Genomic DNA, 71,866 nt, shown 5'->3' with positions numbered 1-71,866 from the left:
GGTCTCACTCTCCACGGGCTGGGCTTACCTCAGCTCGTGCAAATAACACTTTGATTCTTCCTCATGCTTAAGTCGCCTTTTCTAAAATCTTTTTTTTTGTTCGTTAGGCGACCAGATGGCACTAAAGAGGAATGCCCCACAGAAGACCGTTGGCAGCTCGGCCTCCCAGCATGACAAAGGAAAAGCGGTGATGCCCGACTCCCCGATCCCCCGCTTTGGGCCGGCAATGGAGAAGGAGCTCTAGGTGGCTCCTGTTGCATTTTTTGAGGCGGAGAGGATCGTCTCTAAGATTACCGACCAGACAAAGATCAATAAGATATTCCTCTTCCACAACATTGCGTTGGGGAGGACGTCAATGATTGCCCGGCCTCCCGCGGAAGGCGAGCAGAGTTGTGCGCCGCTCGACAAATCGTTCGCGGCCTGGAGCGGCGAGCATTTTAAGGCGAGGGCCTTCCTCTCGTTGGATCAGTATTTTGCTCACTTCCTGAATTACGTGAGGTTGGCCCCATTTCAGCTCCCCCCCAACTCTTATCGGTTGTTGGCGGGGTTGAGATATTTATTTCAGAAGCACGAGTGGGAGGTCCCCACTCCTGCAGACATTTTATACTTTTTCTGCCTCAAGGCCAGCCCGGATCAGCGAGGGCGAGGCGACGGGTTTTACTACTTAACCCGATTTCCCAATACGGCTGCGGTCATCGAGCTGCCCAGCCACCCCAACGACTTCAAGGATCAGTTCTTCATGTCGACGGGGTTCAGAAACTGCGAGCTCCACTACTTCAATCGTCCTCGTAAGTGTTTCTTTTTATCCTTATCTCTTAAGTTAAGTGTCGTTTTAGCTCCTCCCGTATCCCTTTCTGACTTGGGCCAATCATGCAGCCATCTTCGTGAGGACAGAGAAATATGTGACCCTTGGGGCTCAATACGAGAAACTGGTGGGCTTGCCCCCCAGTGAGAAAGATTACCGCGTGCTCGTAACGGACGAGACGATGGTGGCCTGTAAGCTGATTTTCCCAAATCAGACTTTGAACCTGAAGAGGCCTCAGGGGCTTCTCCCAGCTCGCGACACCAGACCCATCATCGTGGAGGAGGTCGCGGGGGATGAAGATGAGGAGGACGAGGACAACGAAGTTCCACTCGTGAGGAACAAAAAGCGGGCTTTGGAGGTTGCCCAAAGGACGAGCGAGGAGAGGATCCAATCCGGAGCAGCCGCGGGTCCTTTTGGCCAAGGTAACCCTTACATGTTTAGGAATCTAGATAGGGCCACAGCAGACCCCCGGCTGGCTAGGTTCAATCCTAGGCAGCTCGTCCATCATCACCGAAGTGATCCGGACCTGAATATAACCCTACTCCATTGTGTCGACCGGCTTGTGCTGGATTACCAAGATAGCCAGCCTAGGGGTACCGTAGTAGTAGATAATACCCTAGCTTTTAGGTCGATTCTATTCGAGGAGTATGGGACCAACCTTCAGACATGGCCATCACTCCGGAGGGGTGCCGTAGCTCCGGGGCTTAGGCAATATGTAGAGGAATCTAGCCCTGAGTCAGCCTCGGACCCAGAACCTACGCCAGCTCGGGAAGTAATCAACTTAGATTCATCTTCTAGCTCGGGGGGTAGGATTCCCTTAGTATACATATACTTGACTTTCTCTTTACCCCTTTGTTTTTGTCTCTGTATGGTTGCGAACTCGTACTAACCATGTTTTTGTTTTGACAGAAGAGATGTCTCAGCCCGAGGAGAGCCTGCGAGGTGCGGTCTTCGGGGGGAACGCCGCAGCTGGGGCCGCTGGGCCAAGAATGAAGAGGCTCTGGATGTCCAAGAACGTCGCCGGGACCCCCACCAAGTTTCCTGTAAAGGAGAAGGAGCAAGCCTCAGCTGCACAGGTCGCGGGAGGGGTTCTTCCTGCTGCAGGGGGAAGCAACATGCCTCCACCAGCTCTGCGAGCTCCAGCCGCCGCCCGAGACTCAGAAACGGAGGTCGGGACTTCGGCCATCGTACCCTCCGATGTACGCATCCCAGTCAATCCCCAGGACCTAGGGAAGATCCCCGAGGCCTTCCGGGGAACGGTGTATGAGTCGGCGAACTACGCCGCCAGCCACATATACAAGTTCACCGAGAAGGAGCTCCGAACCATCGAGACAATGAGCCCGGTGGGCGTGCTGGAGTCTTCATTGGGCATGGCCATGACGGTAAGCTAACTTACTTTTTTGTGGTTTTTATCATTACACTTTGCCCGGCTTTTCTCTTCTCCTTTTTCTTTCTAAGGCAATTGTCTTTTCACCTTCCCAGAGCGCCGTTGCCCTTCACCGGAGCATCGCCAGGACCAAAACTCAGCTCGAGGACATGAGGAGCGAGCACCAAACTACCCTGCAGGCGGCTAAGGATGCCTTGGCGGCCTCTTAGGTCGAGTTGGAAAAAACCCGCTCGAAGGTCCAAGAGCTCGAGACCTCCCTCGCCACCTCGCGGACAGACCTAGATGCCGCGAAGACTGAGGTTCAGGCCACCCAGGCTGCCCTAGAGGCCGAGCGGACAACTTCGGAAAAGTACATGGAAGATCTGTTCTACCATTGCTGGGCCTACAATCCAGATGCAGACTTCTCCTTCATGTCAGCAAGCCTCTGGGAGCGCTTGCTGGTGAAGTTCCAAGCTCGCCTTGATAAAGAGGCGCCCTCTGAGACCGGGGAAGGCTCTGGCGCAGCTGAGCAAGGCGAGACGGTGACCTCCAAGGGGCCACCTGGCGGAGCTTAGGGTGTTTCTTCTCTTGTGCCCTTCACTATTTTTTTTTTATATTTTTTTATGTAACCCTTGCATGAGGTGCTTCCACCTCGAGACAATTTGATTCCATGCTTTCAATTGATCCTCCTTTTTTGCCTTTACGCGTTTTGGTTACAATTTCTTGACAAACTTAGTTCGCGCTAATCTTTATCCATATCTCAAGCTCTTTAGGAAGAACAACGATCAATAGATTTAAATCAACTTCTAAGTTTTATGACCCGGTTAGGACCAGGAACTTAATTTGAAAACTTAGCTCACGTTAACTTCTATCCATATCTCGAGCTCTTTAGGAAGAACAACGATCAATAAATTTAAATCAACTTCTAAGTTTTATGACCCGGTTAGGACCAGGAACTTAATTTGAAAACTTAGTTCGCGTTAACTTTTATCCATATCTCGAGCTCTTTAGGAAGAACAACGATCAATAGATTTAAATCAACTTCTAAGTTTTATGACCCGGTTAGGACCAGGAACTTAATTTGAAAACTTAGTTCGCATTAACTTTTATCCATATCTCGAGCTCTTTAGGAAGAAAAACGATCAATATATTTAAATCAACTTCTAAGTTTTATGACCCGGTTAGGATCAGGAACTTAATTTGAAAACTTAGTTCGCGTTAACTTTTATCCATATCTCGAGCTCTTTAGGAGGAACAACGATCAATAGATTTAAATCAACTTCTAAGTTTTATGACTCGGTTAGGACCAGGAACTTAATTTGAAAAATTAGTTTGCGTTAACTTTTATCCATATCTCGAGCTCTTTAGGAAGAACAACGATCAATAGATTTAAATCAACTTCTAAGTTTTATGACTCGGTTATATCCAGGATAGGACTTAGTTAGCGTTAACTCTTATCAACATCTCGCGTTTTTTAAGAAAAACAACGGTCAATCAATATGAATCAACTTCTAAGTCATTAAGGAGACCTGGTTATATCCAGGTACCATATGCCCCCCCCACCAAGTAACTGGGAAAAGATCTTTCGTGGTTACTTTAGATTACACTTGCAAACATGCATAAAAATCTGATTCTCATTAATACATAAAAAATCGCCTTCCAGGCCTTACAAGTGAATCACTGATAATATTTCTTTAAATGGATGGCGTTCCAAGTCCGCGGGATTGCCCCTCCATCAAGCCGAGCTAACTTATAAGTTCCCTCCTTAATGACCTCGGTGACTTGATATGGTCCTTCCCAGTTTGGTCCCAAGACTCCATCTTTGGGGTCCTTACTGGCTAAGAAGACTCTTCTTAGGACCAGGTCGCCAACGCTGAAGGCACACTTTTTGACTTTGGAGTTGAAATAGCGAGTGATCTTTTGCTGATAATGGGCGAGCTGGAGTAGCGAATCCTCTCGCCTTTCATCAACTAGGTCAAGGGAATTGCATAGGAGCTCGTGGTTGCGGTCCTGGTCGTAAGACTGGACCCTATGCGAACGCACCTTAATTTCCACGGGGAGGACTGCCTCACTCCCAAAGGTCAAGGAAAAAGGAGTATGACCCGTAGGAGTCCGATGCGAGGTCCGGTAAGCCCATAGGACCTGGGGGAGCTGTTCTGGCCAGACCCCCTTCGCTTCATCTAATCTCTTCTTGAGGCTCGCCTTTAGAGTCTTGTTGACAGCTTCGACCTGGCCATTAGCCTGAGGATAGGCCACGGAGGAGAAACTTTTCACAATTCCGTACCTTTCACAAAATTCGGTGAACAGGTCGCTGTCGAACTGAGTGCCGTTATCGGAAACAATCTTCTTGGGCAGGCCGAATCAACAGATAATGCTTTTAACCACGAAGTCAAGCACTTTTTTGGACATTATCGTTGCCAAGGGTTCTGCCTCAGCCCACTTCGTAAAGTAGTCGATGGCTACCACGGCGTAACGGACCCCGCCTTTTCCAGTGGGGAGGGCGCCAATCAAGTCTATCCCCCAAACGGCAAATGGCCATGGGGACGAGATCATCTTTAGCTCGACTGGAGGAGCTCGGGCAACTACGGCGAACCGTTGGCACTTGTCGCATTTCTTCACGTATGAAATCGAGTCCTTGGACAGAGTTGGCCAGTAGTACCCTTGCCTTAGGACTTTTAAGGCCAAGCTTTGCCCCCCGGTGTGGTCTCCGCAAAATCCCTCGTGCACCTCCTGTAAGGTGGCCTTTGCTTCGTCTGGAAGAACACATCGGAGGAGAGGTAGGGAGTGCCCACGTCGATATAGCATCCCATCAACTATAGTATACCTGGGAGCTTGATAGAGTACTCACCGCGCATCATTACACCCTTCAGGCAGCTTTCCCTCGACGAGATATTCAAGGATGGGGGTCATCCAGGTCGGCCTGGCATCGATCATCTCGACCTCCGTCCTGACATACACTATGCTTGGTTTCTCCAAGAACTCTATGGGCACTAGCCCCAAGGTTTATGTTTCCCTCGAGGGGGCGAGCTTGGCAAGAGCGTCTGCGTTAGCGTTCTGCTCCCGAGGTATCTGTTCGATCGAGCCTTGCTCAAATGCGGACAGCTCGGCTTTTACCTTTTCCAGATAGGCGGCCATCTTGGGTCCCCATGCTTGATATTCTCCCAGAACCTAGTTTACCACGAGCTGGGAGTCACTAAAGCACTGGACGGAGCTCACCTTCACCTCCTGGGCTACCCTCAGACCGGCCAGCAAAGCTTCGTATTCGGCCTCGTTGTTGGAGGCTTTGAATCCGAATCTCAGCGCCGAGTGGAATCTATGTCCCTCGGGGGATATCAAAATGATTCCAGCTCCAGAGACGTTCTCGTTGGACGAACCATCTACAAAGATCCTCCACGAAGCCTGGGGCGAGCTGATTTGGGGTGAGTCTTCTGCGGGATCCTCCTGGAATCCCGTGCACTCTGCCATAAAATCGGCCAGGGCCTGACTTTTTATAGCAGTTCGTGGAGTGTAAAAAATCTCGAACTGACTGAGTTCGATTGCCCATTTCAACAAACGTCCCGATGCTTCAGGTTTTTGCAAGACCTGCCTTAAAGGTTGATCGGTCATGACGTGTATCGAGTGGGACTGGAAGTACGGCCTGAGCTTTCGCAAAGCCGTGATAAGGCAGAATGCCAATTTCTCCATCAGCGGGTATCAGGATTCAGCCCCGAGAAGTCTCTTGCTGATGTAGTAGACTGGCTTCTGAACTCGGTCCTCTTCTCGTACCAATACGGCACTAGCTGTGTCCTCAGTAACAGCCAGGTAGAGAAAAAGAGGCTCTCCTGCTTTGGGTTTGGATAGCACGGGCGGCTCGGCCAGATGTGCCTTCAGGTCGAGGAATGCGCTTTCGCACTCTACTGTCCATTCAAACTTCTTGTTTCCTCAGAGCAGGTTGTAGAATGGCAAACACTTATCGGTGGACTTAGAAATAAACCGGTTGAGGGCTGCCACTCTTCCTGTCAGGCCTTGGACATCTTTTCGCGACCTGGGCGAAGGAAGCTCGAGAAGTGATCTGATCTTGTCGGGGCTTGCCTCGATTCCTCGTGTATTGACTATGAACCCCAGGAATTTCCCCAACGCGACTCCAAAAGTGCATTTCTGTGGATTGAGCTTCATGCCATATTCCCGTAGTATCTTAAAACATTCTTCCAAGTCGGAAACATGGTTATTGGCAGTCTTCGACTTGACTAGCATGTCATCAACATACACTTCCATGTTTTTTCCGATCTGTTCTGCGAACATTCTATTTACTAACCTTTGGTAGGTAGCTCCGGCGTTCTTCAGCCCGAACGGCATGACCTTGTAACAATAAACGTTAGTCGGAGTCATGAAGCTGGTGTGTTCCTGGTCCGCTGGATTCATCGCGATCTGATTGTAGCCTGAGTACGCGTCCATAAAGGACATGAGCTCATGCCCTGCCGTGGCATCCACCAACTGATCAATCCTGGGCAATGGAAAGCAATCCTTGGGGCAGGCTTTATTCAGGTCGGAGAAGTCGATGCAGGTCCGCCATTTCCCGTTAGGCTTTGGAACTAGCACGGGGTTGGCGACCCATATTGGAAACTTGGCTTCACGGATAAAGCCGCATTTCTTGAGCCGGGTCACCTCTTCCTTAAATGCTTCAGCTCGAGTTGTTCCTAGGCGTCTTTGCTCTTGGGACTTGGCGGGAATGTTTTTATCCAGATGAAGTGTATGCATGATGACACTCGGGCTGATTCCCACCATGTCCTCATGGGACCATGCAAATACGTCCAGGTTATCCCGTAGAAACTTAGTCAGCTCCGCCTTCCTCTTGCTACAGAGGTTTTTCCCAAGCTTGACCATCCGTGATGGATTCTGCGGATCAATGTTCACTTCCTCGAGCTCCTCAATCGCCTGGAGCTCAGATCTGTCTTCGCCTACTCGGGGGTCAATGTCCTCACTTAAGACGACATTTTCCCCTTCGGCACTTTGAGGTTTTTCAATCTCAGGATCAGCTAAGGGTTCCTGAGATTCCTCTTCACCATCTTGAATGGCCATTGCCAGCTGCCCGGGTTTAGACTTTCCCTTCATGGAAATGTTGTAGCATTCCCTGGCAGCGAGCTGATCGCCATGGATAGTGCAGATTCCCGTGGAAGTAGGGAATTTCATCGCGAGATGGCGAATGGAAGTGACGGCCTCGAAGGCCATGAGTGTCGATCGTCCCAAAATGGCGTTGTAGGCTGCGGAATAGTCAATGACCACGAACTCGAGGAGTTTGGAGACTGTCTGAGGTCCTTCTCCTAGGGTGATCACCAGCTCGATCGTCCCTATCGATGCTGATCCTTCTCCCGAAAAACCATACAACATCATGGAGGTCGCCCTCAGCTCAGCGACAGTCAAACCCATCTTCTCCAACGTGGAGCGGAATAGGAGGTTCACCGAGCTCCCGTTGTCAATCAGCACCCTCCTCACCCTCCGATTAGCCAGCTGAACTGTCACGACCAGAGGGTCATTGTGAGGGAACTGGAAATGGCTCGCATCTTCCTCCGTAAAAATGATTGGTTGCCTCTCCAATCGCTGCTGCTTTGACTGACGTTGTTCCGGGACGAACTCTACTCCGTTATGAGTCTTTAGTTCGTTCACATATCTCTTCTGGGCGCCTCTGCTCGTGCCGGCCATATGCGGACCTCCAGAGATGGTAGATATCTCTCCTCCAACCACAGGAGGAGGGACGTCCTGATCTACCCGAGGCCCGGGTTGACTGGCCGGGACTTCTGGAGCAGGTCGGCCTGCTGGAACCCTGTTCCGTGTGTATTGAGCCAAGGGGCCGCCTCGAATGAGAGTCTCGATCTCATCTTTTAGATGTCTACAGTCGTCGGTATTGTGGCCAACATCGTTATGAAAACGGCAAAACTTGGAGGTGTCTCTCTTCCCCTTGTGGTGTTTTTATGGCTCCGGCCTCTTCCAAGGGACTCGAGGAGAGTTAGCTAGGAAGATATTCTCCCTAGACTGGGTGAGCTCTGTATAAGTCACAAAGACGGGCTTGACTTTGTCTACGGACTTATTTTTCTTTTGGTCGTGCTGACTGTTTTCGCCATTTCCCTTTCTTTTGCCTCCACAGGGCAGGTTGTTCTGTGTGACGTTTGGGTCACTGCCACGACCTCCGTCCCCACTCCAGCAGGCTGCTCGGGGACCTGGCCGATTCCCGCAGCCGAGGCCTCGGCTTCCTCCAAGTTTATCCATTCTTGGGCCCTGTTAAGGAATTCATTAACTGAGCTGACTCCCTTCCTTTGTATATCCTTCCAAAGGTCTCCCCCAACGAGGATTCCAGTTCTCATGGCCATGAGCTTGGAGCTATCATCCGTGTCTCTGGCTCGAGCAGCGACGTTCGCAAATCTGCTCAGGTAGGCCTTCAGAGTCTCACTGGGATGCTGCCTCACGTTAGCCAGGGAGTCGGCCTGAACACGGGCGGCCTGGGAGGCTCGGAATGCCCTTTTGATGTCAGCTGAGAAGGTTTTCCAGGAACTGATTGACTATCTTTTACTTTGCTTGAACCACTGCCTGGCAGGTCTAGTCAGTGTGGAAGGGAAGATTAAACATCTTAGCTCGGGGCCAATGTTATGGGCCATCATGAGGGTGTTGAACATCCCTAGATGGTCCGATGGGTCTCCGTCCCCATTGAACTTTGACAAGTGAGGCATACGGAAACCAGATGGGTATGCCATTGCTGCTATACTGGGGGCGAAGAGTTCCATCTCGTCCCCTGAATCATATTCATCTTTTTCTTTTTCTGACAGGAGCTTCCTCATCAGCTCCTCCATCTGAGTCAAGCGCTCGAGGGTTTGGTCCTGATGTCCTTGGTTATTCCGGGGTTGTTCAACAACTCCGGATCCATTGTACATATTTGGTGGGTTATTGCCCCTCCTATCTTGAGATAGGTTATCTGGGACATTCCCTCCGTTACGTACTTCGGACAGAGCCCCCCCTGAGCGAGCATGGCCATCTCCTCCTGCTTGTTCCCCTCTATGAGAGTTGAGGCGATCTCACAGGTCACCTCCCTGGGTGGTTTGATGACTTTGTGCCAAACTCAAACGCTGACGCAGGTCTCCCCCAGAGAGATCACTTCGGCGACTGCCGATCCAGTGGCTCCTGCTGGATAGGCTTGTAGTTCGCCTTTGGTGGTGAGGATCTGAGCTTTCCCTTGGCGCCCTGCTACGCCGGGAAGGTCCAGCTGATGGCGGGTTTCTCCTACTACTCCCATAGGCTGGGATATCTTGGATGGGCCAAGGAGGAGACGGATACCTGATTGGGGAAGGAGGATGCCTGACTGGAGAGGCGATCCTAGTTCCGTTAGGACGGCTCAAGTTTGGTGGCGGCCTTTCGGCCCTACCCACCTGCTGGTCCCGCGCTTGACGATCTGGACGAGGCGCAGGACGATTGTTGGGGACGGGCTGATGGTGCGAGCCCTCCCCGGATCTCCTTTGGGAATTTCCTCGAGCTCCCTTGGGCGCTCTCGAGGATGGCTGGGAGCTAGGAGTTGACGTTCTGACCGAATGGATGTATTGCTGTTGCCTGGCTTCAGGCATTTCTTCAAAGTTTGCCTCTCGGTGATGTGATGAAGGAGTGGAATTGGCTGTCGGAAGTCTATCCGACCGGCTATGCCTGGATCGGTTACCCCGGCGAGACTTAGGAGCCTCGCCTTGCCTATCTCCGACGTTTACGTCGGTTGTGAGAGGGGGTAGTCGGGCCAGCACATCCTTGATCTGCTGGTTAGCTATTGCTAGCTGGCTCCTCAACTGAGCGTTCTCCATCTCCACCGCCGTGTAATAACACGGGTTTGGATTAGGTGGTCGGGGGGCCGAACTTCCGGTGTCATCTTGGCCCACAAAGGGGTCATAGCCTCCATATCCAGCTCGTACCACGAGCTGGACACTTAACTCGACCTTTCGGCCTTCAAAGTCCGGACTCAAGTCTTAGGAAATCTTGGCGAACCCTTGGTTGCCTCGAGCTAAGGAGGTACGACCTTATGACAGAAGCTCCGGTCTTGGGGAGGTCCACGAGATAATCATGATTAGGCCACAGCTCAGCTTGCTAATCAGCCCGTGGGAAAATCAGGGCGCACAGAGTTCAGCTCGGTTATCAGGAATTTTCCCAACAGGTTTCAAAGCCTGGGGAATGGTATTTTTGGAGAGGCATTGAGTGGTTGATTTTCTGGAGTAACTTTTGGAATACTGGGAGAGTTAGATTTTATGGGTGGGCTTTGCAAAGTTTTACCGCTTCTCATCGTGATGGCATTCACTTCCTTGATGTTTTGATCATTTGAATTTGAAGATTGGGCCATGTGTTGGCCTTGCACATTGAATTTCGGTTGGGAAGGAAGTTTTCCTTTTTCCGGAATGGCCAAGGATTCAGTCAATTTTGAGAATTGACATTTCATTTCCTTGATTTCTTCCATCATTTGGCGATTAAGTTTGGATTGCTCCTCCATGAATGCATGAAGAGTATTCTCGAGAGAATTTCATTGTGGATGAGAATTGTGTTGAGGTGCAAAATACGCCTTTGATGGTTGAACTTGCTGCTCATTTCTCCATTGGCCTTTAGATGATTGAGCTTGGTTGGAATCTCTCCAACTGAAATTTGGGTGGTTTCTCCAACCAGGGTTGTACGTATGGGAGAATGGCTTGTTATATGCCCCTAAGGCATTGCATTGCTCCTCATAAACCCCTCTCATTTCGTTCAAAGCTAAGCAGTCCTTAGCTAAGTGCTCCGTCCCTCCACAAACAAAGCATGGTTCTTGCAGTTCCGCTTGAGCGACCATGTGCGATTTTTGGTCATTTCTCGTCATTAAGACCTCAAACTGCTTTTTTCAAAGCTTCAAGTTGGGCCTTAACACTATCCCCTTCTCGAAGTTGATAGATCCTAGATGGTTTGTGTCGGTTGGTGCTGTCAGTAGCACTTGGTCTAGTCCAGGTGTGAGACTTTTCTGCGGTTTCTTTGAGATATTCAAGAGAACCGTCTGGCTCTTTTTCGAGGAATTCACCATTGCATAGCATTTCTACAAACTGGCGCTCACGACTCGTGAGGCCTTCATAGAAGTAACTGACCAAACGCCAGTTCTCATAGCCATGGTGCGGGCATTGATTTAACAGATCTTTGAATCTTTCCCAAACTTGATAGAACGTTTAATTGTCATTTTGGGAGAATGTGGAAATCTATCATTTTAGACTGTTGGTCTTATGGCTGGGGAAGTGTTTCAGAAAGAAAGATTTGGTCATCTCCTCCCATGTTCCAATCGACCTAGGTCTCAAAGAGTATAACCAGCTTTTGGCTTTGTCCTTCAAGGAGAAAGGGAAGAACTTCAGTCGCACAACATCGACATTTTCGGCTCGGTTATAGAATGTGGCTACTACCTCCTCGAATTCTCTGATATGCACGTATGGGCTTTCGTTTTCCATTCCATGAAATGTGGGTAAGCGTTGAATCGTGCTAGGTTTAAAGTCTAATGCAGGAAAATTAGGAGGGAAGATAATGCATGAAGGCGTGGAAGTGCGAGTAGGATGGAGGTAGTCATTGAGAGTTCTTGGTTGGATTTCATCATTGCGAATGGATTATTATCAACGAAAGTTTGTGGAGAAGCAAGATTGGTGGAAGGAGTTCCGGAAGGAGTGGTGGATGAATTGGAAGAAGTGTCACTAGAAGTTTTGTGATGATTCATCCACTCTTGAAAATCATAATTAGATTTATTATTTTTTTTATTTTCTTTGCTTTTCTTTTTTTGATTTTTTTTAAAACTTGTTCCCAGGTAGATTGGGAGGTTTTGGGGTGATCTCCAACACCTTACTAGAACTCATTGAGGTTACTGAGTAAGTATGGTGGATCACAAGTCAACCTTTTCAACCAAACAACCTTTAAGCAGAGTGAAATTGCTTATTTTGACAGAACAAGCTTGGTTTTCTTATAGTAATAAGTTCAACAATGTAATAGTGCAAAGGTAGATGCTCGAAATGTTCCCAGGCCGATTGGGAAGGTTGCCAAGGTACCGCTTTAGACCCACACTTGCCTAGACAGAACTCCCCGAGGTTCCCGGGTAAGTGTGGAGGGTAACACTATCACAAATCTTATTTAACAACCAATCTTTCTAGACAGAACAATATCGGTTCTACCATTTGTAATATTACAAAATTGTTCCCAATACTAAGCGTTTTATGATTGAAATTTTATGAACAATTTTATGCAATTTTATGTTGTTTTTTTTAAACCTAAATTATAAGGAAAACTAAGGCAAATAAAAAGGAAAATCCTAAACTAAGCAACAAAATAAACAACACAAAAATAAAATAAAGAAAAAAAAATTAAAGTGAAGATAAATAACAAGTTTAATCTTTTTTTTTTACAAATATTTATTTAACAAAAAAAAAGAAATTAAGAAAGAAAGAAAGATTAATGAAACTATAGTTAAAAAGAAAAAAATATAAGCTTATATATATTTATATAATGTTTTTTTTTTGTTTTATCCGAAAAGTAGAGAAAAAAATATATTAAGAGATAGATATATATGTCTTTTTTTATATGTTTATTTATATACGTATATTTATTTTTTTTGTATTACTAAAAAAAAAGAAGAAAGAATTTATATATATATATAAATAATTAACTTTTTTTTATTTTTTTTAATAATAATAACCAAATTAACTAAAAATCAAAATAAAAAAAATAAAGACTATACTAACACAATATTCACACTAACAAAAATACAAATAAAGTTACCAACATTTTTGTAAAAATTTCACTAAACCTTTGAAAACTACGTCCCCGGCAACGACGCCAAAATTTGTTTAACGCCCAAATCGTGACAACCACTAAGCGGTGGTTGTAGTATAATCGGACGGTCGATCCACAAGGAGGTAACCTAAACTCAAAAGATTAGTAGAAAATAGCACAAAAATTAGTAACAATAAATAAATAAAGATGGAAATGAAAAGATGTTTGAGATTTTGATGTTGTCTTTTTGATGAAATGATAAAATGAGATAGGTGAAATAAAGGTAAGATGTAATCAAGAATTTGAGAAATGGAAAGGTTTCAAGAATCATCCATATGTCTGCTTAGTTACTTGGTTACTTGATTTACAAAAATACACAAGTAAATAGTTCACATCCCAACATTTAATTGGAAAATCTAATATTAAAGTCCATTTGAGTTATAAAGTTCTTTACTTTAAAAGCACAATGTTAATCTTATGAAAAATCTAAAAATGACAAAATACCCAAGGACAATAATGCAATAAAAGATTAGACATAAAATTATGTATCAATATTACTTTTACTAATTAGAAGCACATAGAAAGAGCATGACTAATCCTATATACTATTAGAATAAGTAAATAAAGATAACAAAATAGAGATGGAGATGAAAGAACATAAATAACTCAAATATTTTACATTAAGAACATAGTAAATCAAAGTAGCAAAATAACATCACTAGCATATGTAATCATCCCTAACCTTCCTAGGAAGATTAGGCCATTATGCTCATGATTCTCACAAAATTCTAAGAAGAATATATGAGAAGAAAGTGAGTAGAAATTTTGCTATAGTTTCTTTACTCTAAAAATTACATCGTAAGTGTGAAGAAGGAGTCCCTATTTATAGAAGGAGAAAATGACTAAAAAGAAATTAAGCAACAAAATAGGGTTTACAAAATAAATCTGAAATATTAATAATAAAATATGATTTTGAAAAATCAAATCTTATTATTAATATTAACCTAGTTATTTTGGTGTGTGGTCATTTTTCTCTTTTTTAAAATACCACAAAAACATGAGCTTTAAAGCTCAAAATAACAATTTTGCAAAGCCCAATACCCACAATACATGGGTTGAAAGTGGCTGGTAACACAAGAGGGTTTTGACCCACTCCCAGCCAATGGGGAGGTGCCACGTAGGCGGCTGGTTGGGAGAGTTGGGTCTTTGGATGGGCTGCTGAAGGCTGGGCTTTGAATGGCTGTTGGAAGATGTCATTGGGTCAATGTGGTGCTGCTGGAGGTTCGTTGGTCCTGCTGGAGTTGTTTACGTTGGGCCTGCTGGAGTTGTGTTGAAGGGCAGCTGACAGGTGGGCTGGGAGATTGCTTTGGAGGAGAGGATGCGGACAGGTGCTTCGGGGAGCTTTATATTTTGTAATCTTTTTATTTTTAATTTATAAAAGTGTTATAATATTCAAATATTTGAGTTTTATTATTTCTATAATTATTTATGAAATTAATATTTATTATTAATTTTATATAGATTCAGTCAAGCTTTTTCTATGTAAGTTTACTAAAATAATTTATATTAATTTTATTATTTTGTGGGTAATCTTTTACTGCATTGTCGCCAAGATGGTATAGTGTCGCTTCTAGATTTCTCATAACAATAGTATTAGCATTAGATATTAATTAGTTATTTTGTGAGTAGTCTTTTACTACATATTGCCAATGGTATTATGTCGATTCTAGATTTCTCATAACAATAGCATATGCATGTACTCAACTAAGAGATTTTATTACTCAAATACATTTGCAAATTATCAAAGTAAATAGGTGACCAAAATATATTGTGGAACCCCTATGCCTCACCAAACCCCTTTTATCATTTATTTTCCTTTCATTTCAATTCTTCAAAACCACAAAAATATAATTTATTTTACTACTTTCACATTACTTACCTTCTAACCGTTTTATTTGTTCTTTGTTTCTTTACCTCCTTGTGGAATCGACTGCCAATCTATACTACGACTACCGCTAAGTGGAAGTCACGATTTGGGCACATGGATTGTCATTATTTGTTGGAATGAGTTGTAATTGACATCTCTTATTGGTGGAGAAGAAATTGCATGGATTGGTGACATGACATCTTCATGAATTGGATTGGACTTTTTCAATTTGGGCTTGACTTCTTCAAAATGCCAACTTTCTTCATTTTCTTCCACTTTTACTTCATTTTCTTTTTGCTTTATTTTATTCAACCAAAATTGTATCATTTTCCTATATAATAAAAACAAATTAAATATTTTCATTTATAAAATATATCACATTAATTCCATGAAAATATTAATTAAAACTTAATTTATTTTGACAATTAAAATCAATAAATGTGCATTTTTGACCCTTAATCATGGGCCTTTGGTAATTGTAATTGGTTTTGGTAGAAAAAACCTAGCTTCTTCATCAAGTTTGTCATCTCATTTCAGCAATCAAAATTTCTTTTGAGCCGTACTTTCATATTCAGTCACTCAATTTTTTTTTTAATAGGGAACTCGGGAAGTTTTATCTATCTAAAGGCTAAAGCTCTCATCTTTGGTCATTGTAACTGCAACAATTCAACAAAGTCCTTTATTTTTCATCATCAAGTAACTTACTCATCATTTACAATTTTTATTCATCAACCTTTAATACAAAAATTACTCAGCAGTCATCGTTTTCTTCTCATGTGTATTAAGAAATTTCATAAACTATCTTAATGTAGATGGAATGAATGTGAAAGGAACAATTGTTTTTATAATTGTTCTATTTTTTTTTAAAAAAAAATAACCAAATATAATCTGAGCTAGGTTGGAAACACCAAATAAATTATACAAGAAAATTATCACTTTATTTTGGGAGTTGCTATTGGAATTTGTAATACCCTTATGAATAATATATAGTTGATGCATTTGAAATTATAGATATTTTGGTATTAAAATTTTTTATTTACCTTTCGTACTCATAGTGTGTATAGATAAAAACTCTCACAATATAATTTTAGGTTCAACTTCAAATACTCTTCATGGTGGGATAACACAATATTGATACATTTTTCAAAAGAAAAATTATTCAAGATCAACAATTTGGAGAAAAGGATCAAACATCTATTCCAAATTTCGAAGATTCAGTTCCCACACATCCAAGAAAGGTTCAAAGAATTGAAAGTGAAATGATTGATATTTCCTCTTTGGAGCATGATCTTCTAAAACGTCCCCCGATTTGGGAATACCCAATTAATCAACAAGATGAAATTCATCGAGCTTATATTAAAGTCGGACCATATCAAATAAAACTTGAAAACTATCCACCATCTAGATCAAAGGCACATCCTCGACATTTTTGTAGCTCTTGGTTTGAATTGTTTCGTTCTTGGCTAGAATGCTCTCCATCAATTGATGCAATTTTTTGTTTGCCTTGCTATCTATTTAGTAAGCCACATGGACGAGTGGAATCAAACAAATTTGTTCTTGGAGGTTTCAAGAATTGGAAGAAATTCAACGATGGAAATAATTGTGCTTTCTTGCTACATGTGGGTAAAAGTCCTAACTCGGTTCATAAAAATAATGTAAAAACATGCAATGTGTTGACCCTCGATTTGGCCAACGACATGGAGTCAAATATACGACAGAAAATGAGACGACAATTAAGAGTTTAATCTAATGGTAAAGAAGAAAATACCAACGATTTATAGTGGTTTGACCCCAAATAATGGTAATGACCTATGTCCACTTAGTGCTTTTATTAATATTGAATCTCAAAGCCGTGATCAAAGAACTAGGGTTCTTGAGTTTCACAAACCTTGGGAGAATTACAATGAAACGATGGATAATTGCACTATAGCTCTTTCTCTCAATATTCAAGAAAAAGATTCAGAGATCAAAAAGTCCCCTCCTTGAGCTATTTCATGCATATTTATAGGCTCAAGGGGGGCTACATGGGCCAATGGGCCTTAACTTTCCTTAATAACTGCGTATCAAGGTAATAAAGAGGAAATATTCAATGTAATTACTATAGGATTACAATCTTATAAGGGAATAAACAGAATCATACGACCAGCCTGGTCGTACCTAAAAGTCAGCCTTGATGAAGTAATGTGTAGCTGGTCGGTAATCGAACAGTACCGCCTCATTTGAATTCCGCCACGTGTCATCTACGTGTGAAAAATACCTGCCACATCATAAGTAACCATTTTTTGGTAAACATTTTCTTCCCAAGTTTACTTTACTGCGACTAGCATAAAGTAAACTTAGGTGTTTGAACTTTCGTATGCCCCATGAAACCTATCAAAGTCGTCATGCCTCTTCAAAAAAAGCAACCAATCATGCTCAATCAGGACCTTTCGGTTTCCCAAAAACCTGTTTGACGGCTATTACAGTTCCCCATACTCCGAAAACAGTAATTCATATTTACCTCTTTTATAGTGTCGTAGTCATTATAAATAATACCCCTAATTCACCTTTTAACTTTTCACTTTTCACTTGTCATCCCCTTATCAAGAACTCCAAAGAACTTCAACCTCTAGAGCCTAGAAATCCCAGGAGCTTTCATCGCTGATCCAAGGAATCTCCGTTCAGACGCTCAAAGTTTTCCATGTTCATAATCCACCTTTCATCCAAGTAAGTTTTACGAACCATTCAGTTGTTTAAGTTGCCATGCTAAGTTGTTTTTTATTCGCTTTTATCTCTGAACTTTTGAATGTTCTTGGCTAAAACTGTTATGGGGTAAATGTGCATATTAATCGATGCTTGATAGGGAAGTGAAATAATGTTGTATAGGAGTTAGGAGTCAGCTTGGTAGTTGAGACTGTAGATTTAAGGCGTAAAATCGAAGTAAAAATTCAATTTTTAAGCTAGTTGAAAAACTGGGTTTTTCCCGCCCTCTCGAAGTTGAAAAAGTTTTCTCTGAAAAACTTTTTACTTCTGCTTTTCAATCTGTTTCTCAAACTGCTCGTAAGAGACTTAGTGTTTTTGTTAGAATGCTGCTGGCCATATAAAAACTTAATTTTTATACGCGAGCAACGTTATTCCAACTCTCAACACAAGCTTTTAAGCTTTAAGTTCTCATCTCCCCTTTTTCTGTTCGCAGCTTTTCATGCAAGATCTGTGGGGAGGTGAGACACCTATCGGTGACGACTTGCTAGCTCAATTGCTTGAGGACGAGGATCAACCATCGTTACTGATACCGGAAATTCCCTTTTCTCGCGCCACTTCAAACACTCCATCGACCCTCCTAAAAAATATGGGTCGAGCAAAAACTAAAGGCCAGAAAAAGAAACCTTCCAATCCTTCAAACCAGCCTGCTCCTCGGGCTGAAATTCCCTCGACCAGTGGTCGAGAAAGAAATATCCCCGACCCTAGCATCCAAACCCATGCTCAACTTCGAAACGCCATTCAACCAGATGTTGAATGGTATGTCGCTCCTTCTAGCCGAGTAGCAGTTAGGATGATTGTGAATTATATTAAAAAATACGGACTTCCTAGGGTAACCCTAGTCCAACCCACCAAAGATCAATGGGCGAATTTTCCTGGAGGCGCTTTCAACGCCTGGTCGAGATATCACATTGAGGCAGGAGCTATCCTGCCTCTTCATCCTTTCTTCCAAGGAGTGGCCAACTATTTCGGGGTCGCTCCTTTTCAAATAACCCCTAATGGATATAGAATGCTTTCGGCACTCTATATCCTTTATAGCCATAAGAAATGACCTGTCCCCACACCACACGAGGTCAACTATCTGTTCGACCTAAAATCCAACCCCAATAAGGAAAACACGAGGTTCTTCCACTTCTGTCACCAGGAAACGTCCCATACTTTCATGAGTGACACAACTTTTATTTCCAATGTGGGGAGGTACCACCTTGAGTACTTCCTGACTAGGGACATGGTTGCCAAAAATCTGGCCTTCACCCAAGGAGGTAATACTTTAACACCTTTAGTTGTTTATTTTTCTTTAATTTTTTCCTGCACTTTCCTTAGATTTTTAGCGCCTTTCAGGCCCATGGTTGCGACCAGACCCTACTCCAGACATGGAGATCCGATCAGCCCTCTTGGCCAGTATGACTGACATGGAGAAAAGCATCAAGCATCTGGTCACAGAGGCTAACCTTAGGCTGGTCGGGCTTTTGGCACCTCACTAGGATGTGAGGGAGTCAACAGCGGGAAGTGCCACTGGCAAGGAGATTCTCGAGCAGCACCCAGACGTGTCACAACTTCAAAGGAGGAGGACGACTCGAGTGAAAATCAGGGAACCCTCCAGCATCCCGTGAGCTGCCGCTCCCCCCGCCCCACTAGGAAAGGGAAAAAGGAAAGCCACCGAACCTCCCACTCCTATCGACGGATCTTCAGACGAGAACGGTACTGATCTCTCGGTCTTAGATAGTTTGCCAATTCCCTGTCACTTATTTGACGGGGATGGCAACTTTAAGTATACTCCAAACTTAAGTTCAGATTTCTTCCAGGCACTAAGTAGTTCAGTAAGTAATGTAGCGACCAGTAGTTGTAGCACGGGTACTTTACCTATAATCTCCTTACTTTCATTTTTAGTTCAGTATATATATCTTGTCTCAGTGCTTGCGTTGTTTCTTTTTGTGCAGACATGTCATATGAAGACGTGTTCGAACATTACAAGGTTGTCGCTGCTTCTTCAGGCAGGAAGAAGGACAGCAAGAGAACTCGGGGGGAGAGCAGTAAAACTGCCTCAAAGAAGGCTCGAACTGAGGACCCTCCAACCACTGTTCCTTCGAAGGAGAACACACCACCTCCATCGCCACTCGAGAAGTCGGCCTCAACGCCTCCGGTCGACCAGCATTCCAGTCCTCCAACACCTGTCAACCAGCTCCCTACTCCTCAGGACCCTACCAGCCAAACACAGCACACTCAACCTAAAGGCTCCCTGTCCAGCTCCGTGGTCAGTTCAGACAGGGAGAGGATATACAAGCTCTCCAAACACAAACGTAGTCAAGAGGCCATTGACGACACCATCTCCCTGGAGACCGACCAAATACTCAACCGAGGGCTGAATGAGATAGTTAGCGTAAGTTACTTCCTGATGTTGAATAATTTGCTTTTGATTTTTTGCCATCGCCTTACTCTTTTCATCTGATTGTAGAGATTGATGACCATGACTGCTGGCTGGCGCCGTGCGGGTGCAATGGTGTTCAAGACCAAAATTTTTGACACCAGGCTTGCTGAGGCTAAGAAAGCGCTTGAAGGGAAAAATGCTGACCTGCTCGAGAAGAACAATGAGATAACCAAGCAGAACGATGAGTTGCTTGAGAAAAATGCAGAGCTGTTTAAGCAGAATGAGGAATTTCTCGAGCAAAAAGCCACTCTGACCGAGGAGCTGCTGGAGAGTCGGGACGCCTTGAAGAAATCCAATGAAGACAAAGAAAAATTCAAGAAAAACGCCAAACTCAACTACCAACAATCCAAACAGCTCGAGCTTGATTTGATTGTGAGCAGGCAGGAGACGGAGGAGCTGGAAAAGCGCATGAAGGAGCTTGAGGAACTTGAAGCCAAGAACTTGGAGAAGTACAAGGAAGCAACCCATCTTTGCTTCTACGATTTTTGAAAGCACAATCAGAAGGCTAACTTCAGCTACCTATCAGATCGCCTGAGGTGGACTCTAATGTCTCAGTGTGCCACTCGCCTGGAGGAAGAAGAGAGGGCTAAAGTTCCTGCTTCCCCAGAGATCTCCCTGGCAACAGGGATAGATGGTGCAGATAATGAAGCTGGCACAGCTATGAACAGGGATAGTCTTTTTCCTTTCTATCTTTTACCCTTTTGACTACACGACCTATGGGTCATGATGTAAAGACACTTTAATTTTCTGGTTAAAATTTTATTGTTGCATGGGCAGCTTTTACTTTTAATTGAACAATTACATCCGAGCAGTAACTGCTCGCGGTGTAAAAGGTTTCCTTAAGATATTACAATATTTGCATTTTATTATAACATCTGTTCGCATGACCAAACTTAGCATAGTACTTTGGATTGATTTAACAAAATACAAAATTTTGAAAAATACTCTAAGTACCTCAGCATGCTTTCACTTATTTTGCTCATGTGTTTACATATCTTTCGATATGCTTTGCTTACTAGATGCCTTATATGCCCCCCAAGTGATTGAGGAGCTTTAGGTCCTTAGTCACTTGCCTTGACCAAAACCTGTTCAAACATTACTGCTCGGAGCAAAATAATTAAAATGATAATATAGCAAAATAACACACGTAATGAGCAAATACTTGTAATAAATACAATAATTGGCAAGAATGACTGGCTGCGCACAGTCCCTTATATTTCTCGTAATAAATGGAAAAAACGTGTATGTACGAGTGATCAATAAGATCTTACACTTATAAGCGATTAGTCACATAAAATGACCAACCCTTTTTCATAACTTGTAAAAAGTAAAATTAATACAAGCCAATTCTTTAAGAAGAATTTCTTATTGATAGTACTTGAGCAGGTGTTCTCCATTCCAATAGAGAGGAATGAGATCTCCATTTAAGCGAGCAAGTTTGTAGGGGCCTGGATGGAGGACTTCTTCAATCTGGTACGATCCTTCCCAATTAGGTCCGAGTACTCCAGCAGCCTGGTCGCGGGCATTTAGGAAAACCCTTCAAAGTACTACATCTCCGACATTGAATTTTCTTTCACGTACTTTAGAGTTGAAATACCGGGCGACTTTTTGCTGGTACGCAGCTACTTGGAGTTGGGCTTGTTCACGTTTCTCATCGATCAAGTCCAGGGATTCTATCAATAATTGGCTGTTAGAGCCTTGATCGTACGTTATTCTGTGATGTGAGGGTGGATCTAACTCAACAGGAAACATAGCCTCATATCCATAAGCCAAAGAGAATAGAGTATGACCTGTTGATGTTCGATGAGAAGTTTTGTACAACCAAAGGACTTCAGGCAATTGCTCTGGCCATGCACCCTTAGCTTCTTCCAGTCTTTTCTTCAGGGTATCCTTTAGCGTTTTATTGACTGCTTCGACTTGTCCATTTTCTTGGGGATGAGCGACTGAAGAAAAGCTCTTGATAATCCCATACTGTTCACAAAAGTTCGTGAATAAATCATTATCAAACTGTGTGTCGTTATCTGAAACGATTTTCCTTGGCAATCCATAGCGACAAACGATGTTTTTGACCACAAAATCCATCACTTTCTTGGTCGTTATGGTTGCGAGTGGCTCGACTTCGACCCATTTAGTGAAATAATCGATGACAACCACAACATACTTGACGCCGCCCTTTCCTGTGGGTAAAGATCTGATTAAGTATATACCCCACACTACAAATGGCCACGGACTTTGCATCTGTTTCAGTTCATTAGGGGCTGCTCGCGGGATTTTTGAGAATCTCTGGCATTTGTCACAACTCTATACAAATTCCATCGAGTCTACATTCATTGTTGGCCAGAAATACCCTAGCCTCAGGATCTTTTTTGACAAGATTTTCCCCCCGGCGTGGCCCCCGCAAAAGCCTTCGTGTACATCTTTCATCAATTCTTTGGCCTACTCTTTCGAAACACATCTGAGGAGTGGCATTGAGTATCCCCTTCGATACAAGATTCCATCGACTAGGATATACCTAGCAGTCTATCGCTGAAGGGTCCTAGCTTTGTTTCTGTCCATTGGTAACACGCCTTGCGTCAGATACTCTATGTATGGTGCCATCCATGTATCCACCACCTGGATAACCATAGTGGTCTACTCTGCTTGGATGCTTGGCACAGATAGTCGTTCAACTGGCACTATGTTCAGAGTATTAGCATCTTTTGCACTTGCTAGCTTAGCCAAAGCATCAGTATTTGAATTATGGTCGCGAGGTACCTGCTGAAGGGTGTACTTGTCAAACTATGCTAATAGATCCTTTGTTTTGTTTAAATAGGCAACCATCTTTAAACCTCGGGCTTGGTACTCTCCCATGACTTGATTTACCACCAGCTGAGAGTCACTGTAGATGTCAAGTATCTTTATATTCATGTCCCTGGCTAATCGTAACCCAGCGAGCAATGCTTCATACTCAGCCTCATTGTTGGAAGTAGTGAAGTCGAACCTGATTGCACAGTGAAATCGATGCCCTTCGGGCATAATCAGGATCACCCCTGCCCCTGCATGATGCTCATTGGAAGAGCCGTCTGTTAATAACTTCCATTAGGGAGGTTGGATTTGAGACTCAGGCTCTTCAGGCTCTTGGGTCTGCTTGCTATCTGTAAGTTCAGTGAACTCTGCAATGAAGTCAGCCAGGGCTTACCCTTTTATCGCTGCTCACGGTAAGTAAGATATATCGAACTGCCTAAGTTCGACTACCCATTTCAAAAATCTCCCCGCAGCCTCTGGCTTTTGCAGAACTTGCCGTAGAGGTCGGTCAGTCAAAACTGTTATTGGGTGAGCTTGAAAGTAAGGTCGCAGCTTCCTAGAGGCCGAAATTAAGCAATAGGCTAACTTTTCAATAGGTGAGTATCGTTGCTCCACTCCAATTAGCCTTTTGCTTACATAATAGATGGCCTTCTGTACACTTTCTTCTTCTCTTACTAAAACAACACTAGCAGCATACTCTGTAATCGCCAAGTAGACAAACAAAGTTTCTTCATCGACCGACTTTGATAGAACGGGTGGTTGCGCCATATGAGTCTTCAATGCTTGGAATGCCTGCTCGCACTCCTACGTCCACTCAAATTTTTGGTTGCCTCTAAGTAGATTAAAAAATGGAATGCACTTGTCCGTTGATTTTGAAATAAATCTACTGAGAGCAGCAATTCTTCCGGTCAAACTTTGAACATCCTTAATCTTTGCTGGCGATTTCATATCGATCATGGCTTTGATCTTCTCAGGATTGGCTTCAATTCCTCTCGAGTTAACTATAAATCCCAAGAACTTCCCTCATCCTACTCCGAAGGAGCATTTGAGGGGATTCAGCTTCATCTGATATTTGTTCAATATGTTGAAGCACTCCTACAAATCCTCTATATGCCTTCTGCCTTCTTCGACTTAACCAGCATGTCGTCGATGTATACATCTGTACGCCCTGGTTTTCCCACGGGCTGATTAGCAAGCCGAGCTTCTAACTAATCGTAGTTATCTCATGAACTCCCCTGAAACCGGAGCTTCTATCATTAGCTCGAGGAAGCCCAAAGGACTCGCCTCCATTGTCCAAGATTGGAGCAGGCCCTCTAAAGGCCGAAGGTCAAGTCCAGCATGCAGCTCGCGGTACGAGCTGAACATGGAAGCTATGACCCCTTGAGAAGTAAACACACGCAAGGTAAACGTGCATATATCAGGCATCACGTGTCTGATATCCCTCTGACTTCTCGGACACGCAGCAGGAACGTGCGTGTTCAGACACCCACGGTGGGGTTGGGCCGTGCGGCCCATTACTTCCTTACCTATTGATTTGACCATACTTATGTGTCAGGTTTAGGAATTAATCATGAATGTCACAGAATTGATACGACAAGTAAGAAGGTCACGGGATAACCTCCCTACCAACTTCCAGGTGCTTTCTCCTATAAATATGGAGACCCTGGGAGTTGATAGGGGTTGGAAAAATAATCCCTTGTAAGAGATACTTTGTAACCAAATACTCAGTATAGATCAATAATATTGACTAGTGGAGTAGAAGGATTTTAACCTTCGAACCACTTAAAAACCGTGTCTTGAGTCACCCCTTTCGTCCCCTAAGATCATACATCTATTTCGGTTCACATTTAGCACTAATCATTTTCTCTCATTCTCTTAATTACCTGTTGGCGAAGAACCGCGTCAACAGTTTGGTGCTTTCATTGAGAGCAAGTTCGATTAGTGCTGCTGCAAACATCCAACTATGGTGACTACACGGTCCAGGCATGGCAATGAGACAGAACAACATGATGGGCAGGAGGCTCATCATACTACCATCCCTGATGAACAAATGCCTGAAGTCCAGCAGTGGCCAGGAAAACAGCCGGCGAGCCAAGATGATACCGGTAGTTCGGCGCCTCGGCCACCTAATCCGAACCCATGCTATTATACTGCGGTGGAGATGGAGAACGCTCAACTGAGGAGCCAGTTAGCAACGGCCAGCCAGCAAATCAAGGATATCCTGGCCCGACTACCCCCTCTCACAACCGACGCTAACGTTGGAGAGAAGCAAGGTGAGGCTCCTAAGTCTCGCCGGGGTAACCGGTCCAGATATAGCCGGTCGGATAGACTTCCAGCAGCCAACTCCACCCCTTCATCACACCATCGAGAGGTAGACTTCGGGGAAGTGCCTAGGACCAGACAACAACAATACAGCCGTTCGGTTAGGACATCAACTCCTAGCTCTCAGCCATCCTCGAGGACGCCCAGAGGAGCTCGAGGAAATTCCCGAAGAAGATCTGGGGAGGGCTCGCGACGACAACCCGTCCCCAACAACCATCCTATGTCTCATCCAGATCGCCCGGCGCAGGACCAGCAGGCTGGCAGGGCCGAAAGGCCCCCACCAAACTTGATCCGTCCAGACGGAACTAGGATTGCCTCTCCAGTCAGGCATTCTCCATCTCCGATCAGATATCCGTTTCCTCCTCATCCAGTCCGGGACGTCCCAGCCTATGGGAGTAGTAGGAGAAACCCACCGTCTGCTGGACCTTCCCGGCGTAGCAGGGCGCCAGGGGAAAACTCAGGTCGTCACCACCGAAGGCGGACTCCAAGCCTATCCAACAGAAGCCACTGGACCGGCAGTCGCCAGAGTGATCTCTCTGGGGGAGACCTGCGTCAGCGGTTAAGTTCAGCGCAAATTCACCAGAGAACCCAGGGAGGTGACCTGCGAGAATTCCTCAACTCTCACAGAGAAGACCGAGCTGGAAGTGGTGGCCAGGCTCGTTCAGGGGGGGTCCTGTCCGAAATACGCAACGGAGGGAATGTCCCAAATAACCTATCTCAAGATAGGAGGGGCAATAACCCACCAAATGTGTATAATGGATCCGGAGCTGTTGAACAGCCCCGGAATAACCAAGGACATCAGGACCAAACCCTCGAGCGCCTGACCCAGATGGAGGAGCTGATGAGGAAACTTGTATCAGAAAAAGAAAAAAGACGAATATGATTCAGGGGACGAGATGGAACTCTTCGCCCCCAACATAGCAGCGACGGCATACCCGTCTGGCTTCCGTATGCCTCACCTGTCAAAGTTCAACGGGGACGGAGACCCCTCGGACCATTTAGGGATGTTCAACACCCGAATGATGGCCCATAACATTGGCCCGGAGCTGAGATGCTTGATCTTCCCCTCCACGCTGACTGGACCCGCCAGATAGTGGTTCAAGCAAAGTAAAAGACAGTCAATCAGCTCCTGGAAGGTCTTCTCAGCGGACTTCAAAAGGGCATTCCGAGCCTCTCAGGCCGCCCGTGTTCAGGCCGACTCCCTGGCCAACGTGAGACAGCAGCCCGGTGAGACTCTGAAGGCCTACCTGAGCAGATTCGCAAACGTCGCCGCTCGAGCTAGAGACGCGGATGATAGCTCTAAGCTCATGGCCATGAAAACCGGAATCCTTGTCGGAGGAGACCTATGGAAGGATATACAGAGGAAGGGAGTCAGCTTGGTCAACGAATTCCTTAACAGGGCCCAAGAGTGGATAAACTTGGAAGAAACTGAGGCCTCAGTTGCGGGAACCAGCCAGGTTCCCGATCAGCCTGCGGGGATAGGGGCGGAGGTTGCAGCAACGACCCCGAACGTCGCACAGAGCAACCAGCCCGGTGGAGGCAAGAGAAAGGGCAATGGCGAAAACAGTCAGCACGGCCAAAAGAAAAATAAGTCCGTAGATAAGTTTAAGCCCGTCTTCACGACATATACCGAGCTCACTCAGTCCAGAGAGAGTATCTTCTTGGCCAACTCTACTCGGGTCCCCTGGAAGAGGCCGGAGCCATTGAAGCACCACAAGGGAAAGAGAGACACTTCCAAATTTTGTCGTTTTCATAACTATGTGGGCCACAATACCGATGATTGTAGGCATTTAAGAGATGAGATCGAGACTCTCATCCAAGCCGGTCCCTTGGCGCAATACTCGCATAACCGAGTCCCAGCGAGTCAACCTACTCCAGAGGTCCCAGCCAGTCAGCTCGGGTCCCGGGTAGATCAGGATGTCCCTCCTCCCGTGGTCGGAGGAGAGATATCCACCATATCGGGAGGTCCACACATGGCTGGCACAAACAGAGGCGCCCAGAAGAGATACGTGAATGAACTAAAGGCTCATAACGGAGTGGAGTTCATCCCGGAGCAGCGTCAGTCAAAACAGCAGCGATTGGAAAGACAACCGATCATTTTCACGGAGGAAGATGCAGGCCATGTCCAGTTCCCTCACAATGATCCCTTGGTTGTAGCAGTCCAGCTCGCCAACCAGAGAGTGAGAAGGGTGCTAATAGACAACGGGAGTTCGGTGAACCTTTTATTCCGATCCACTTTAGAGAAGATGGGTCTGACTGTCGCCGATCTAAAGGCAACCTCCATGATGCTGTATGGTTTCTCGGGAGAAGGATCAGCAGCGATAGGAACGATCGAGCTGGTGATCACCCTAGGAGAAGAATCTCGAACAGTATCCAAACTACTCGAATTCGTGGTCATAGACTGCTCCGCTGCTTACAACGCCATTTTGGGCCGACCCACGCTCATAGCTTTCGAGGCCATCACTTCCATCCGACACCTCGCCATGAAGTTCCCCACCTCGACGAGAATCTGCACAATCCAGGGCGATTAGCTCGCTGCCAGGGAGTGCTACAGCATTTCCATGAAGGGAAAATCTAAACCCGGGCAGCTGGCTATGGCCGTTCTGAGTGAAGAGGAATCCCAGGAACCCTTGGCAGCTCCTGAGATTGAAAAACCTCAAAACGCCAAAGGGAAAAATTTCACCTTGGGTGAGGACACTGACCCCCGGGTAGGCGAAGACAGATCTGAGCTCCAGGCTATTGAGGAGCTCGAGGAGGTGAACCTTGATCCACAAAATCCATCACGGATGGTCAAGCTTGGGAAGAACCTCTGTAGCAAGAGGAAGACGGAGCTGATTGCGTTTCTGCGGGCTAACTTAGATGTATTTGCCTGGTCCCACGAGGACATGGTGGGAATTAGCCCGAGTGTCATTATGCATACGCTCCATCTGGACAAGAGCGTTCCTGCCAAGTCTCAGATGCAAAGACGTTTAGGAACAACCCGAGCTGAAGCCCTAGAAGAAGAAGTGACCCGACTCAAAAAATGTGGCTTTATCCGTGAAGCCAAGTTTCCAATTTGGGTCGCCAACCCCGTGCTAGTTCCAAAGCCCAACGGAAAGTGACGAACTTGCATTGACTTCTCTGACCTGAATAAAGCCTGCCCCAAGGATTGTTTTCCATTACCAAGGATCGATCAGCTGGTGGATGCCACGGCGGGGCACGAGCTCATGTCCTTTATGGACGCGTACTCAGGCTACAATCAGATCGCGATGAATCTGGCGGACCAAGAACACACCAGCTTCATGACCCCGACTAATGTCTATTGCTACAAGGTCATGCCTTTCAGTCTGAAGAACGCTGGAGCTACCTACCAATGATTTACTTGTAAGGCCTGAAAGGCCACTTCTTATGTATTAATGAAAATCAACTTTTTATGCTTATTTGCAAGTGTAATATAAAGTAACCACGAAAGACCCTTTCCCAGTTACTTGGGGGGCACATGGTACCTGGATATAACCAGGTCTCCTTAATGACTTAGATGTTGATTCTTATCGATTGACCGTGGTTTTCTCAAAAACGCGGGATATTGATAAGGGTTAACACTAACTAAGTCCTATCCTGGTTTTAACCGGGTCATAAAAACTTAGAAGTTGATTTAAATCTATTGATCGTTGTTCTTATTAAAGAGCTCGAGATATGGATAAAAGTTAACACGAACTGAGTTTTTCAAATTAAGTTCATGGTTTTAACCGGGTCATAAAACTTAGAAGTTGATTTAAATCTACTGATTGTTGTTCTTATTAAAGAACTCGAGATATGGATAAAAATTAACACGAACTAAGTTTTTCAATAAATTATAACCGAAATGCTTAAAAGCATAAAAGAGCATAAATTAAAAATGTTAAAGCAAATTGTCTCGAGGTGAAAACACCTCATGCGAAGGTTACAAAAAAAAAATATATACTTAAAAATGTTCAAGGGCCACAGGAAAAGAACGCCCTAAGCTTTGCCAGATGGCCCCTTGGAGGTCGCTGTCTCACCCTGCTCCGCCGCGCCAGAGGCTTCCCCAGTCTCCGAAGGCGGTGCCTCTTTCTCAAGGCGAGCTTGGAATTTAACCAGCAAGTGCGCCCAAAGGCTCGGTTCCATGAACGAGAAGTCCGCCTCCGGATTGTAAGCCCAGCAATGATAGAACAGATCCTGCATGGACTGCTCCGAAGTGTTTCGTTCGACCTCTAGGGTGACCTGGGCGGTCTGGAGCTCAGTCTTCGCAGCCTCAAGATCCGCCCGCGAGGTGGCAAGGGAGGTTTCGAGCTCCTGGACCTTCGAGAGGGCTTTCTCTAACTCGGCCTTCACGGTCGCCAAGGCATCTTCAGTCGCCTTAGTCTCCCGAAGGGAGACCTGGTGCTCGGTCCTCATATCCTCGAGCTGAGTTTTGGTTCTGATGATGCTCTGGTGTAGGGCGACAACGCTCTGCAAAGACAAAGAGACAATTGCCTTAGGAACAAGCAGAGCAAAGAATAAAAATAAAAAAACAACACAAGTCTAGGTTGGCTTACTGTCATGGCCATGCCCATTGAAGATTCCAGCACGTCCACTGGGCTCATGGTCTCGATGGCCCGGAGCTCCTTCTCGGTGAACTTGTATGTATGGCTGACGGCGTAGTTCGCCGACTCATACACCGTCCCCCGGAAGGCCTCTGGGATCTTCTCCAGGTCCTGAGGGTTGACTGGGATACGCACATCGGAGACCGCCATGACCGGAGTCCCGATCTCCGTTCCTCCGTCCTGAATGGCGGCTGGAGCTCGCGGAGGTGGGGGAGGCATTTGGCCTGCTCCTGCGGCAGGAAGAATTGCTCCCGTGTCCTGGGCAGCCGGGGTTTTCTCTTTCTCCTTTGCCAGAGACTTGGTGGAGGTCCCAGCGGTGCTCCTGGACCCCCGGAGCCTTTTTAGTCTTGGTCCGGCCGAGGGGTTTCCCCCGAAGACCGCGCCTCGCAAGCTATCCTCGGGCTGAGACATTTCTTCTGTCAAAACAAAAACATGGTTAGTACAAGTTAGCAACCATACAGACAAGGATAAAGGGTTAAATATAAAAAGTGTGTGAATACTAAGGGAGCCCTACCCCCCGAGCTGGAAGAACCTAAGACGATTATTTCCCGAACTGTCGCAAGTTCTAGGTCCGGTTCTGACTCAGGGCTAGATTCTTCTACATATTGCCTAAGCCCTGGAGCATAGATACCCCTCTAGAGTGATGGCCATGTGCGTAGGTTGGTCCCATACTCCTCGAATAGGATCGACCTAAAGGCTAGGGTGTTATCTACTACTATGGTACCCCTAGGTCGGCTCTCTTGGTGATCCAGCACGAGTCAGTCGACACAATGGAGCAGGAGTGTGTTCAGGTCCGGATCGCTTCAGTGACGATGGACGAGCTGCCTAGGATTGAACCTAGCCAGCCGGGGGTCTGCAGTGGCCCTATCTAGACTCCTAAACAAGTGAGGGTTACCTTGGCCAGAAGGACCCGCGGCTGCTCCGGATTGGATCCTCTCCTCGCCCATCCTTTGGGCGACCTCCAAGGTCCTCTTCCTGCTCCTCACGAGCGGAACTTCGTCACCCTCGTCCTCCTCATCTTCATCCCCCGCGACCTCCTCCACGATGATAGGTCTAGTGTCCCGAGCTGGAGGCGGCCCCCGGGGCCTCTTTAGGTTCAGGGTCTGATTTGGAAAAATAAACTTGCAGAACACCATTGTCTCGTCCGTCATGAGCGCGCGATAATCCTTCTCACTGGGGGGCAAGCCCGCCAGCGTGTCATATTGGCCCCCGAGGGTCACAGACTTCTCTGTCCTCGCGAAGATGGCTGCAAGATTAGTTTGAGTCAGAATGGAGTACGGGAGGAGCTAAAATAACACTTAAGAGGCGAGCTAAGGACGGAAGAGACTTACGAGGACGATTGAAATAGTGGTGCTCACAGTTCCGGAAACCAGTTGACATGAAGAACTGGTCCTTAAAGTCATTAGGGTGGCTGGGCAGCTCGATGACCACCGCCGTATTGGGAAACCAGGTTAAATAGTAGAACCCGTCACCTCGCCCCCGCTGGTCCGGGCTGGCTTTGAGGCAAAAAAGTATAAAATGTCTGCAGGAGTGGGGACCTCCCACTCGTGCTTTTGGAACAAGTACCTCAACCCTGCCAGCAGACGGTAGGAATTGGGGGGGAGCTGAAATGGGGCCAACCCCACATAATTAAGGAAATCAGCAAAGTACTGATCCAATGGAAGGAAGGCCCCTGCCTTAAAGTGTTCACCGCTCCAGGCCGCGAACGACTCGTCGAGCGGCGAACAGCTCCGCTCGCCCTCCGCAGCAGGTCGGGCCACCACAGACGCTTTCCCCAGGGCGATATTGTGGGAAAGGAAGATTTTGTTAATCTTCGCCTGGTCGGTTATCTTCGAGACAATCCTTTCCGCCTCAAAGAAGGCATCAGGGGTCACCTCGACCTCCTTCTCCACTATCGGCCCGAAGCGGGGGATCGGGGAGCTGGGCATCACCGCCTTCCCTTTGTCCTGCTGGGAGGCCGAGCTGCTGACGTTCTTCTGTGGGAGATTTCTCTTTGGAGCCATCTGGTCGCCTAACGAACAAAAGAAAACATTTCAGAAAGAGGCGACCCAAGCACGAGGAAAAATCAATTATTATTTGCACGAGCTGAGGTAAGCCCAGCCCGTGGAGAGTGGGACCACGCGGTTCGATGAACACGCGCTTGTGCTCCCAACCAATCCCTAATTACTCGGGATTCGTGTGTCAGGAGGGTCAGGATGGAATTTGCCTTGGGGGGAAAGGTTCAGTAGGCAGGAAATTGCAAAACCGCTTATGAGGCGTGTTTCCTAAGCTACCCGGTTTTGCACCCAAAATTCCCAAAACTCCTACCCAGAAATTTTCCCCAGAAAAAGCATCCTGAAACCCTTGCTCTAAAGCAATTTTCTACAACAAATATGCTAAGACCTAAAAAAGGCTGTCACCCTCCATATCCACAAAACTCAGCAAACCCTTGCATGCAACTACAGTAAAAAAATTTACCTAAGCTACAGTAACATATTTTCAAAACATAGAGGGTCAGGAAACTTACACTGTATGGCTGGGAGGTAGACGAAGGTGTTGCGTTGGTAAGAGCTTCGTCGGTGTAATGGCTTCCAAAGCTTCGGAGAAGTCTGTGCGCCTAAGCTTCTTGAACGCTGAAAGTAGCAGTAACGGGATCAAGGGTTTTGTTCTTCTGGAGATATAGATTGAAGAAGAAGAGGAGCTTGAAGCTTGAAAAATTTCGAATAAAAGGGTGGCCCATGTGTAGGGTGGCCACCCCTTTTTATATGCGTAAAGGATCACGTATAGAGGGCCGTTGGATGGCCCTGATGGGGGATCCAAGGCCCTCAACTCGAAATACGAAACGACGGCTGGGCATGGGCTAGACCATTAAATGCGATTCTCGTAAGACGTACCGTCGCCACCCACGATGTTCCACGTATCAGATGCCTGCATAAAAGGTGGAATGCGAAGAGTTCATGGGGAAGTCCAAAAGCCCCTACTGTGCTCTTATATACGACGTGGTCTACCACGAGCAGGAGCTTAGGGGGCAGATGTACGCCCTGGTTTTCCCACGGGCTGATTAGCAAGCCGAGCTTCTAACTAATCGTAGATATCTCATGAACTCCCCTGAAACCGGAGCTTCTGTCATTACCTCGAGGAAGCCCAAAGGGCTCGCCTCCATTGTCCAAGACTGGAGCAGGCCCTCTGAAGGCCGAAGGTCAAGTCCAGCATGCAGCTCGCGGTACGAGCTGAACATGGAAGCTATGACCCCTTGAGAAGTAAACACACGCAAGGTAAACGTGCATATATCAGGCATCACGTGTCTGATATCCCCCTGACTTCTCGAACACGCAGCAGGAACGTGCGTGTTCAGACACCCACGGTGGGGTTGGGCCGTGCGGCCCATTACTTCCTTACCTATTGATTTGACCATACTTATGTGTCAGGTTTAGGAATTAATCATGAATGTCACAGAATTGATACGACAAGTAAGAAGGTCACGGGATGACCTCCCTACCAACTTCCAGGTGCCTTCTCCTATAAATATGGAGACCCTGGGAGTTGATAGGGGTTGGAAAAATAATCCCTTGTAAGAGATACTTTGTAACCAAATACTCAGTATAGATCAATAATATTGACTAGTGGAGTAGAAGGATTTTAACCTTCGAACCACTTAAAAACCGTGTCTTGAGTCACCCCTTTCGTCCCCTAAGATCATACATCTATTTCGGTTCACATTTAGCACTAATCATTTTCTCTCACCCCTTTCGTCCCCTAAGATCATACTTGTTTTCTGTTGTCTCTAAGTTTTTACCAACTTTCAAAACCCTGGTCGGATTTTCATCATCGAGTTGGACCTCTTCAAGGTCCTCGATGGGTCCTATTTCCTCCTCAAAATCCCCGAAGCAAGGATCCAAGTCTCTATCCTCACTTTGGGCAACGCCCTATTTGGTGACATTATCACCTGACTGGGCCTGAACATCAACTGCCATTTGCAATTATTTTCCGGGAACATCTCTCGACACACCTTTCTTTGCTTTGGTTATCGAGGCATTGTAGCATTCCCTTGCTTCCTGCTGATTTCCCAATACGCATCCTACCCCTGCATCTGTTGGGAATTTCATGGCAAGGTGCCATATTGAAGCGACGGCTCGTAGGTCGACCAGAATTGGTCTCCCAATTACAGCATTGTATGCCGAAGGAAAATCAACTACTATGAAAGTAGCGAGTAATGTCTTGTTAGCAGGTGTAGTACATGATGTAACTGGAAGCCTAATCGACCCAGTTGGGGCGAGCCCTTCGCCGGAAAAACCATAGATGGTTTGGTTGCATGGCTCCAGGTCCTTGACGGACAGCTTCATTCTCTCCAGCGAAGACTTGTATAGGATGTTGACCGAACTTCCTGTGTCGACCAACACCCTCTTCACCATCATGTTGGCAATTTGTACGTCTACGACTAGCCGATCAGAGTGTGGGAATCGTACATGCTGGGCATCATCTTTAGAGAAGGTTATTAATTCCTCCTCTATTCGAGCCTTCTTTGGTGCTCGATCCTCCACACTCATCATCTCGATGTCCTGGTCGTAGCTTAGGGTTCGAGCGTATCGTTCCTTCTGGCGTATCTCGACCAGCTGGTTGGCTTTTGTGGGGTGTACGCGACCCGCGTAGAATTGTCCGTAAAATTCATTTACGAAAATCTCCCAAGATACTATACTAGCAGGATGGAACTTAAAGAACCACTCCTGGGCAGTGTCAAATAGTGTCACGGGGAAGATCCTACAACGGGCTTCTTCCGAAACTTTCTGTATATCCATTTGTATCTCAAACTTGTTAACATGAGATACTGGGTCTCCATACCCATCAAAGTTTGGCAGTGTTGGCATCTTGAATTTACTAGGGGTTTCATCCGTAGCGATCCTTTGTACAAAGGGAGTGCCCCTCCTCCTATCGTACTTTATATGGGATGTTGTTCCCCGACCAACTGTTGTACCGCCTGGTTCAGAGCATCAATCTGAGCCTGGGGGGAGCGTACTCGTCGTGCCTCTCGCGACGGTCGTTAAGTACGTCCCTTAAATCATTGTCCCTGCGTCTCTGCTCGCTAAATCCTAGCCGATCAAAGACGTTCTGCTGCCTGGGTTATCCCTCAGCGTTATGGCTAGATGGCCTATTTTCTCTAGGTGGGGGGCTTCTGCCTCCACCTCTCTCCTCATTTCTCCGACCAGCATTTCCTCTGCCAGAATCGACTTCATTATAGTCATGACCATCTCTAAACTGTGGCTGACTACGGCGTGACCGACTGTTCACGCTATTTCCTCCTTGAACTGGCATTTCTCGAGCGTCAGGGGTAGGCCTGCGCTGGTCGTTGGGTCCCCGTGCATTGTTATGCCGTGGGGGACCCCTGACTGTAGAGCCTGACTCGATGTTCCTTCTGTTGGCAGAAGAACGTTGTCCCCTGCTCGGTAGATTCGGCTCTTCATCCCCTGGGCGTCTAAGGCTGCAGGGCGGTTGCCCGACCCTATTCTGCCTCGGGCGCTGGGGATTTCCTCGACCAACTTGAGAGGGAGGTTGCTGCTTAAGATCCCTAGCTGGGACATCATCCTGAGCCACAGGGGGCTGTTCCGGCCTTAGAGGGCTTGCTGGCTGGAGGGGAGGACTAGGATTAGGAGCCCTCTGAGGCGGCGCACTCGGCGACTGATCTGGCTGAGAGACTAGCATAGCCTGACTCCAAGCCAATTTGATGGCTGCTTCGAGAGCGGCCATGGCATCCCTCTGCCCACGGTCCATGTCCGCCTGTCGCTCACTCAGCTCCTGGCGCTGGCGTTCAATTTCCCTCTGCTGCATCACCATTGTCTCCGCAACATTCTCCCGATTGGCCCTCAGATTAGCCAACTCATCCTGCAACACCCTTTGTGTTGTCCTCAGCATTTCCGATTCTAACTCCTCCTCTTCAAATTCCAAATGTGGTTCATTCTCAGCCACATTTGGGGGAGGAGGTTGGGATGAGGCAGCGCCAGCGGTCTGTCCAGCCTTCTTGGATGTCTTCGCCATTAGATTTTCTTACAGATTTTTATTAATCTCTCAATGAAAGCACCAGAATGTTGACCCTCGATTTGTCCAACGACACGAAGTCAAATATATGACAGAAAATGAGACGACAATTAAGAATTTAATCTAATGGTAAAGAAGAAAACACCAACGATTTATAGTGGTTCGTCCCTAAAGAATGGTAATGACCTACGTCCACTTAGTGATATTATTAATATTGAATCTTAAAGTCGTGATCAAAGAACTAGGGTTCTTGAGTTTCACAAACCTTGGGAGAATTACAATGAAACGATGGATAATCGTACTATAGCTCTTTCTCTCAATATTCAAGAAAAAGATTCAGAGATCAAAAAGTCCCCTCCTTGAGCTATTTCATGCATATATATAGGCTCAAGGGGGGGTTACATGGGCCAATGGGCCTTAACTTTCCTTAATAACTGCTGTTATCCCCATTTCCTGTATGGGCTCGGGACCTTCGTCCGGGCCCACTGTCAGGGGCCATGTAAGCGTGCGGGCCCGGCCCAAGGCCTCCTGGTACGGAGGGCACCCAAAGGGAGGGGGTACGGACCGGGGATGCAGGTCTGGGCCCATTAGAGGGGTCCGGCATGTTCCTCCGGGTCCGTCCTCCGGGATGACAATCCGGGCAACGTACAGAGCGTTCGGATCCCCCGCGGCCTACGCGTCCAGGTCTTGGACCCCGGTACGGTCCAGGCCTATGGTAAACGAAGCAGGACAAAGGTAAATGGACCCGGATCACCTCACCCCCGGTTGGAGGGGTCAAGCGTCCCGGACCCTGAAGCCGCCTCACTCCAAGTGGGCGTTGTCCCCACTTTTCACCTGCAGAAAAGGGCACATCGGGATTGCACGCCGTTGTTTCAGGTCTGCGCTGTCAGGTACTCTGACTGGTCTTGTCTCCTGAATCTGCCTCAAAACTCGAAGTGTCCAGACCAAAAGCACCGTTTTGTCGGGCGAGATATAGCTCCGAGGTCAACCTGTTGGGCCTTAGCTGGTTTGGAATTTACATATTTTGTACCTTTTGTATTGGGCCTCCACTAGAAAGGCCAGGAATATTCCCATCTCTGATGGGCCCGGGTCATACCCGGCCCAGACCCGGTGCTCCCATGAGCCTATAAATATAAGCTACAGAACACCGTAAAAAGAGGTCTCTCCTCACAAAAGAAAATACAGTAACTCTGTCAAAATATCAAGGAAACTCCATTGTAAAAGCTTCTTCGAGCTCTAATAATATAGACTCGTGTACTAAGGCTAGTTAACGCCCCAACCACGTAAAAACCCTGTGTTAATCTTCTGCTTTCATTATAATTTCAGCAAATATTAGTCATTAATAAAGTTGCCGAAAATCTCGGTTAACAACTGCGTATCAAGGTAATAAAGAGGAAATATTCAATGTAATTATTATAGGATTACAATCTTAGAAGGAAATAAACAGAATCATACGACCAGCCTGGTCGTACCTAAAAGTTAGCCTTGATGAAGTAATGTGTAGCTGGTCGGTAACCGAACAGTACCGCCTCATTTGAATTCCGCCACGTGTCATCCATGTGTGAAAAATACCTGCCATGTCATAAGTAACCATTTTTTGGTAAACACAATGATTTGATGAATGCTTCTACACATATTAGAGGTTTTATTGAGCAAGTTGAGAATAATCGATTAAGGCTTCAAGTTGTAATTGATGTTGTCAAATGGCTTGCCTTTCAAGCTTGCACCTTTAGATGACGTGACAAAAATAAAGAATCACTTAACCGTGGAAATTTTCTTGAACTTGTGAATTTATTGGCATCTTACAATGAAAATGTTTTTTTTTCCATATTACATATATCATTCTAAAAGTTTTGTATTATTATTTTTATTTCTTATCTCTTTATATTCTTTCATAAAATAATTTGTTTACTCAAAACTAATGTGTAGGTTGCAAGTGTTGTTTTAGAAAATGCTCCTTCAAATGCGTCATATACATCGCCCGATATTCAAAAGGAGATTCTTTATGTATTCTCTAACAAGGTTAAGAAAGAGATTCGCCAAGAAATTGGAGACTCAAAATTTTGCATCATAGTAGACGAAGCACGTGATGAGTCCAAAAGAGAACAAATGACTCTTGTTTTGAGATTTGTAGATAAAGAAGTGTTCATTCGTGAACGATTTTTTGGTGTTGTTCATGTACGTGACACTATGGCATTGACTTTGAAAGAAGGTATATTTTTTGCTCTTTCTCAACATAATTTAGCTATTTCTAACATACCTGGACAGGGGTACGATGGAGCTAGTAACATGAGAGGTGAATGGAATGGCTTGCAAGCTTTAATTTGTAATGAATGTCCATATGCATATTACATCCATTGTTTAGATCATCACCTCCAACTTGCTTTAGTTGCGGCTTCTCAAGAAGTAACTCCAGTTCATCATTTTTTTCTCTAACTTGGTTTTCATTATCTATATTGCTATTACATCTTGCAAGTGTAATGATGAACTCATGGAGACTCAAGTTGTTGAACTTGCTACTAAGATTGCTAATGATGAAATTGAATCAGGGAGAAAGCTCAATCAAATTGGCACCTTAAAGCAAGCTGGAGATACTCCCTCGGGTCCTCATTTGGATTCTATTTCTAGCTTGCTCAAAATGTTTAATTCAACTTATGTGGTTTTGAGTAAAATTACAAATGAAAGAGTTTCATAGTCTCAACGTGGAGATGCAGACTTCACTTGCAATCAATTATTATCTTTTAAGTTTGTTTTCATATTGCATCTTATGAAAGAAATTTTGGAAATTACTCGTATGCTTTGTGTAGCATTACAATGCCAATCACAAGATATTTTGAATACTATGCATCTTATTTCAAGCACAAAAAGGCTACTTAAGAACTTTCAAGATTCAGGATGTGATGCTTTCTTTATAAAGGTTAAATCATTTTGTGAGCAACATCAAGTTGATATTCCAGATATGAATGCTCAATATGTTGCAAGGCGTGGAAGTTCTCGAAATCAACAAGTTAAGATTAATGTTATGCATTATTATCAAGTTGATATCTTTATTACTACACTTGATTATCAGTTGCAAGAATTAAAATATAGATTCAATGAACATTCAGTAGAGTTGCTTGTTCTTAGCACTGCTTTTGATCATAGAGATAGATTTAAATTGTTCAAGATTGATGATATTTGCAAACTTGCAAAGAAGTTCCATCTTGATGATTTCTCAGAGGAGTTGGTGGTACATCTAAGAATTAAGCTTCAACATTTTGAGCTTGACATTCCAAATCATCCTGAATTGCAAAATTTATCTAGTATTCATGAATTATGCCAAGGCTTGGTGAAAACAGAAAAAGAAATTGTATATCCTCTTATTGACAGGTTACTTAGGCTTGTTCTTACTCTTCTTGTATCAACAACAACTACAGAGCGAGCATTTTCAATCATGAAAATTATCAAGACAAAGCTCAGAAACAAGATGGAAGACAATTTTTTGAGTGATTGCTTAACAGTTTGTATTGAGAAAGAAATTGCTGCAAAATTTAGTAGTGACTCCATTATAGATGATTTTGCATCTATCTATGAAGAATCGTCGAGTACAACTTACTTTTAATAAAAGAAATTGAAGTTTTCAAGTATATATGAATTTAACATAATTATCATTTCTTCTATTATTAAGACCATTATAATGTTATTCGAAAGCTTATAATTTTTTGTTTTCCTTTACTTTCACATTTTATTATATACATGATATACTTGGATCTTCAAGATGAATTATTATAAATAATAATTGTATTACAATGTGATTATACAGTACAATTTTTATTATATAAACAAAATTGGCCCCCCATCTCGATAATTCCTGGCTTCGTCACTACTCTCATGTAAATTACATTAGTGACTAAAAGTGAATTAAAACTTTTCGAAAAAAAAAAGTTGTATGATATACTAAAAGTAACTTTTAATAATAAGTTATATAGTAATTTGTTATTATTTATTGTAACTCATTAGTTTTTAAAAAATAACTAATCGACAATGTAAATGTATCTTAATAATAATAAGACACCATAATATAATTTAAAAATGACTAATCGGTATATTAAGATAAAAAAGTTTCAACAAATAAATTTTGTAGTTAACCGAAATGTATATAAAATAATATGCTTTAAAAAAAAATTTATGAAAAAGTAACTAATTAGTAACTTATTAACATTTCAAGTAACTAAAATATTACTTTTTAAAACAAACAAAATACGGGGAAAATGAGATTTTATGAATATTTTAAATTCATGTATATTACTCTTAAAATATGGTATTTTTTTTTTAAGATGGTGTGACAAAATATTTTTGTAATTATTTTATATTATAGGTATGTTATTGCAAAGATACTTTTGTCTTTTGTACAAGTAGATTGTATTGCTGTCATCTTCGTATACTATATATATATATATATATCAAAGTATCAAACCAAAGTTTTACAAGGCTAAATTTCAAAGTAGAACATAGCTATACAGATCTGACTTTCTAACAAGATTATTAGATATTATCTATATACATATGGCTATCGACCTATCAAAAATCACACTCCGCCCATTCAATCTAAGGGACGTGGATGATGTGATGCTATTTGCCGGTGACGATCAAGTGACTCGATATCTTCGACGGAGAACTTTGACCTCCAAAGATGAAGCGTTGACTTTCTTAAAAGATGTTTGCAACCCTGATCATCACCATTGGCACCGCTCTATATGTATCGACGACCGTTCGATCGGCTTCATCTCAGTGTTCCCGGTAGGTAGCGGTGATGAGAGCTTCTTTAGGGCCGAGATGAGCGCTGGTCTGGCGGCTAAGTATTGGGAGCAAGGAGTAGCGACACAGGCCATGACAATAGCAGTTGCTCAAGTTTTCAAGGACTTGCCCCACTTGGTAAGGCTTGAAGGTTTTGTTTATGTAGAGAACAAGGCCTCCCAAAGGGTTGTAGAGAAAGTTGGGTTTCAAAAAGAGGGTTACCTTAGGAAATATAGGTTGAAGAGAGGAAGATTCAGAGATGGTTTTATTTATAGCTTTTTATCCACTGATTTTCTTCACTCAAAGTTGTAATACAATTGTTTTTGTTTTTATTTGTTTTATAGTCTCTAAAATAAGAATAAATTTATTTCTAGATCTTTTTCTTGTTGGACTTGAACTTGATTTTGGTTTGGATCGTTCACTAATGATAGATTTCTTTTACTACTATTATTATGATTGGCCGTACGTCATTTATTTTTGCATAAATTTTAAAAAATAAATATGTCGACGATTTCCGTGATTGTGTTTATGGGAATAATGGTGTGTTGGATGATCTCGTGTGGAATGACAATCGGTCGATATATAGCAGAAGGTGATTGCTTCAACTTGTGGACGACCTACAAGTTGAGGAGCTATAGCGTTGGACTAAACTGGAGAGTGGTAGAATCAAAATCAATGTTGATGCAGCTATTTTTGCGACTGTTGGTTGGTTCTTACTTCTTTTGGTGTGGCGAGGAATGAGGAGGGTGCTTTGATTGAGGCTTGTCAGCGTGGTTACAGGGGTGTTATTCACCCTCTCATTGCAGAAGCCATTGGTGTTGGTGTGAAGGAGGTTCTGAGTGAACTCTGAAATGAATTCAGGTTGGACCAAAGTTGATATCGAGTCTGATTCGGCTGTTGTTGTGGCAGCAATCAACAGCAGTATTAAGTTTTGTTCTCCCTTTGGTCTGGTAGTTCGGGATTGTAAAAATTTTATTTCTCTTTGTCCTTCCGTCACTGCAAAATCTGTCAAACCTTCTGTGAATAAGGTAGCTTATTTTTAAGCTAGGAGCTCTTGTTCTGTATTAGAACGTGTCCTCAGCAGGCCGGACCGTGAGCATTCGCGGTACAAGGAAAATTTTGTTATTTTTTACAATATTTATATATAAAGGGAAATTTCACTTTTTATCTCTAATAATACCTAATATTACCAAAAAATCCCAACATTAATAATATTTTCAAATTAATGCTAAGCTTTTCCCTCCTACCGAAAATACCCTTCCCATTCAATCTCAGCCTTCTCTCTCTAAGTCTCGGTTTCTCTCTCTTTCAGTCTCACAAAAATCCCCCAAAAACCATCGAACCCCCACCTCCGTCGAGCCGTCGAGCCGCCATCTCCGCCGAGCCCGCATCTCCGTCGAGCTCCCACCTTCTCCGTCGAGCCCCCACCTTCTCCCATTTCTCCGGCGATCTCGAGCCCACTGCAAACTCCCATTTTTCTGTCAAACCCGAGACCCACGGAGCATATTTCCTTCAAAGTTTAAAAAACTAAGGTAAAATCTTGAACCCAAGTCCATATTTTCTTTATATCGTTGTTGAATCTGTGATTTGTGGAATGGGTTGTCCGATTTTGTGGGAAATTTTTTATGGGTTTGAACCAGTGGTTCGATAGGTTCGATTATGGTTCGATAGTAGGCTCGATAAGGTAGTTTGAACAGTTCGATGATGGATCGATTATGGCTCGATATGAGCTCGACATGAGCTCGATAGGAGCTCGATAAGAGCTCGGTAGGATATGTTGTATTATATTACAAGGGCTCGATAGGTTCGATAATGGTTCGATATGAGACTAGACTGTAGCTCGATGGTTATTTATCTAGACAGACAGATTTTTCATAGCTCGATAGGTTCATTAATGGTTCGATATGAGACTAGACTGTAGCTCGATGGTTATTTATCTAGACAGACAGATTTTTCTTAGCTCGATAGGCTCGATGCTGGCTCGATAGGCTCGATAAATTTAGGTTGTTGATATTTCTCGATGGAACTCGATAGTTTTTCGATAGTGCTCGATAGGGTATGTTTCAGCTCGATGATAGCTCGATAGAGATCGATAGAGCTCGATGACAACTTATTTCAGTGTTTTTTTGAAATTTTTTTTATTCTGTTTTCTTACAAAAATTTTTTCATGTGTTGTTACAGATGCCTAAGTTGCTTGTTCCGTTCAGTGATCACTTTCCTGGTCGAGTGACATATCGGGGTAGTAGTACTTTAAATCACATCAAGACCAGGTTTTTGGAGCTCGGGCTGCTTGAAAGGGCTAAGGAATCCCCTTTTAAGCAATTCTTTTTGGCTTCGGAGTTTAATTTCTCCGGAGTCTTGGTGCATCAACTGTTGTTGAGGAAAATCGCCAGCAACAACGAAGATGAGGTGCATTTTTTCTTGGGGTCGAAGTCTTGTAGATTCGGCATGGGAGAGTTTGCCCTGGTGACGGGGTTGGATTTCAGTGCCTTCCCGTCACCAGAAGAGTTGGAAGGGCGTAATCTCAGCGATCGGTTGATAAAGGAGTATTTCAACGATGCTGAGAAAGTAAAGCTGTCACAGGTGGACCATGCTTTCAAGACTTGTACGGTTGTGGAAGATGTGTACAAGCTTGGTCTATGTCTGTTTGTTGAGGGGGTTCTGAATGCCATTGAGGGAAAACTGCACATTTGGCGAGATATTCTAAAAATTGTTGAGAATGTAGAGTACTTCTTCAGCTATCCATGGGGGAAGTACTCTTATAGGAGGCTATTGCATTCTTGTAAGAAGGACATGGTGAAGCAAAAGGCCAACTATGATGCCAAGAAGGATGCCAAGGTGCAGCAAGAGTCCAAATACAGTATGTATGGTTATGCCCCCGCCTTACAGTACTGGGCATATGAGGCTATCCAACAGCTTGCGGTGGAGCTTGTTGTGAGCTCGGGAAACATGTTCCCGAGGATGGTTAGCTGGTCGCATCGGAAGAACAAGGATTTCACCAAGTCCGTCATCGCACCGATATTATTGAAGAAGAATGTAAGTTATGTTGTTTTTTTTTTATCTATATGCTTATCTTTTATCATTATTTGAGTTAACCAAATGTTTTATGTTGTTTGCAGTTAATTGTTCTTCCGATGTTGAAGCCTCGGCCAGCAGAAAAAGACTATTACTTGTCTTTGACTGAGGGAGATCTTCCCCTTTATCCTGGGCTTGGCCAGGATCCCTCGGAGACTGATGAGGAGGAGGATGCGACTTTTGAGAAAATGGCAGAGAAAGTTTCTCAGGCTGCCGAGGCAGCCAAGATATTTGTTGATGCTGCCCCGGGGGAGGAGGTTGCAGGTCCCACCCCTCCTATTCCCCCAGCCTCAGCCCCAGCCTCAACCTGTGCCCCAACATCAGCCCCAGCCTCAGCCCCAGCATCAACCTGTGCCCCAACATCAGCCCCAGCCTCAGTGTCAGCCCCAACACCAACCCCACCACCAGCCTCAGCCTCAGCCCCTGAGCTGGCCGACTTGATTGAGCGGTTGGACAGAGTCGAGGGTCGACAGGAGACCCTCTTGAAGAACCAGTCAGTGATCTTGGACGTACTCAGTCAGATCCTGACATTTGTTAAGGAGAAACCGAGGGGGTCCAATGAAGATTCAGAGTCAGAGTCATTGGATCTTCCGCTAGACTATGTTGATGATCCAACGACGCCCCCTACCATCATTGTGACACCAGATGCTGAGACTCCGGGAGTCGTTATTGTCAACCCTGAGGATGTTGCTGGGGTTCAGTTTCAGAGGGCTAGACGCCAAAGACGCAAGCCAGATTGGTTTGAGGACTATACGGATCCCACGAGGAAAAGACCTCGCACTGCTGCAGCTGCACCAGCAGACGAGGCTACACAAGAGGCTACACATGTGCTGGACCCTCTCAAGAAGCCAGATCCCAAACAGTATAGGACAATGTGCAAGTGGCTTCTTGGAGACATGCCCAACAAGACCCCGCGGGATGTAAAGACTGGGAGTCACGGTCCAGCATGGTTTCTGACGTTGAAGACACCCCAGTCGTGGCTCAATGATGGGGTAAGAAATTTATACCTAATTATGGACTGTTTTCAATTTTACATGTTTTATTTTTACTGACTCGATAGGAGTTCGATAGTAGTTCGACATGGATGTTAAAATAGGGGTTGTTCTTTACTATTTCAGAGTGGCTCGATGTGAGCTCGATGGAGCTCGATAGGTAGTTCGATAGGGATGTTAAAATAGATTGTTTTTTTACTGTTTTAGAGTGGCTCGATGTGAGCTCGATATTAGTTCGATAGGGATGTTAAAAGCTCGATGTGAGTTCGATATGAGTTCGATAGTGAAAATTCCCTTAACAAAGTGGCTCGATGTGAGCTCGATGGAGCTCGATAAGGAGTTCGATAGGGATGTTAAAATAGGTTGTCTTTACTATTTCATGATGGCTCGATGTGAGCTCGATAGGAAGTTCGATAGGGATGTTAAAGTAGGTTATTTTTACTGTTTCATACTGGCTCGATGTGAGCTCGATAGGAGTTCGATAGTAGTTCGACATGGATGTTAAAATAGGGGTTGTTCTTTACTGTTTCAGAGTGGCTCGATGTGAGCTCGATGGAGCTCGATAGGTAGTTCGATAGGGATGTTAAAATAGATTGTTTTTTTTACTGTTTTAGAGTGGCTCGATGTGAGCTCGATATTAGTTCGATAGTAGTTCGATAGGGATGTTAAAAGCTCGATGTGAGTTCGATATGAGTTCGATAGTGAAAATTCCCTTAACAAAGTGGCTCGATGTGAGCTCGATGGAGCTCGATAGGGAGTTCGATAGGGATGTTAAAATAGGTTGTCTTTACTATTTCATGATGGCTCGATAGGTAGTTCGATAGGGATGTTAAAGTAGGTTATTTTTACTGTTTCAGACTGGCTCGATGTGAGCTCGATGGTAGTTCGATAGGGATGTTAAAGTAGTTTGTTTTTTTACTGTTTCATACTGGCTCGATGTGAGCTCGATATGAGCTCGATATGAGCTCGATGTGAGCTCGATGGAGCTCGACATCAGCATTTTATGATGGTTTTTGCTAATTTTTTTATCGTACTCTCTTTTGCAGCATATTGATGCGGCAGAACACATGCTTCGTATGCGTCGCAAGTATTTTCCCAATATATATCGACAGAATGCAGTTATGATGAACAGTTATTTCTCACAAGTGATACCTGCCCGATATGATCAGTTCAAGAAAACAGCCGACAAAACAAAGTATTATTGGGATGCTGACATTATGTCCATGTTGACCGGCATCGAGCAGCAGTTTCTGGCATCTTGGGGAGGAGTTGAGGATGTATATTGGTGCCAGAACTATGGACAACAACATTGGTTTGCCATTGAGGCTTCCATTTCTAGTTGGACTCTGACTGTTTACGATTCAGACAACTCGGTGATTAGTGACGCAAAGCTTGAGGATATTATGAGTCCATGGTGCTTTATGCTACCTTCTCTGTTAATGCAGAGTAAACTGTTTACTGATAGCTTGATGTTGAAGATTCCATCAGCAGGAAATAGGCCGCATCAGTTCACATTGCGTCGCAAACAGAAACACGAGCTCCCTCAGTCAAAGAGAAGGTAACAAACATCATCTTCATACTAATTTTGTTTCTAACTAAATTTATAGTAATGTGCACTTAATATATTTTTTTTTTTTACAGTGGGGATTGTGGTGTGTATGCTATCAAGTATATTGAGCATCTAATGGTCGGTCTTCCATTGGAAGCTATCTGCGATGAAAATATGGAGGTGTTCAGGAACAAGTGGACCACAGACTTGTGGTATCAAAATTTGTTACCTTGATGATTGTATATATACAGGGTCTTTACATGTACAGTTTGTTGTTCACATTTTTTTATAATTTTCATGGGCTGTTATCGAGCTAATATCAAGCTATATCGAACTGTTATTGAATTATCAAAATTTGTTACCTTCATAAAAAGAGTTTATTAATACAACAAGTTCAAATGGGAAAAAAGAGTTTAAAGCCTAGCTTTGCCATAAACATAACTTTTCAGAAAAATCAAATAAAAAGAGTTTATTAATACAACAAGTTCAAATGGGAAAAAAAAGTTTAAAGCCTAGCTTTGCATGTAGCCCTGTTGTGGCCAAGACCACCACACATGCTACACTTGCGATGACTGGGAATGATTTCTCCATTCGATGGAGTGCGGTTTGTCTTCCTTCTTCCCACCTTATTCTTCTTCGGTCGACCAACTGGTTGTTTTTCAACGGGAACCCCAACTTGCATTTTCTCTATGTTCTCGGGAACTTCCCAATCATCCTCATTGCCAGTTGGGTAAATTGTTTCTTTGTAAGACTCCCTCCACATCTCAGTAGTGTAATATGGTGAACACAGTGAGTAAATGTTGACATTGCGCAACATGGCCGCAGCCACACCATGAACACAAGGGTAACCCATTATTTGAAACTGACCACAAGAGCATGATTTGGTCATCAAATTCACCTCACCATCACCTTCTGGGTCTACCACATGAAATTCAAACTGTCCAAGAGGATGGACTTTCAAGTACCTTGCATCATCTGCAATGCCTGAGACATCTTTCTCATATGTTGTTGCTAATTTCGATGTGCACTTCTCTACCTCCTCACGACGCGCGGCAAACCATGACTGAATTGTGAAACGAATGAATTCCACAAAAGTAGTGACTGGGAAGGTTCTTGCGTCTCTGGTTTTGTTGTTGAAACTTTCAGCGTAGTTGCTTGTCATTACATTGTATCGATTCCCAGGAAAGTATACACGAGTCCACTTATCGAAGCCAATACCCTCGAGATATTGAGCTATGGCAGGATCCATTTGCTTTATATTATTGAAGAACCTGTGAAATTTTGACTTCCGAAATGCATATGCCGCATTATACATCTCCTTGTGACAGTGATCGGTCTTGAACTTAGCGATTACATTCATACTTATGTGATGGTAGCATGCGCCGTGGTAGGCATCAGGGAAGACCAACTCAAGAGCATGAATAATGCTAGCATGCCTGTCTGAAACAAAAGACAGATTATCAACAACTCCAATGGCTTCCTTCAATTTCATCATGAAATACTTCCAAGAAGCATGATTCTCACTGTCAACAATCGCGAATGCAATTGGATAAATGTGGTTATTCGCATCCAATGCGACAGCACACAACATGTGGCCACCGTACCTTGACTTTAAGAAAGTGTCGTCCACACATATAACAGGACGACATGATGTAAGTCCCCTTCTACAAACTCCGAGTGAGAAGAAACAGTAAAGAAAGCGACCGTCATCTGTGACAAAATCAGTAATTGTACCTGGATTCTTTTGCTGCAGCATGTACAGGTAAGAAGGTAACTTGGAGTACGATTCTTCAGGTGTCCCCCTAACATAACCGAGTGCCTTCTCTCTGCATCTCCAAGCCTTAATATAACTCATATCGATCCCAAAATTATTCTTCATATCCTCCTTTATGCTGTTTGGTGGATAGCTAGTGCCATCAGTAGCATATTTGTTCTTGATAAGGTGCCCAATGACAGAAGGTGCTGCTTGACGGTGGTCTTTTTGTCGCAATTCTAGTGAGCAAGTATGTACACTATTATAAACAGTGATCTCAAACATCTCTGATCGCGCTACTTTTTTCCCTCTTATTCTCCAACCACAATCAGGATCCTTGCAGGTGATATACAACACATCAGTACCAGACTTCTTAACCATAAACTCAAAATTATTCTTCATTGCAAAGAGAGCCGCTTTGGTTTTCAATTCCATCTTGTTCTCAAATGTCTTCCCAAGATGTAATTCCCCCAACGCTATACCGGATGAGGGTGATTCAGAATGACTACAAGCTATGATATCTTCTTTTGTAAACATGGGAGCACTCCATTTTCTGTGATCTTCTGTTGAACATATTGAAATGTTCCCTGTATAGTTATATTCTGTTCCACCATGACGACTAGAGCTGGTGCCAGGTGTTCGGCGTCCTTGACTTGGTGGGTTCGTCCGTGCAATATGACGTATTGGTTGTTCTTGTGCTTCTTCTACTTGCAAATGTTCAGCTAATAGATCATCATCCACCGAATTGTCTCCTAATTCCTCATTGTGTTCGGCTACCGGATCGTCATTCACATAGGGGTTGTACTCATACTGGTTGTCCCTCAGGTCACCAATAGGAAATCCTAAAGTACTGGCTGCTCCCTCAGGTCCGGGAGTGGAATATGGGTCTGCAATGACAATCTTTTTAACAGGAGTGACACACAAGGCCAACCTTTCTTTAGATGTTACTCCTATGAATGCACGGACACCAAGATCACTTTCAACATGAACGGGTGTAAACGGTTGGTCGCCGCAAGTGTAAGGAACCTCCAATTTCAACTCATACATCTGTTTATCAACTTTAAGTTCCTTGTGCAATATGTCAAGAAGTTGCAAGTACGTTACAGTATCCTCCATCGGTATCACCGTGCATTGAGGGTCCTTGAAAATCCACTTATTCCCTTGTAATTCCCAAACACCATTGTAGGATACAAAAACGTAGACAATAGAGCCTGTGTTGGAAAAAAAAACATTAACATTGTCAGGAAAACTGTCATTTTTCCAGAAATGCAATAAAAAATAACATTATCGAGCTTTATCGAGCTATTATCGAGTTGGAATCGAGCTACCATTTCTCAAAACAGAATACAAACCTAACCAAACCCTCCATCGAACCCCTATCGAGCTATTATCGAGTTATCATCGAGCTACCATTTCTCAAAACAGAACATAAACCTAACCAAACCCTCCATCGAACCCATATCGAGCTATTATCGAGTTAGCATCGAGCTATCATTTCTCAAAACCGACTATAAAACACAACCAAACCCTCAATCGAACCCTATCGAGCTCATATCGAGCTACTATCGAGCTCACATATTATAGATCCATTCGACCCCTTCTCGAACCCTTATCGAGTTTCCATCGAGCACTAAACCGAACCTATCGAGCTATTATCGAGCTACATCGAGCTCTTACAAAGACCTTCTTCTACATACCATCGAACCGTTATCGAACCGTTATCGAGCTTCTATCGAGCAAAAAAATTGCAGAAAACCCAAAAAAACACAAATCGCGGAATCTCTCAAAAAATCCCAAAAAAATACACCAATATAGGCTCAGATCTGTTCAAAATAGCCAAAAAAAAATGTAAACAAATAATACCCAACACAAAATGTAAAATCTCATTACCCATGGTTTTTCTCCTCCAAAAACTCTCAAAATAGATGTTGCCTTTGATATTAACGAATTCACAGAAACAATGGAGATAACTAACAATGATTTTGACAAGAAAATTATACAAAACTGTAGGTTTTATGGAGATTTCGTGAGAATTAGAGAGAGAGAGGGAGGAGAGTGGAAGAGAAGGTTTTGTGAATTTTTGATATAATGGGAGGGGTATTTTGGGTATGGGAGGAAAGTTTAGCATTAATTTGAAAATATTATTAATGTTGGGATTTTTTGGTAATATTAGGTATTATTAGAGATAAAAAGTGAAATTTCCCTATATAAAATAGTATTTTTGTAAAATTATAAGGCTTTTTTTATAGAAAAAATAATATTTTTAAAAAAGGAATTTTTTAAAAATATGGCTTTTATACCATCAATGTGCAAAAATATGAAAGTTATACTTTTCTTAATTTATATGGGAAATTTATTAAAGAAAAAGTTAAAGTATGGAAAACACAATTAGTAGCTAACTAAAATATAGAAATGTCACATTTTTTTATCATAGTTATGTTTTCTTTGATTTTGAAGATAATTTTTTATTTTTATTTTTTCCATCATTTTTTTATTATCTTTTATTTTTTTTCCTTACTTGTTTTTTCTTCCATTTTTTCTTTTTTCTTCTTTTTTTCTTTCAATTTTTTCCTTCATTTTTTTTTCTTTCAATTTTTTCATTCTTCTTCTTCTTCTTCTTCTTCTTCTTTTTATTCATTTATCTATATTTTTCTTTCATTTGTATTTTTTTTTCATACTTTTTCAGTTTTTTTTTTCATTTTTGTATTTATTATGCTCTCCTTCTATTTTTTTTTCGTTTTTCACACATATGAGCTTTTTTTTTCTTTTTTTTTCTTCTTCCATTTTTTTCAATCAATTTTTTCATTCATATTTTTTTTCTTTTCATTTTTCCATTATTTTTCTTCTTCTTCTTTTTCTTCTTATTTATTCATCTATTTTTTTTTCATTCATCATTTCTTTTCTTTTTTTTTTCATTTTTGTACTTATTCTTTTCTCATTCTATTTCTTTTTTTTTTCACACATATATTTTAACATTACATAATTATTCTACTATTTTTTTATCTATTATCTTTTATTATTGTAATTTTTTTATAGTTTTCTCCGCTATATATAAAAAAAAATTCAAATCAATTTTTTCAGCATTTTCTTTTTACTGTAACACTTATAGGAATACCCAAATTTGGAAAGAAAACTAATAAAAATATGAAAACGTGTATGGGTAACTGGTTACATTCACATTCTTTGTGTGTATATTTCTGATGGTAACTGGTTACTTTCACGTTCTGGTGTGTGTATATTTATGGTTTCTTTATGGTAACTAGTTACTTATGTTACTAAAATCATAGTTACTTCTTCTTCATTTTTTAATGAAGTGTTCTTCCATTTTTTCCTTCAAATTTGATGTTTCTTTTCATATTTAATATGAGTAACTCATCACCCCTCTTAGGTAACTGGTTACCCCTCTTATGGAAGAAAGTTACTCATCTCAGGATAATTGGTTACCCTTCCTGGTGCATGTTATTTAACCTAGCTCTAGAATTTTTTTTTAAGATCAATCAAGTAACTGGTTACCCTACCCAGTATTTGAAAAAAAAAATGTACAATCTTAAAAAAACATGTTTATAATAAATAAATAATAATTTTAAAAACAATTCATATTACAAAAAAAGAATTTGCAAAACAACCAAAGAAAAATTTAATATAAAATTAATAATATAAAAAAACAAATAACCTAAAAATATAATAATTAAATTACAAATATACCCTCTCAAATTTGATTAAAAGTAATACTATGGCATAAACCAACTTTTATACAAAAATATGGAAAAATAAACCCATAAAAGTAAAAATTCTTAAAAAAAAAAGCCATAAATTAACTTTTTTTTTTTTAAAAAAACCATATTTTTGCACACTTTATTAAAAATCTCATATAAAATGTAATTTCCTCTTTTAAAAATTGGAGTCTTTTTATTTGGGGTGCTAGACATAGGACTGGCCCGCCTATGCCTAGAGTCGGCCCTGGTCTTCAGGGTTGTTCTATTCCTGATGATGTTCTCTGTATTCTTTTAGCTGATTAATATGATTATTTCGTTAAAAATATGTTTGACAATTTTGTGAGAAGATAATTATACTATGTTTGTTGTCCTCTTTGTATCACTCTTTTTTTGAGGATGCTAACAATCAACTTTTTTATAGATATATTTTTTAATCAATATATGAGGAATGTATAGCGTAGGATAGTAATTTTTATACTACCAGTACATACTCTTTAAAAGGGCATTTAGAGTATTTTTATTCTAATTTTTTTCATGACGTAACTAACTTTCTGTAATTTTTTAAGAAATTTTGGATAATTTATAATAACTAATAAATAGATAATAATAAAAATTAATATAAACTATTGGACCGTTGTTTGAATTTTTTCAACTTCTTTTAAAAAAGTGTGATTTTTTTAAGTAATCTTTCTATTTTTCTTCTTTTTTATTGAACTTTTATGATTTAGAATTTTATACAGTTTTTCTAACGTATTTTGACAGTTATCCAGAAGATATGTCATTCTTTTGAAAGAAATTGTTGTTCTTAAGAAAATTGTTGTCGTTCTCCTTAAATGTTGTCGTATGTAAATAATATTGACGTTTTTAATAAAGTTGTCCTTTTGAAGAAAAAAAGTTTTTGATGAACATATCCCACTAAAGACCACGGTGGAATTTTTAACCGAACCACGTGGCAACATCTAATAGGCTTTAGTCTAATATTTATTAAAAAAAAATCATTTTTTTTCTCTTTCTACTTCGTTTTCCTTTATCTAGTGGCAATTTGTATGTTAAAGACTTCTTTTTATATGACATGAATATAAAAAAAAAAATGAGTTGGTCTGACAAAAAAAAACAAAAGAAATCGAGGTGTAGAAATTGGAAATGAAGAAGAAGATTAAAATAAGACCAAGAAGAATAACAAAAATTCTCATATTAATCTTAATCGAATGTTTTCTTTACGTTTCAAATTTCACAACTGTGTTCAAATGAAGATAGTCCACAATCGTCTTCTACCACAAACTGCTAGGAGCGAGGCGAAACACAGCAGCAAAGAAATTTTTTACTTTACACAAACAAACTAACTATAATTGTCGACACTGGCCTAACTAAGGTTAAAAATAAGACTAATGAATAAAAAAAATATAACCGATCCCACAGTAGCCCTAACTTTTGTACGAATTACAACCAATAATATTCATCTAAAAGAGGCACACTTTACATGAGTCACACCATAGAAAAATTCTATATATATTACATAAATGAATCAATTTTAATAAAAAAAATATATATGATGAACCAGTCTTGCTTTTACGTTTTCCTTATTAAGTACTCATATCATATCTATAGCCTTCGTTTTGTTGAGCAATATTAAACAAACTTAAATTGCACATAATAAAGTGTGTTAAATTTTAATTATGAATAATTTTAAGTATGATCACATCTATTTTAATTATATAGTTGAAATTAATTACACATTATCATATAAATAATGTACAAGTATGTCTCAATCATTACTTTTTTTTTTCCACACTACAACCAAATCGTCTCATGGAGGACATGATAGGAAGTTTCATTATTTCTGTAAGTCTTGATTTCTAGACGCTTTTTCTTAAAAAATATATATTTATATATATCAAGGTATGTTGTATAATTTCAATAGGACATTTATAATGAGAAACCGGAAGTTTCACTGCAATACCACTTATATTAAAAAATAAAGAAAAAAGTCTACATCAAAATATATTTAATAACAGTAAAGTCATACACTATTACGTAACAAAGTTTTAAAGCTATTTTCAAAGCAGAACACAGCTATAGTTCTCTGTATTTCTTCATCTCTTAACAATTTTATTAGATATTGTCTTTGGTGAGTAAATGGAGATAAATCCACCAAAAATTACACTCCGTCCATTTAATCTAACGGACGTGGATGATTTGATGCTATTTGCAGGTGATGATCAAGTGACTCAATATCTTCGATGGAACACGTTGACCTCCAAAGAAGAGGCGTTGACTTTCATAAAAGAAGTTTGTATTCCTCACCCTTGGCGCCGCTCCATATGCATCGATGACCGTTCGATCGGCTTCATCTCAGTCTTCCCTGGTAGTGGAGAGGACATGTTTAAGGCCAACATAGGCTATGGTGTGACCCCTAACTATTGGGGCCAGGGAGTAGCCACACAGGCCATGAAAATAGCAGTTCCTCAAGTTTTCAAGGACTTGCCCCATTTGGTAAGGCTGGAAGCTTTTGTTGAGGTAGAAAATAAGGGCTCTAAAAGGGTTTTGGAGAAAGTTGGGTTTCAAAAGGAGGGACTCCTTAGGAAAAGTACTTTCTTTAAAGGAAGGCTCAGAGATTTTTTTGTTTATAGTTTTTTATCCACTGATTTTCCTCCTCAAAGCTGTAATTAAATGTTCTCACTAGTGCGAGGACTTGGAAAAAAAAAGAGAGGAGATCTTATGTTATGAAATATTTGTTGTTCGTTTATGAACGGATATGATGATTAATGCGATAGTCATGTTTACCACTTCGAAGTTATGGCTATTTTTGCTCGCATTGTACTATTATAAACTTGTTATAGTGATAATTCCATTGAAAAAGAAAAACTTGTTATAATTAATGATATTTCTTTGAGCAAAGGGATATAATAAAATGGATTCCACAAGAACTTTTATCACATTCGCATCCTTTTGTTTTTAACTACCAAATCCTAGCATGAAGGGTATGTGTCCAAGAACAAGTCTATAGATCTAGAGAAATATCACTGCGACTAATCGAAGTTCACCACAACGACGATTTCCTTCATGAGCCAGTAATAATAATGTGGCACGCTATTGCCAATGGTATGCTTATACAATAGGGATGATGCTTTGGTGTTCCTCGGACAGGTCATTAGTAGCGGCCCGATCGGACCGATCTAACATGCTTCCCGGCAGCAGCCGGAGAGAGGTTTCGCTGTGAGCACAAAGTAATGGAGTCAAGGAATAGCAACCAAGGCAGTAAAGTTACTAGTTAGCCATTTCATGTGTTTAGATATATAGGTCGAGGGTTCGTTTTACCCGACAAAGCTTCACAAAGGGCATTAAAAAAAGCTGGATTTGTTAGGGAGGGTCTTCAATGTTTTTCTGTGTAAGGTCGAAAGTAAAGATATTATAATCTACGAAGACAATTGTGGAGATTTTTTTCTTAGTTTTGACATGTACAACTTTTCTAGTCCATAGTTTGAGTACTGTTCTTAATTCTATGTAATTACTACTACTCTATTAAGATAAAAGGACAAGTATCTTTAAAAGATAGTTGTACATTGATCTGCCCAATGATCCACCCAGATTAGTCTCTTCAAATGTACGTTATCATAAAAAATGAAACAGAAAACAACCATTAGATGAAATAGTTAAATTGCGTCATTCTATGAAGCTCGAGTTTTTTAAATAACAAGTTTAATCCTTTGCCGGATTTTGGACAAGAACAAAAGCAGAGCATTACATATTTTGTAGTCGACAATACTCTTCAACTGTATTGCAACTATTGCAAATTAACGAGACATCACAAGGTTACCCAAAAAAACACACACACAACAGAGGTCATATATGTTGCTATGAAAAATAAATTTATATTTATATTTGTATGAGGTATAGGCACGTGGTTTATAAATTATGGACAACTATACAAAAAGGCATGCTGCAATCCTTTGGCAGCACAAGTAATTAATTACACATATCACACATTCATACTTATTAATCACACTAGAGAGAATCTGAGAATGGAATTTCAAGGTGTAGAATTTACTGAGATTTCTTGTGGTAGAGGTGAACTTGGCTGGTCCTGATTGGATGGTACAGCAGCAAGTCGCTGTAAGGGCTTGAGAGCTACTGTGAGCTCTGCAAATGAGGGACGCAAGTTTGGTTCACTGCAAAAGAAGAAATAGTCAGTTGAAAATAGATATTTGGAAGAGTAATATATTATACTAATATAAAGGATTTGACTTACGTCTGCCAACATTCCCAGATTATTCTTCCAACCTTAGGATCAACTTCCACGGGGATTTCCAGGCGACGATTCTGAAAACCAACAGCACCGACAACTTGCATGGGGTTCATCCCGCTCCAAGGCAATCTAAGTGTAGCAAGCTCCCACAAAATCACTCCAAAGCTATATACATCGCACCTACACATTTGATAAAATATATATATATATATTAGGTTTAACATTCAAATCATAAGGTGGCCCCGATTTAGTAACACGTTATGAAGTAAAAACAAGAAAAAGAAATTAGCTTATCAGAGAGACAAAAGGGGGAGAGTGACTAAGCAGCTCTCTAGCTAGCTGTTTCATGGAGGGTTCGGTTTAGCAATAAGGTTTTAAGAGAAATTTATAAGAAAACTCTCCAACCGCCTTCTTGGAAGGCAGAAAAATCATGTAATATTTTTCCAGTGAAAAAAATAGTATGCCTTTAAACAATAACAAAACTGTCATTAATTGCACAAGAACATAAACATACAATAACCAAAACAAAATGCAATACAAGAGTGCTTACTTTTCATTTGAGGGTTCATTGCGAAGGACCTCAGGTGCCATCCACTCAGGCTAAATACACACAAATGAAAATACATTACACGACTAATTGATATGGAAATCAAGGTAAACTCACTCCTCTATTGTGTCATTCTGTGGAAACTACTAAAAGCTTTGACCAATACTTACCGTTCCTGCAGTTGACTTGGATGATAAAAATGTATTATGCTTCAAGCGAGACAGTCCAAAATCACCAACCTGCACAATTGAATTGCATATTTATATTAGAAGGACAACTCAATCAGCAACAAATTAAAATGGCACATTATTAAAGTGTCAACAAACGCTATAGTATTCTGATCTTACAGAACCAACAAGAAGTCAAAAATAAAAGGCATGAGCAAAATTCATTTAAATTTTTAAGGTTCTCCATAACCTAGCTAGCTAAACTTCACTTTTAAGGTTAAATAAAATAATGGTGGAACCAGAAATTAGTGGATGCTTCACTAACAATATTGCACTAGATTAAATAAAAACAAGAATGTTGTACTTGTAACATACTTTTCAGATACATAAGAAACAAGCAAAGCTCAAAGTTTTTCTATTCAATTACCCATCTAACATCAAAATGAGTTATCAATCGCATATTTATATCAAAGTACATAATTCTCCAGGTCAAGAGGAAAGCTTTCAGAAATTCGCACAAAGTTTGAATTCAATAGTAACAATTAGTGCTACCTTTAGGTCGCACTAGTTTATCTAAGTTGATACACACACACATAATTTATATAAAAATAAATAGATATAAATCACAAGCTAACTGTTTGGCTCAAACAACTAGTTACTTGCTATTTTTATTTCATTTTCTATTTGACCCTAATCTCTATGTTCCCCTGACTCAATAAGTTAGCCTAGAAGTAAGAGTGTCATTGAAAAATCTATAATACAGCACAAAAAAAGTGCACAAGTACAAAAAAGTGTCCTTGAAAAATCTATAATGCAGCACAAAAAAGTGCATAAGTAACCAATAAGGTGCATGCTTATTTACAATAATATATTTTATATAAAACTCATTACTCAAGCATTGGCATACAACCCCCCTCATCCCCAGCCAAAGGAAAGAATCCAAATAACAGATTGTAATAAATCATCAGCCAATTAACTCCACCATATTGACAAGAAATATTTACCTTCACATTCCAGTTTTTATCAACCAAAAGATTAGGTGATTTCAAATCCCGGTGAACAATTGTGGGTATGCTAGTATGTAAGCAATTCATACCCCTGGCCTGCAAATTACACATGGAAATTAGCATTAATAATAGAGTGTGGCCTGAAAAAGAAAATACAATGAATTAGCTCATACCACATCAAGAGCCATTTTAATTCTACGTTTCTCATCAATTTGACAAAGAGGACGGTGGATAATCCGATATAAGCTTCCTCTGAAAAACCAAATGACTTTGATGAGAGAAAATGATGCATGTAATTTTGTGTAAAAGCAAAGATAATACTAGATCTGAATAGTACTAGATATTGGATCAAATTTAGTGCGCATTATAAATAAATGCAAGGAGAATACCAGATTTAAATAGTACTAGATATTGGATCGGCAACACCACACAAACACACACAGAAAGAAATTACTACTTCAGTAAGGAATAGAGTAAAGATGGATGATGAATGTTTATACCTTGGAAGAAACTCAGTAATAATAGATAGGTTTGGTGGTCGAGTAACAGCACCCATAAAAAGAACAACATTTGGATGCCGTAACCTACGCATAATTCGTACCTGACATGATATACAAGGTTAGAAACTTCAAAACATTAGAATATCAATAACAACAGGACCAGCGTCATTAAATCTTTATTCTATCGGCACTGGCACTTCTGCCACTAGAACGAAGACTACTGAACATCATATCAAACTACCAATGTCACGAAGTTCTGTGCATTTTATTTCCTTTCGAATTTTCTCATAGCTACCTTACAACTGTACAAAGGCCTTCAAATTTTTTTTAAAAAAAAAAACAAAAATTTCCGAATATCATTGGAAAACAAATAGCGCAATATTAATTAATCCGAAAGACTAATTGCTTACTTCTCTTTTAAACTCGTCCAAAGCAGCGCCTGAGAAATCTTGGTCCAAAAACTTCTTTACAGCTACCTCCTGCAATTCACCAACAGTCCTTTTAATTCACAAATAGAATTATCATTCTTTCTATCCTTTATTTTTTTTTGTTTATTTTTTCCTTTTCTGTTTATTAGTTTTGATCACACAAAATATAACATAAATCAGGAAAATCGTTTGCTAAAAAAGAAACCCTCTCTAAGTGAAATAAGAAAAATAATAAAAGAAAATTCCACATATCAATAGCAACAGAAGTGTAACATTGTAAGAGGTAGTGATTTGAGAATCTGCAAAAATAGATCGCCCAAAATATTTTTCTTTATTGAGAGTAAGGAATAGTCTGAACCTAACTCAAAATAAAACGACAAATTGCATTAAAAGAAAATGAGATGCAAAGAAACTCACTGTTCCATTCCAATCTGCATGGTATACTTCCCCATATGAACCTAATAACCAGAATACAAGATAGAAAAATAATTAGACTCCAGCATGAAACATATTTCTATAGCTATACAAAGAGCTAAGATTTAATATTGACAGATACATTATCATAATTAGAAAACCTTTCAAACCTTGCAAAAGCGTTTGGCCATAATCTATAACATATTCAAAAAGGTAAGAAACTACATTCCAGATACAAAATATATTTCACACTAAAATAAAATAGCACCCAAACAAGATGAAAGTCAAGCACAAGCATAAGTATATATATACATATATATGTATATAAGTGTATGACTACGTCTGTCCTATATGCAGTGAGCCAAAGACAGGGAATAAAGAAATTAGCTGAAAGACAAAAACAAAAATAAAAATTAACAAAAAAAAAGTGTAAAAATTTGTGATCACTGCCGCACTTGCCAAAAAGATTGCATTACCTAGACCAATCCTTTCACCAATAACTAGATCCTCCCATGGAATTTCACATTCACCTACATCTACATCATCAAATACTTGATCCATCCTATTTCTGGCAGAATTAGCTGTTGCGGAAGGACCTTCCGGGGCCTTCAATTTCAGATTGGTATCCATGAATCTGTCATGTGTGCCTTTTCTACGGTTATTTAAGACATTTTCATTGCTTTCACCTTCTTTGTTCACATATATCCAATCAGTCTGCAAATCCTTCGAATCCCTGGGTTTTCCTTCCACAAAACTAGTGTTTCGATCATCTCCTGAAGTCACCGTTTCAAATTCACTTGTTTGTGCTGCCGACAATGAACTTGAATTGAACGCAGAATTCTTTTCATCATAGTTGTCCTTACTGGATGTACTTGTATTACCAGATGACTTAAAACCGTCATTATTGACCTTTTCAGATGAACTGCTGGTGGAAGCTAATGATGAAATATTATTATCATTAGGTTCACGGTTAATTCTTGAAAAGATATTCTCCGAATAATCACTCTCTTTCTTAGGTATTTCATTGCAAGTATAACGACTTTTCCACATCAGTGGTACAGGAGGTCGGCCAGGGACAATCTTATTCCTTGCTCTTTGAAGCTCATCAACTTTACTCTCTGCCGGTTTGTTATACACAGAGTTTTTTCCAGGTCCTTTTATTTGGAATGGATTAAGATCCGCAAAGAGGTTCTTAGGATCCTCCTGGTTTTGATTATATGGAACTACATTAATATTCATCCTCACACCACCATCAACTGCATGAGCTCCACGACTGCCTTTATAGTGAGTATTCCCCATGGCTGCTGATGAAAAATTATCCAATTGATTAGAAGGACTTGCTTTATTGGATACTCTAGAAGAACCGACACTGTTGTCAACACTTGAATCTGAAATTGCAGGCACAGATTCAATTGGTCTTGGTCTTCCATCTTGTACTGAACTACTTTCAATCATAGGATTGTGGCTGCTGCCCTCACCTTGGAAAGGTTTTTGTGTGGAATAAGCAACTCCAGTATTGTTTAAGGAATAGCGAGCCGGAACTTTGCTTATGCTTGGATTGAATGGTCTATATGTAGAATCTTTTGCATTTGGGACGTCAACTGGTATAAGTGTTCCAGGAGCTGCCATGAGATCAACCAAAAACTCCCTGAAGGCAGAAAGTGAATGTTTAAATTCATGTAGAAGATACAATTCAAAGCAAAAGCAAACAATTAGCTACTGAAAAAATTGTAGAGGCTTAAGTGCACGTCTTCATCTATACAGTGAGTTCTAAGTATAAGACTTCAGCACTTGAGGGGCTAAATATAAATAACCTATAATAGAAAACACTGAAGATGACACAATACAACTAATCACCTTGGAAACCAGCGAACAACTTGATGTTATCATTTTATAGCCATTGATAAGCATAAAATAGTGAAAGAAATGAAAAAGGTTCTGATTTTTTTTAAAAAAATAAATAAATTCAGATAAGCTAATCATATTAATAAAAATAAACCAATAGATTATACAGATTCTATCAACACTAAAATTTACAAGTAAAAAAACACATTTAAAACCTTTCATCCTCCAGCTTTATTACATTCACAGCACCATCCTCAACACCTGTATAATGACTACCCTTCAGAAGTCTACAAGGCATTTTGATATTGTCTGCTAATACCTACATCCTCAAAAATGAAAAGTGTAAATATAAAAGATGCAAAGATAGATAAACTGTGGCAAAGAAGCAAAGTAGCAAATGATAAACTGCAGCTAACTAACCTTAAAAAGCAGAGCACGGTGTCTTGAGAGGCCAATAGTTATAGACCCAATAGGTAACACACTTGTATGTAGAGATTGCCTCGACTCCATACTTCTTTCCATCCACCTAGCCAACATGACATTAGCATCCTTAACAGGGCCACCCATATGTCCCGCAACAAGTTCAGCAAGCCTCAGAACCAAAATGCCAACATCGCTAACAGGACAGTCTACAGCAATGCATTGTGTAATTTGAATTAACTCTTCCAAAGCAGGATCAATGGTTCGGTTGACTAATAAAACTTCAAAGCCAGAACTCCCATTGCTTGTTTCAAGATCTGTTAGAGATGGCATTTTTCCTTGAATTGCTGTTTCTGTGGGGTGTCCATACACATCATAAAAACCATCAACCACTTTCTCCTCGTAATCAAGCACATTGTACTCCTGTTGATGAAGATAACCAAATATACAGAACTTTCAGTGGAAGTATAAGCAAACAATATCCTTTTTTGAAGAAAAAGTAGCTAAAGTCAGAGTACACTTGGAACATACTACGTCAATGCAAATTGCTTTGTAGATTTTATGCGTCTGCTAGATAAATCCTACCATCTAGATTCCACCGTGACAATTATAAAAGGAACTGAAGTAAGTGAGAAGTGGATCAAATATAAATTATCCTTATCATCCTCTCTTAATACCTCCAATTCAAGGGTAAAGAATTTCAAAATTGGATTAGTGTTGATCGCATTCAGAAGGTAGAAATCATATGCTACCCAAGGTTTGAGCATTTGGCTGGAAATACTTCTAAAGAGCAGCCGATGCGTGCAAAAGAACTGAAAGTACGAGATTGGATTCTCATTCATCACTAAGATCTCAAGTAAATCAGTCCAACAATGTAATGGCCAAAGACAAGGTAAACGCTTGAACAATATCACTTCTAACCTCAATAACATAATACTATCAAGCAGGGAATAAGGTCACATTATTTCTACCAAAAGTAATCAAAATCCTTGGCATTCCTGCCTATTCAGTACAATTCAATAACTACGCCAATGATAAGTAATCACCATGTAAAGTTACACTGTCAAAACTGGCCCCCAATTTATCAGCAGCCTGCCTAATCAACTACAATAAAAAATATTCGGATACAAAACTACTTAGACGTATAGGACCAGCAATAATCAATCATAAAACCCTAAATCACAAGTTAGACAAAAATTCTAGTGAATTTCCTTTACAATAATCAACCACAACTCACCCAGTAGTGCTTCGACAGGGCCTCTGCAGCAGCCTCGTCCTTCTCCCTCGCCGACTCGATCTTATGATTTCCCAAGCTCAAGATCGTCGCGGCTCGGATCTGATCCTTCTCAGGATCATCGCGAATTTCCGAATTCGAAGCGCTGATTGCCAGGGCAAGTTGAAACTGGAACTCCTCCTCGGAAGACATATAGTCGGACCGATTCGCAGCCGTTGACGGTGGAATGGTGTTGGTGTTGGTGTTGGTGTTGGTGTTGGTGGTGGTGCTCACAGTGCTGACAGTGGAAGCCGGCGACGGGGAGGGCGAAGACGAAGGACTCCCGGGAGAATTGGCGGATTGCGGAGTGGAGGCGGTACGGTGATCGGAAGAACATGATAACGAAGTAACAGGAATTGAAGTTGAGGTCGAACCTTCGGTGGACGATCGATTGGGCTCGTGGTTGCTCCCTATGTGGAGCTTCTTGAAAATGTGTTTCATCTTTACTTTACTGGATTTTCTGAGTGTGGAATCCAGTATTTCACTAGTTTTCTCGGAAACTTTCTCGGCAATTTTTTATCAAACTTTCTCGGCAAAATTATTGTTCTTGTTCTTGTTTATTTTGATTGAAATTTATGAAGACCAGGGTCAATCCACGTTGAGGGGGAAGAGAGAGAGAGAGGAAAGTGTTATGTTATGTTAGGAATTGAAAGGAGGGAAAACTTAAGGGAGTGATGTTATATGGTGCGAAGCCAAGCCAATGAGCCATTTATAAGAATAAAAAAAAGGCTTAAATTTCAAAGAAACCACAAGAATGACATAATCTCCTTTAGTACGCTAGATTGACACGCTTTTACTTGTATTATTATCTATTAAAACACCCTAGTCAAACTGCCACGCTGGCAATTTATGTCAGTCATATTCGCTTACATTGCCCCACCATATTTTGCCACCTGTCCCCTTAATTACACACATATTTTCCGTACGGCTGGAGTATTGAGCATTTTTTATTTTTTTATTTTTTTTATAAAAATAAGGTTTATACTATTTTTTTTTTAAATATTTGTTTGTTTTGCTTAAACGACAAATTAAAAAAACAAAGCAAATTTTAGGCATAATTTCAATCAAATTAATTTATAATATAACTAAAATATTCATATATTTAATGAAGAATCAATCACTGCTCAACATTCAAATGCTAATTAAAAGAGTAAATAAAACCACTAAAATATAGGCCTCTAATTATAAATTGACAGAAATTAAAATGTAGTGAAAAGCATGAGGGAATTATATTGTTATTTTCCACTATTCCGGGTACATATATAGAGAGGCTCATTACAACATTCCAAGGCATAACAGAAAGTAAATATTACGTGTACCATGAAAAGGAATCCAATGTAACTAATTATGTAATTAGAGCCTTGTGATTAATTAGCTAACTGCTTAACATCCTTGTAACGCCTCAACTCCAGGGACCGTTACGATGTGCCTTGTAAACAGTGCTAAACTCGCTAATCGAGTCATTTAGCCAAAATCGTGAACTAAGTATGATTAACGGTTTAGGGATTAAAAATTTTGGTTAAGATGTAACGTTTCACTAGAACGTCTAATATATACATTAGGATCCCGAAAATATAATTTCAGAGTCTATTACAAAAATATACTTACAACAGGTCGTTCTATGCGGCAAAACAGGGTTTAACCCTAGCTCCTCTTTAAACCTCGGCCGTGGCGGACGAGCAGCTGCATAAGTACACATCATCACCTAAGCTCTCCAACTCAAGGATGATCCAGCCTTCTCTTGCCTTTACCTGCACTACATAACACCCGTGAGCCGAAGCCCAGCAAGAAAACACAATAAAGCATGATATAATATCAACAATGATCATAATAATCATTCAGGACTATCAGTCCAAAACAGGTAGGTGACAGTAGCCAAAGTCACAAAAGTGGGTACAGTTCTCTTTAGCCATGTAACGATAGGGTCACCAGGGCTTAACTGATAAGTTATCCTTTCATAAGTTCAATCGGGATAGGTGTATGGTGAATGGTCACCAACATAACCTTCCTCATGACCATAGAGTCATAACCTGGGGACAGCACCCTTTAGCCATGTGACGACAGGATCACCAGGGCTTAATAAGTAAGTGAGCATCTCACTAGCTTTAGCAGGACAGGTGCATGGTGATTGGTCACCAACATAACCTTCCTCCCGACTCTAGAGTCGTAACTATGGAACAGTGTTCCCTAGCCATGTGACAAACAGTCACCGGGGCCCTATGCCCTGGCTCTAAACATCTGGTCTTAGACTAGGCAAGCGCTTACAAGTTCATCGACTTTAGGGTCGGTCCAGCATAAATGCCATGGAGCCATTCAACGCTGATATCGATTAGATCTAATCTTCACTCGGCCCTGCGTCCTCGACGCTTATGCCGTTTCTGACCCTCAGGTCAGTGAAACACGACCAGTGTCAGCTCATTGTGAACTTGACTAACAAATCACAGCCTCACAGATGAATCCAACGCCATTGCCAATTCTGACTAATAAGTCAGTGCCATACACAAGTAAGTCATGCCACCAAACATATGTCACATGTCCAATATCCATAAACAAGGTATTCAGCATGCTTACTCAACAAGTATAAATATAATTAGGACCATGCACAAATCCAGAGGCACAGGCTCTGAACAATATCATACTCAGTACTCAAAGCATGTCCTAATCACATGTTTCTCATGCATCACATGCATTGTGCTTAACAATCCAACATGCACCAATCATAGCCATGCATGTCATGTTTAATAACCAACCAACATGCATCAAGAATAGTCATGCATGTCACATGTACACAGGGTGCAGTTTTCTTACCTCAGATTCGAGCTAGAATGATTAAAAGAACGACCCTTGAGAACAATCAACTTTTAGTCCTTTAGCGGTCACCTAGTCATAACCAAACATAGGATACCATCAATAAAAAAAATGATCAACATAGGTTCCCAAACCAATATCTAGCCTCCAGGACATCAATCCACACTTAACCGGGTAGTAGGATCAATCCCGAGGCCTATGGCTAGCATCCCATAGTCAAAAACCTATTTCTGGCCAAAACTGCCTTGATGGGCCGCTGCTCACCATAGCCATGCCGCAGCTCACCCTCAGACAGAAGCATAATTCTTCCCAGAAACACACTCAGGCCGCGGCACACCATAGCCAGGCCGCGGCACATTACGCAAACCAGCAAGCCACTAGCTTGCTTCCCCTGCGCTTCTCCTCGAAACCAAACCTTCAAACCAGTCCCAAACCTCAACCTAACAACCAATTCAACCACTAAACATTATCAACAACTCACCCACATCAAAACCCAAGTTAAACATCAACTAAACTTCCATTAATTCCAACTATTTACCAAGAAATCACAAGCTGAAAGTTTAAAGCCAAAACAGAGTATACCATGAAACTAATGGCTGGAACTTACCTCAAACTTGATTTTGAATCCCCTTAAATGGCTGAATCAAGTTCCTAAGCTCCCACCTTTGATCTCCTAGCTTAACTCCTCAATTTGAGCTCTCAAAATTCAAAGAAAAGCAAAGGGAAAAACATGTACGGGTAAGAAGAAGAAGATGAGGATGAGACTCTGTTTTTGGTTCTGTTTTTCTACAGCCTTAAAGTCATATACATCCAACCCAAATGACCTAAATGCCCCTAGGTCATTTAAGGTTCCTAAATCCACCGCAAGGGCAAAACCGTCCTTTTCAACCTATACCGTTAATTATAATTAACGCTCTCTAATTCCCGTTAATCTCAAAATTATCAAACACCAATAACCCATATCCCATTACCCTTTTATTCCCGGTAATGTTCTAGTCATCAAAATGACCCCGAGACTCACCCCGAGCCCCGAACTTAAACCCATTATGGCTAGACCGAACACTTACATCTCATGATCGTCTCATGCCGAATAGCTCGAACCAATCCACCTTATAAGGTGGCCATATTAATTAATCACAACCATGCACCCAAAATACACAATTACGCCCACAGCGGCCAAATTACCAAAGTGCCCTCATAACTATAAATACTCCCATATGCATGCATTTACCATCATATAATAATATAATTCACATGAGCATGCATATGATCATTAAATAGCATAATAAATCAATTATGGCCATCCCGACCTCCTAATCAAGGTCCTAAACCTTATTAGGAAATTTAGGGCATGACAATCCCCCTGCAAATGAACAGGCTTAGGAAGGACTGTGAGTTTGATTCGTAACTCCTGAAATTTGGCTGTAACAAGAGGTTTGGTGAGACAATCTACAATTTGGTCATCTGTAGGAGCATAAGCAAGAGTAAGAGCACCCTGAGTCAGTTTGTCACGAACAAAGTATTGATCAATTTCAACATGTGTTCGTGCGATAATGCAATACTGGATTAGAGGCAAGGCGGACAGTACTGATATTGTCGCAAAATAGAACAAGAGCAGAGGACAGAGGTACACGCAGTTCAGTAAGAAGAGATTGGAGCCAGGAGATTTCAGCAGCACCATTGGCCAAAGCACGGTATTCCGACTCAGTGCTAGAGCGAGAAACCACCTTCTGTTTGGAATAAGACCAGGAGATTAAATTATGACCAAGAAAAACACAGTACGCACTAGTACTTCGACGATCATCGGGACATGATGCCCAATCAGCGTCTGTGTAGCAAAAAAGAGACGATTCAGACCCGCGGTAGAGAGTGAGACCAAAGTTGGCAGTGCCTTTAAGATATCGTAGAACCCGCTTAACAGCTTGAAAGTGAATGTCAGAGGGAGCATGCATAAACTGACATAGTTTATTAACGACAAACGCAATGTCAGGATGGGTCAAAGTGCAGTATTGAAGAGCGCCGAGAATGCTACGATATTCAGTGGCTGAGGGAAGCGGTTTGCCATCATGGAGGGACAAGGAGCCAAGAGCCAAAGGTGTAGGTAGAGATTTAGAGTCTGCCATGCCCGTTTTAGTGAGAATATCACGAATATATTTGGTTTAGCTGAGATGTAGGCAATTTGTGAAAGTATGAACCTCAACACCTAAAAAATAATGGAGAGGACCAAGGTCCTTGACAGCGAATTGGGCCTTCAAGAAGTCGAGTAACTGAGTAATTAGAGTAGTAGAAGAGCCAGTAAGGATGATATCATCAACATAAATTAATATGACCAAAGTATGACCTCCATGATGAAACAGAAACATAGATGTATCAGCCTTGGAAGATATGAAACCCCACTGTTGAAGAGCAAGACTAAGTTTGGTGAACCAGGCCCGTGGGGACTGTTTGAGACCATACAATGATTTATGAAGCTTGCACACATGAGTGGGGTGATTAGAGTCAATGAACCCTTGTGGATGAGTCATAAAAACATCTTCTTCGAAATCGCCATAGAGAAAAGCATTTTGGATATCAATTTGACGAAGGGGTCATTGACGAGAGACAGCCACTCTAAGAACCAAACGAATCGTCGTAGGCTTGATAACGAAACTAAAGGTTTCATGATAATCCAGGCCAGCTGTCTAATGAAAACCCTTCGCCACAAGACAGGCTTTATATCGATCAATAGAGCCATCCGGACGAAGCTTAAGGCGATACACCCATTTACAACCAACAACCCGAGAACCAGGAGGGAGAGGTACTAGAGACCAAGTCCCTTGCGCCTGCAAAGCATTAAATTCTGTACGCATAGCATCTTGCCACTGAGAATCTTTATTAGCTTCAGTGAAGGAGGATGGCTGACATGGGGTACCTGCAGCCACACTAAAAAACACACGAGGCTTAACAATACCAGCTTTTGATCTAGTTATCATGGGATGTGTATTCATAGTGGTAATAGTAGGCTGAGAAGAAGGTCCTGGTAGATCAACAGGGAAAGGAATGGGAAGAGGGGACAGATCTGTTGAGGAAGAAGAAGGGATATCAGCTGGGGAAGGTACGAGTGTAGGGGAAGGCAGAGCTGAAGAAGAAGAAGGAGGGCACGGATGAAAGGAGGGAGCATGTTTTGGGGGAAAACAACCACCAAGAAAAGGTAGAGATCGAACAATAGGAATAGAAGAGGAATCGGTGGAGGAACTGGAAGGAGAAATAGTGGAGAATGGAAAGTGAGACTCATTAAACACAACGTGATGGGTGACATACAACCGAGTAGTGTCAAGTTGAAGACAGAGATAACCCTTGTGATGACTGCTATAGCCAAGAAAAATGCAAGGTCGAGAGCGAAATTCAAGTTTATGTGTGTTATATGGTCGAAGAAAGGGGAAGCATTGATAGCCAAATGTTTTGAGATGAGAATAGGAAGGGTGTTTATGGTAAAGGACCTGATATGGAGAGTGGTTGTTTAAGACACAAGTGGGAAGAAGATTGATGAGATAAGTGGCAATGCTAAAAGCATACGCCCAATAAGAAAGAGGCATGGAGGAGTGAACAAGTAACGCTAGCCCAGTTTCAACCACATGGCGGTTTTTACGCTCAACCCGACCATTTTGTTGAGGAGTGTAAGGACAGGACAGTTCATAATGCACCCCTTGATAAGTGAAAAAAGTGGAAAGTGAACGAAATTCCCCACCCCAATCAGAACGAACATGCTTTATCACAGAGTTGAATTGTGTTTGAACATGTTTATGAAATTGGATAAATGCTGTAGAAACCTCATCTTTGGATTTTAACAAATAAAACCAACAAAATCGACTATAATCATCAATAAACAGAGAAAAATATTTAACACCAGTCACTGAAGGAACAGGGGAGGGACCCCAAAGATCGGTATTATTTAACGCCCAAACGTGACTTCCACTTAGCGGTAGTCGTAGTATAGATGGGCGGTCGATTCCACAAGGAGGCAAATGAATAAAGTTAATCAATAAATAAATGTTAGAGATAAATAATGTGAGGAAAATAGAACAAATGACATTTTTGTTGTTTTTGAGATTTAAATATTAGAAACAAATATAGAATAAAGTGTGATGTAACAATAGGTAACAAGTAGGAAGGATCAAGAATCACCAATATGCATACTTATTTATTTGGATTTTTTATTCACAAAAATTACACAAATGGATAGTTCACATCCCAACTATTCATTTGGAAGATTTAACATTGAAGCACAAATATATTTAACAAAAATGTATTCAAGTGATTATTATTCTTTACCATGAAAAGATGAGATAATTCTTATGAGAAATCTAAAAATGACATTATACCATTGACAATAATGCAATAAAAGATTGGACATAAAACCTAACACAAATATTACTTTTACTATTTATAAAATACATAGAAAGAGCATGACTAATTCTATATAGATTTAGCAAAAGTAAATATATATGAATGAGATGGACAAAATGATAAATATGTTATCTATATTAATTTTACTAATTGGATAATACATAGAAAGTGCTTGACAAAATCTATATACTATTAGTAAACATACATATAGATAACAAAATGAAGGAATAGAGATGAAGAAGTAGAGATGAAAGAAAATAAATCACCCAAATATATAAACTTTAGGCACATAGTGAATCCAAAATACCAAACAAAGTCATAGTGCATATAGGATCATCCTAACCTTCCTAAGAAGGTTAGCCTATTATGCTAGACATTCTCATGAAATTCTAGAGAGAAAATATGAGAAATGAGACTAAAATTTGGTAGAGTTTTTGCTACCTAAAAATTACATAGAAAATGTGAAGAAAGTGTCCCTATTTATAGATGGATAAAATGACTAAAAAGAAATTAAACAACAAAATGAGGTTTACAAAATAAATCTGAAATACTAATAATAAAATATGATTTTGAAAAATCAAATTTTATTATTAATATTAACCTAGCTATTTTGGTGTATGGTCATTTTTCCCTTTTATAAAATACCACAAAAACATGAGCTTTAAAGCTCAAAATAGCAATTTACAAAGCCCAATACCCACAAAACATGGCTGGTGACACAAGAGGGTTTTGACCCATTTTCAACCAATGAGGGAGTGCCACGTAGGCAGGCTGCTGGGAAGATTTCGGATTGGGCTTGCTAGGCCTTTGTTGGGGAGAAACTGGCTTTGGTTCACGTTGGAGGCTGCTGGGGAGGTTTGATGGGCTTGAAGGCTGAAGGGCTGAAGTGGGCCGTTGGGTGCCTTGGGCCTTGCTGAAGAATGCCTGGAAAGTGTGGATGATGTGAGGCAGCTGGGAATGGTCACGTTGGAGCTAAAGGCTGAAGGAGAGGCTTCTGACAGGTGGCGCCAGATGAGTGGATGGCAGGCTGGGCAGCTGTTGGCGTGGCGGGCTGTGGCGGTGACACGTGGCGGCTGGGCAAAGAGAAGAAAGAGCTTGCTGCTGGGCTTGGGCCGAAAAAAATGGGCTCCTTCACTTCAAAAATGCCACATTCCCTTTTGTTTTTCAGATTTAACTCTTTCTTTATTCTTTCTTTTTCTTTATGCCAAAATGCATCTTTAATTCCTACAAAATAGCAATAAATTAAATCATAATCAAACATTTTCATTTATAAAATAAATTATATTAATTCAATGAAAATATTAATTAAACTTAATTTATTTTGGCTATTAAAATCAATAAATAATGCATTTTTCACCACTAATCAGGTATGCACTAAATCAAAGGGTCTAGAAGCCCGAGTTACAGAAGCATTAAAAGGCAGCCTATGCAATTTTGTTTGTTGACAAGAAGTACAGAAATCCATATATGAAGACTTAACATTAGAAAGATTACAAGATGAGATTAAAAGAGAAACAACGTCCTTGGAAGGATGGCCCAAACGAAAATGCCATAGATTGGAGGGATTAGCAATAGCATGATAGAGTTGAGGTGGAAACGATGTGGAAGCAGAAGTAGAAGAGGGAGAACAAACACGATTCAAGCCATGATCAAGCAAACCCTTGAGGAGGAGCTGGCGGGTGACCTGATGTTTTACCAAAAAGAAAGAAGGATAAAATTCAATGAATGCTTGATTATCTTGACAAAGTTTAGAGACACTGAGCAAATTTGTAGTAAGAGATGGAGAATGATAAACATTATGAAGTTTGAGGAGAGTGTGATAGGCAGGAAGAGAAGCGGAATCAACATGAGAAATAGAGGAAGTCTTACCATTACAAATTGTTACCTGATCGGACCCATGATAAGTGGATGCAATCTCAAGCATGTTAAGGTCGGGTGTGAAATGGTGTGAGGCTCCCGAGTCCATGTACCAGTTAGGATCGGCCACAGTAGATGGTTGAGCAGCCTGGGTAGAGACAGGGAAAGGAGAGGAGGTGTTGGGGGTAGCGACCGTGTTGAAATTGCGAGGAGAGGGTGAAGTGGGCTTGTAACGCCCTGGATAACCAAGACCGTTACACTGTGTGTTTTAAATAGTGCAAGACTTGCTAATCAAGTCATTTAGACAAAATGTGAATCCAATGTCATCAACGGATTAGGAATAAAAGATTTTGGTTACATACAAGCTATTTTCATTAAAAATG

The 71,866-nt window shown here is 41.7% G+C and overlaps 4 protein-coding genes and 1 non-coding gene across 5 annotated transcripts; 4 read left to right on the top strand and 1 right to left on the bottom strand.

Annotated features, from left to right (window-relative positions):
• Positions 1-11,291: 11,291 nt before the first annotated feature.
• On the top strand, positions 11,292-11,398 carry LOC133793324 (small nucleolar RNA R71). Its single transcript, XR_009874773.1, has one exon. It is a non-coding gene; the product is annotated as a small nucleolar RNA R71 (small nucleolar RNA).
• Positions 11,399-19,540: 8,142 nt separating this feature from the next.
• LOC133791421 (uncharacterized) lies at positions 19,541-39,325 on the top strand. The gene is made up of 6 exons (XM_062229351.1): positions 19,541-19,978; positions 20,054-20,269; positions 37,654-37,902; positions 37,993-38,130; positions 38,201-38,390; positions 38,499-39,325. Exons 1-6 carry the CDS (start codon positions 19,541-19,543, stop codon positions 39,323-39,325), a joined length of 2,058 nt encoding a protein of 685 aa, XP_062085335.1.
• Positions 39,326-40,186: 861 nt separating this feature from the next.
• LOC133790800 (uncharacterized) lies at positions 40,187-40,950 on the top strand. The gene has a single exon (XM_062228575.1). The coding sequence runs from the start codon at positions 40,270-40,272 to the stop codon at positions 40,810-40,812; it is 543 nt and encodes a 180-aa protein (XP_062084559.1). The 5' UTR covers positions 40,187-40,269; the 3' UTR covers positions 40,813-40,950.
• A 12,655-nt stretch (positions 40,951-53,605) lies between these two features.
• LOC133790799 (uncharacterized) lies at positions 53,606-54,371 on the top strand. Its single transcript, XM_062228574.1, has one exon. It carries the CDS (start codon positions 53,722-53,724, stop codon positions 54,253-54,255), a length of 534 nt encoding a protein of 177 aa, XP_062084558.1. The 5' UTR covers positions 53,606-53,721; the 3' UTR covers positions 54,256-54,371.
• Positions 54,372-54,489: 118 nt separating this feature from the next.
• Positions 54,490-63,107, bottom strand: LOC133790798 (serine/threonine-protein kinase EDR1). Its single transcript, XM_062228573.1, has 14 exons — positions 62,397-63,107; positions 61,160-61,582; positions 60,955-61,058; positions 59,371-60,542; positions 58,898-58,938; positions 58,463-58,531; positions 58,053-58,153; positions 57,726-57,804; positions 57,550-57,648; positions 56,549-56,617; positions 56,382-56,431; positions 55,835-56,011; positions 55,634-55,754; positions 54,490-54,799 (listed from the first exon to the last, which is right to left on the bottom strand). Exons 1-14 carry the CDS (start codon positions 62,871-62,873, stop codon positions 54,737-54,739), a joined length of 3,045 nt encoding a protein of 1,014 aa, XP_062084557.1. The 5' UTR covers positions 62,874-63,107; the 3' UTR covers positions 54,490-54,736.
• Between the last annotated feature and the right edge of the window lie 8,759 nt (positions 63,108-71,866).

The sequence above is a fragment of the Humulus lupulus genome, chromosome 7 (assembly GCF_963169125.1).
Source record: "Humulus lupulus chromosome 7, drHumLupu1.1, whole genome shotgun sequence".
NCBI classification, from domain to species: domain Eukaryota; kingdom Viridiplantae; phylum Streptophyta; class Magnoliopsida; order Rosales; family Cannabaceae; genus Humulus; species Humulus lupulus.
This window is presented reverse-complemented; position numbering and strand designations above follow the sequence as displayed.

Bases quoted from the DNA above. Each gene is read 5' to 3' on its own strand.
- LOC133790798 (XM_062228573.1), bottom strand. From the start codon at position 62,873: ATGAAACACATTTTCAAGAAGCTCCACATAGGGAGCAACCACGAGCCC. The intron at 57,805-58,052 runs GTATAAACATTC...TTGGTTTTTCAG, and splicing joins ATTACTGAGTTTCTTCCAAG to AGGAAGCTTATATCGGATTA. The intron at 57,649-57,725 runs GTATGAGCTAAT...TGTAATTTGCAG, and splicing joins TTAAAATGGCTCTTGATGTG to GCCAGGGGTATGAATTGCTT.
- LOC133790800 (XM_062228575.1), top strand. From the start codon at position 40,270: ATGGCTATCGACCTATCAAAAATCACACTCCGCCCATTCAATCTAAGG.
- LOC133790799 (XM_062228574.1), top strand. From the start codon at position 53,722: ATGGAGATAAATCCACCAAAAATTACACTCCGTCCATTTAATCTAACG.
- LOC133791421 (XM_062229351.1), top strand. From the start codon at position 19,541: ATGTCATATGAAGACGTGTTCGAACATTACAAGGTTGTCGCTGCTTCT. The intron at 20,270-37,653 runs GCCACTCTGACC...ACTAATGTGTAG, and splicing joins AGGAATTTCTCGAGCAAAAA to GTTGCAAGTGTTGTTTTAGA. The intron at 37,903-37,992 runs GTACGTGACACT...ATACCTGGACAG, and splicing joins GATTTTTTGGTGTTGTTCAT to GGGTACGATGGAGCTAGTAA.